The 52,829-nt window shown below is 53.1% G+C and overlaps 2 protein-coding genes across 10 annotated transcripts; one reads left to right on the top strand and one right to left on the bottom strand.

Annotated features, from left to right (window-relative positions):
* The first annotated feature begins 9,827 nt into the window (after nt 1-9,827).
* On the top strand, nt 9,828-14,164 carry G6PC3 (glucose-6-phosphatase catalytic subunit 3). 3 transcript variants are annotated; one of them, XM_066263501.1, is made up of 7 exons: nt 9,834-10,281; nt 11,374-11,480; nt 12,284-12,374; nt 12,545-12,663; nt 12,845-12,986; nt 13,539-13,677; nt 13,909-14,164. In XM_066263501.1, the coding sequence occupies exons 1-7, from the start codon at nt 10,064-10,066 to the stop codon at nt 13,999-14,001; spliced, it is 909 nt and encodes a 302-aa protein (XP_066119598.1). In that variant the 5' UTR covers nt 9,834-10,063; the 3' UTR covers nt 14,002-14,164. The 3 variants fall into 3 exon arrangements, with proteins under 3 accessions (XP_066119599.1, XP_066119598.1, XP_066119597.1); XM_066263500.1 differs by having other exon boundaries at nt 9,835-10,281; nt 13,539-14,164; XM_066263502.1 differs by lacking the exons at nt 12,545-12,663; nt 13,909-14,164 and having other exon boundaries at nt 9,828-10,281; nt 13,539-13,707.
* Nucleotides 14,165-16,327: 2,163 nt separating this feature from the next.
* On the bottom strand, nt 16,328-51,505 carry HDAC5 (histone deacetylase 5). 7 transcript variants are annotated; one of them, XM_066263494.1, is made up of 27 exons: nt 51,354-51,505; nt 45,782-45,992; nt 38,256-38,330; nt 27,932-28,191; nt 27,684-27,825; nt 27,461-27,575; nt 27,057-27,187; nt 26,780-26,926; nt 26,580-26,692; nt 26,147-26,278; nt 25,699-25,921; nt 23,845-24,056; nt 23,295-23,585; nt 22,448-22,613; nt 21,486-21,619; nt 21,021-21,141; nt 20,488-20,537; nt 20,216-20,323; nt 19,747-19,802; nt 19,519-19,606; nt 18,461-18,580; nt 18,109-18,206; nt 17,818-17,936; nt 17,172-17,305; nt 16,816-16,900; nt 16,522-16,687; nt 16,328-16,443 (listed from the first exon to the last, which is right to left on the bottom strand). In XM_066263494.1, exons 2-27 carry the CDS (start codon nt 45,801-45,803, stop codon nt 16,404-16,406), a joined length of 3,348 nt encoding a protein of 1,115 aa, XP_066119591.1. In that variant the 5' UTR covers nt 45,804-45,992; nt 51,354-51,505; the 3' UTR covers nt 16,328-16,403. The 7 variants fall into 7 exon arrangements, with proteins under 7 accessions (XP_066119591.1, XP_066119595.1, XP_066119594.1 ...); XM_066263498.1 differs by having other exon boundaries at nt 26,795-26,926; XM_066263497.1 differs by having other exon boundaries at nt 27,684-27,822.
* Between the last annotated feature and the right edge of the window lie 1,324 nt (nt 51,506-52,829).

Genomic DNA, 52,829 nt, shown 5'->3' with positions numbered 1-52,829 from the left:
GTGTGTATGAGAGAGACAAGAAGAGAGAGATGAGAAGCATCAACATAGTTGCAGCACCTTAGTTGTTCATTGATTGCTTTCTCTTATGTGCCTTGATCTGAGGGCTCCAGCCCAGCCAGAGACCCCTTGCTCGAGCCAGCAATCTTGAGTTTCAAGTCAGTGACCTTTTTAAGCTCAAGCCAGCGACCATGGAGTCATGTCTGATTCCACGCTTAAGCCGGTGACCTCAGGGTTTTGAGCCTGGGTCTGCAGCATCCCAGATTGACACTCTATCCACTGAGCCACTGCCTGGTCAGGCTTTTTTAAGATTTTAAGTATTGAGTTGAGGCCTGACCTGTGGTGACACAGTGGATAAAGCATCGAGCTGGAATGCTGAGGTCGCCATTTCGAAACCCTGGGCTTGCCCGGTCAAGGCATATATGAGAGTTGATGCTTCCTGCTCCTCCCTCTTCTTGCTCTCTTCTCTGAAATGAATCAAGTCTTTAAAAAAAGTATTGATTTGAGAGAGAGAGAGAGAGAGAGAGAAGGAAGGGGAGAGGAGCAAGTAGCATCAACTCATAGTCGTTGGTTCTTAGTTGCTTCTCCTATGTGCTTTCTTTTTTTTTTTTTTGTATTTTTCCGAAGCTGGAAACGGGAAGAGACAGTCAGACAGACTCCCGCATGCGCCCGACCCGGATCCACCTGGCACGCCCACCAGGGGGCGACGCTCTGATGCTCTGCCCCTCCTGGGGGTCGCTCTGTTGCGACCAGAGCCACTCTAGCGCCTGGGGCAGAGGCCAAAGAGCCATTCCCAGCGCCCAGGCCATCTTTGCTCCAATGGAGCCTCGGCTGCGGGAGGGGAAGAGAGAGACAGAGAGGAAGGAGAGGGGGAGGGGTGGAGAAGCAGATGGGCGCTTCTCCTGTGTGCCCTGGCCAGGAATAGAACCCGGGACTTCTGCACGCCAGGCCGACGCTCTACCACTGAGCCAACCGGCCAGGGCCTCCTATGTGCTTTGACCTGGCAAGTCCTGGGTTCCAAACTGGCGACCTCAGCATTCCAGATCGACACTTTATCCACTGTGCCACCACAGGTCAGGCCCTATTTCTTTTTTTTTTTTTTTTTTTTTTTCTGTTTTCTTTTTCTTGGTCCTATTTCTTTATTCCTTCTGTATTAAATGTAAGGACCAAGAGAAGATCAGAGAATAAGCAGGGCACTAATGGAACAGGGAACTTAAGGGTTACAGGCAGGTCCTGCTCCTGTTCTGTTAGGAATAACATGCCCAAGGTCGTTCAAGAAGCAGAGACAGATAGGGACTCTGGGAGGCTGAAAGAAAGAGAGAGAAAAAAAGGAAAAAGAGACAAATGTTTGCATTCTATTGGTTAAGAGACCCTTATCAGAAGTTTATGTTTGAAATTCTCCACTGAGTAATACCCCCCCCCCGTAACTGCGCACGACCTCCCTAGCCAATGACTAACAGCCACATCAGCTTCTGTATGATGCTTGCTCATCCTAGATAGCCACCCTATAAAAAGGAGCCATTTTAGAAGCTCATGGCTGCAGTGCTCCAGTCTCTTCGGAGGTGTGGGTTGCCTGCAGTCCCTGCGCTGGTTTAGGGGGCTGCAGTGTTCCCCTGTGTGGGTTACCTGCAGTCCCTGCACAGGTTTAGAGGGCTGCAGTGTTCCCCTGTGTGGGTTACCTGCAGCCCCTGCACAGGTTTAGGGGGCTGCAGTGTTCCCTTGCATGGGTTGCCTGCAGTCCCTGTGCAGGTCTGCAATAAAACTTATAAAATTTACTTTGCGTCTGCTGTGGCCTATCTCGCTAGGATGTAACAGATGGAGGCCCCAGCGAGATTGGCCATGTAAGACCCCTCCTCACAGAGTGGGCTGCAGCAGACGTTGGTAGCTGGCCAGCCTCCGGCAGTTGCCGTTTGGAAACTGAATTTGGCTGATTCGAAACATTTAGAGTCTTGAGACTGTTTGTCAAGTCCCTCAGTGAGATCTTCTGAGCATGGCTTTTAAGGTCTATAGTGACCAAGGAAGTAACAGAAAAGGCAAATAAAGCCCAAAAGAAGTCAGGAAATACCAACTTTTGGCTCCAGCGCCCTAAGGGGCTTCATAGCTGTCATCAAGGCCCTGCTCCAGAGTGGAAAGAAAGGTCATTGAACTGAAGCCTGCCAGGCTTCCCGGCCCCATCAAGGGACACGTCTGTGCTGTGGAAAGAGGGACATAAGAAGGTAAGCTGCCCCCTTGCTCCATGGAGGGAGGGTTCAGTCTCTTCTAGTCCTGCTCCAGCTACCTGTGACCTGACCTTGCCCAGCATGCTGGGAATTGCCACTGAAGGCCCAAGGACATCGTTCAGGAGCCTAAGGTATTTCTTCCAAGTAGCAGATAAGTTAATCTCATTTCTTGTAAACACAAGGGCCATCTACTATGCCTTGCTTGAATATTTAAGTTTTATTTATCCCTCAAAGATCTCTACTGTGGGTATTGACAGTCTGGTTTTATTGCTTTATGTTTAGTATCTCCTTTGATCCTCCTATCTCAATGCCCCATGCCTATTATAGGCTGGGACCTGCTGCTAATTCCAGCTAGAAGCAGTAGTCACTAGGACTTAAACTCTAACTGCAATGTGTAGAAATGTAACACCCTTTCCCTAAGTACTTACAGGTTTTATAGGTTACTCAGCAAACTGTTCAAAGACTGTCCAAGAGGCACTTCTAGCAGTACATCACCCAAGGACTGACTCCCACGTAGACAGGTCCACACACCATGATCCTGACAACTCCCACTACTGCCAAGGTAGAAGGCATACCTGCCTGGGTCCACCGCAGCCGGCTGAAGCTTGCAGTCCCAGCAGAGATACCTTTGTGGACAGCGAAGACTGACCCCGCCAACCCTTGTAAGCTGACCCTGAGAAGGACAGCATGCCCTGCTTCAGCCACAAACCAGAAGTTAACTGGTCCACGCATGGAGACTTTGGGGAGGGAGGGAAACTAAGGTAAATGAAAATTATGTATGTGCTCATAGCTACCACTATAGAATAATCTGTGAATATTGGTCATGTGTCCAATAGGCTACTTAGGAAAAGGACACCTCCAAAAAGCAATCTTTAAAAGAGGATTACTTAGTACTAACTTAGTCTTTGCTGAAGGTTAAGGTTTTTAGGAATTAAGAATTCTGATAAATTAGAAAGGAATTGTATAGTTTTGATAATAGAAGGTATGAAGTGTAGAGGTACTTTTGAAAAGAAAAGGAAAAGCAAGTTGTTATGAAAGCCAGTTATTTCTGGATAAGAAAGTGCATAAAAGTTGCAGAAGGTTTGTGTAAGTTGCAGAAGGTTTGTGTAAGTTGCAGAAGGTTTGTGCAAGTTGTAAGAAGTTAGTACAGAGAAGAAAAATACAAGGCAGAAAGAAATTAGTCTGTAAAGCTTGTAGTACTAAGGGCACACTATCAGCGTGCCAGCACATACTAGGGAGGACCCCTGACCTAATTAGCTTATAGCTACAGCTAAAGTAGAAAATTCTCATAAGCCCCAGACTTATACCATTCTCCCCACTGATGAAGAATCAAGGATTTGATTTATGCCCTAAAAGGAGTAGGGAATGTAAGGACCAAGAGAAGATCAGAGAATAAGCAGGGCACTAATGGAACAGGGAACTTAAGGGTTACAGGCAGGTCCTGCTCCTGTTCTGTTAGGAATAACATGCCCAAGGTCGTTCAAGAAGCAGAGACAGATAGGGACTCTGGGAGGCTGAAAGAAAGAGAAAGAAAAAAAGGAAAAAGAGACAAATGTTTGCATTCTATTGGTTAAGAGACCCTTATCAGAAGTTTATGTTTGAAATTCTCCACTGAGTAATACCCCCCCCCCCGTAACTGCGCACGACCTCCCTAGCCAATGACTAACAGCCACATCAGCTTCTGTATGATGCTTGCTCATCCTAGACAGCCACCCTATAAAAAGGAGCCATTTTAGAAGCTCGGAGCTGCAGTCCCTGTGCAGGTTTGGGGGCCTGCAGTCCCTGTGCAGGTTTGGGGGGCTGCAGTCCCTGTGCAGGTTTGGGGGGGCTGCAGTCCCTGTGCAGTTTGTTAGCTGTGCAGGTTTGGGGGGCTGCAGTGCTCCAGTCTCTTCGGAGGCGTGGGTTACCTGCAGTCCCTGCGCAGTTTGTTGGCTGCGCAGGTTTAGTTAGCTGCAGTGCTCCAGTCTCTTCGGAGGCGTGGGTTGCCTGCAGTCCCTGCGCAGGTTTAGGGAGCTGCAGTGTTCCCCTGTGTGGGTTACCTGCAGTCCCTGTGCAGGTCTGCAATAAAACTTATAAAATTTACTTTGGGTCTGCTGCAGTCTATCTCGCTAGGATGTAACAGATGGAGGCCCCAGCGAGATTGGCCATGTAAGACCCCTCCTCACAGAGTGGGCTGCAGCAGACGTTAGTAGCTGGCCAGCCTCCGGCAGTTGCCGTTTGGAAACTGAATTTGGCTGATTCGAAACATTTAGAGTCTTGAGACTGTTTGTCAAGTCCCTCAGTGAGATCTTCTGAGCATGGCTTTTAAGGTCTATAGTGACCAAGGAAGTAACAGAAAAGGCAAATAAAGCCCAAAAGAAGTCAGGAAATACCAACTTTTGGCTCCAGCGCCCTAAGGGGCTTCATAGCTGTCATCAAGGCCCTGCTCCAGAGTGGAAAGAAAGGTCATTGAACTGAAGCCTGCCAGGCTTCCCGGCCCCATCAAGGGACACGTCTGTGCTGTGGAAAGAGGGACATAAGAAGGTAAGCTGCCCCCTTGCTCCATGGAGGGAGGGTTCAGTCTCTTCTAGTCCTGCTCCAGCTACCTGTGACCTGACCTTGCCCAGTGTGCTGGGAATTGCCACTGAAGGCCCAAGGACATCGTTCAGGAGCCTAAGGTATTTCTTCCAAGTAGCAGATAAGCTAATAACACAAGGGCCATCTACTATGCCTTGCTTGAATATTTAAGTTTTATTTATCCCTCAAAGATCTCTACTGTGGGTATTGACAGTCTGGTTTTATTGCTTTATGTTTAGTATCTCCTTTGATCCTCCTATCTCAATGCCCCATGCCTATTATAGGCTGGGACCTGCTGCTAATTCCAGCTAGAAGCAGTAGTCACTAGGACTTAAACTCTAACTGCAATGTGTAGAAATGTAACACCCTTTCCCTAAGTACTTACAGGTTTTATAGGTTACTCAGCACACTGTTCAAAGACTGTCCAAGAGGCACTTCTAGCAGTACATCACCCAAGGACTGACTCCCACGTAGACAGGTCCACACACCATGATCCTGACAACTCCCACTACTGCCAAGGTAGAAGGCATACTCGCCTGGGTCCACCGCAGCCGGCTGAAGCTTGCAGTCCCAGCAGAGACACCTTTGTGGACAGCGAAGACTGACCCCATCAACTAAGCTGACCCTGAGAAGGACAGCATGCCCTGCTTCAGCCACAAACCAGAAGTTAACTGGTCCACACATAGAGACTTTGGGAAGGGAGGGAAACTAAAGTAAAGGAAAGCCAAGTAAGTCATCTTAAGAGGTTTGATGCATGCACTGCTATGAGTCATACAGAAAGGGGGTGCAAGTCCCTTGGCTGAGAGAGAAGCTACAAGGTAAATGAAAATTATGTATGTGCTCATAGCTACCACTATAGAATAATCTGTGAATATTGGTCATGTGTCCAATAGGCTACTTAGGAAAAGGACACCTCCAAAAAGCAATCTTTAAAAGAGGATTACTTAGTACTAACTTAGTCTTTGCTGAAGGTTAAGGTTTTTAGGAATTAAGAATTCTGATAAATTAGAAAGGAATTGTATAGTTTTGATAATAGAAGGTATGAAGTGTAGAGGTACTTTTGAAAAGAAAAGGAAAAGCAAGTTGTTATGAAAGCCAGTTATTTCTGGATAAGAAAGTGCATAAAAGTTGCAGAAGGTTTGTGTAAGTTGCAGAAGGTTTGTGTAAGTTGCAGAAGGTTTGTGCAAGTTGTAAGAAGTTAGTACAGAGAAGAAAAATACAAGGCAGAAAGAAATTAGTCTGTAAAGCTTGTAGTACTAAGGGCACACTATCAGCGTGCCAGCACATACTAGGGAGGACCCCTGACCTAATTAGCTTATAGCTACAGCTAAAGTAGAAAATTCTCATAAGCCCCAGACTTATACCATTCTCCCCACTGATGAAGAATCAAGGATTTGATTTATGCCCTAAAAGGAGTAGGGAATGTAAGGACCAAGAGAAGATCAGAGAATAAGCAGGGCACTAATGGAACAGGGAACTTAAGGGTTACAGGCAGGTCCTGCTCCTGTTCTGTTAGGAATAACATGCCCAAGGTCGTTCAAGAAGCAGAGACAGATAGGGACTCTGGGAGGCTGAAAGAAAGAGAGAGAAAAAAAGGAAAAAGAGACAAATGTTTGCATTCTATTGGTTAAGAGACCCTTATCAGAAGTTTATGTTTGAAATTCTCCACTGAGTAATACCCCCCCCCCGTAACTGCGCACGACCTCCCTAGCCAATGACTAACAGCCACATCAGCTTCTGTATGATGCTTGCTCATCCTAGATAGCCACCCTATAAAAAGGAGCCATTTTAGAAGCTCATGGCTGCAGTGCTCCAGTCTCTTCGGAGGTGTGGGTTGCCTGCAGTCCCTGCGCTGGTTTAGGGGGCTGCAGTGTTCCCCTGTGTAGGTTACCTGCAGTCCCTGCACAGGTTTAGAGGGCTGCAGTGTTCCCCTGTGTGGGTTGCCTGCAGTCCCTGTGCAGGTCTGCAATAAAACTTATAAAATTTACTTTGCGTCTGCTGTGGCCTATCTCGCTAGGATGTAACATTAAACTTATTGAGTATCCAACAACTCTTCAAGGTAGGAATCAATATCCTCATTTTCCATATGAAGAAACTAAGTCTTAGAGAAACTAAACTTGTCCAGAGTTGCACAACTAGCAAAGATTTGGTCTACCTGTTTACAAAATGGTGCTTTTTACAGGTATACTATATTAGATAATACTTCATAGAGTAGTTAGGAGATAAAGTGGATAAATGCATGGCCTGCAGTAGGTAGATAAATGGTAGTTCCTCTATGATCACCCATCACCCTTGGAACTCTGGTTGCTTCTGTATCGCCCTCCCTCTTCTCTGGAAAGCAAAGAGAACAAGTGAGGAGCAGTGGTAGTGAGAAAGGATGCCTTGGGGCAAGAGTTTGGGGCCCACCTATAGTATATGTAAACACTATGCAAATAAAATTTTAAACCCTATTATCACCAATTGCCATCCCTAATCTACTTAACCCTCACCACCCCCTCCATATAGAAATTCTGAAGCCTCAAGTCTGAGTAACTACAGGGTGACCTTTCTCTAGGCCAGAGGGAGGAAAAGAACCAGGCTTGGCACTACTTAACCTGAACAAAGTTCAAAAGTGTTTCCTTGCCCTGCAAGAGACATCAACTTCCTAATGTTGGGCGTTTATTAATATAATCATTTAATAGAAATAAACATACTACTCTCTCATACTTGTGTTTTTTTCAGACAACTTTCATATGAGGCCCCCATAATAAGTCATATGTAACTGCCACTTCACTTTTTATATGGCATTGTGATTATGGGTTTCCATACATAACTGCATGTTAGGAGATGCTTCCTGGAGCAAGTGAAAAATCTGAGACCTGAAGGACAAGTATGGAAAGAATGTTCTAGGCATAAGGAACAGTATATGCCAAGACACCTAAGAGAAGAGAGTTTGGTGATTTCAAGAAACATGAAGTAGCTCCACAATATTATATTAATTAATTTATTTATTTTTTCCTTTTACAGAGACAGAGAGAGAGTCAGAGAGAAGGATAGACAGGGACAGACAGGAACGGAGAGATGAGAAGCATCAATCATTAGTTTTTGTTGTGTGTTGCAACATCTTAATTGTTCATTGATTGCTTTCTCATATGTGCCTTGACCGCGGGCCTTCAGCAGACCGAGTAACCCCTTGCTTGAGCCAGCTTCCGCATCCCAGTCTGACATTTTACCCACTGCACCACCTGGTCAGGCACTCCACAATATTATAAAATGGAATACAGGGGTAGGCTGTTGAAGCTTGTCTGGCTAGAACCCACAGCAAACTTTCAAAGGCTTAGAAAATTTAGGCTTTCTCCATGGGGCAATTAAAAACCATTTAGCAAGGGAGTGAAATAAGATTTATATCCAGCTTCTATTTCTCAGAACTTTTTTTTTTAAGATTTCATTTATTGATTTTACAGATGGGGCAGGAGGGACAAAAAGTAGTTGCTTCACTCTAGCCGTTCATTGGTTGCTTGTCATATGTGCGTTGGCCAGGCAAGCCCAGGGTTTCGAACCAGTGACCTCTGCATTCCAGGTCAGTGCTCTATCCACTGCGCAACCACAGGCCAGGCCCAGAAATTCTTAATTCATGAAATAAAATCTCTTTCCAAGAAGAATCCAAATTTACATTCTCATTTTCATTCACCCATCAGAAAATTCTCCAAGAACAAATTTGTTTGAGATAGGAAGGAACTGAGAAGTCACTTCTACAGTCCCCTCCCTCACCCCCCTCTGCCTCTACACAGGGCCTTGCCTGGAATAGCTGAGATTTCTATATTCTCTGTGTGTTCCACCATAAGATCATTCCAAATTTTGACAAGGGTGTGTGCCCCTCCTCTTCCAGCACACTATTTCACGGTTTATCTGCCCAGCGGGGTTTTGGAAGGCAAGAGGATGCAAGGAGGGGAATAAGGCAAGCTTAGAACTAGAAGCATGACTTAGACCAGGGGTCCCCAAACTACGGCCCCCTGAGGCCATTTATCTGGCCCCCGCTGCACATGGAAGGGGCACCTCTTTCATTGGTGGTCATTGAGAGGAGCATAGTTCCCATTGAAATACTGGTCAGTTTGTTGATTTAAATTTACTTGTTCTTTATTTTAAATATTGTATTTGTTCCCGTTTTGGTTTTTTACTTTAAAATAAAATATGTGCAGTGTGCATAGGGATTTGTTCATAGTTTTTTTTATAGTCCAGCCCTCCAACGGTCTGAGGGACAGTGAATTGGTCCCTGTGTAAAAAGTTTGGGGACCTCTGACTTAGACTGTCCTGTGTGTAAGACCCCTCAAAATCAAAAGATTCACCTGTCAGCCTCCAAATCAAAGGTGGATGGCCTGACCAGGCGATGGCACAGTGGTGAGAGTGTTGCTGGGACGCAGAGGACCCAGGTTTGAGAACCAGAGATCCCTGGCTTGTGTGTGGGCTCACCTGGCTTGAGCAAGGCTCATCAGCTTGAGCCCAAGGTCACTGGCTTGAGCAGGGGGTCACTCAGTTTGCTGTAGCCCCCCCCCCCCAGTCAAGGCACATATGAGAAATAGTCAATGAGTAACTAAGTTGCCACAATGAAGAATTGATGCTTCTCATCTCTCTCCCTTCCTGTCTGTCCCTATCTGTCCCTCTCTCTGTCTCTGTCATAAATATAAAAATAAGAAATAAAAATAGTGGATGAATTCGGGCTTGGGGAGGAAGGCACGGACTGATTAGCCATGTGTGCAAATTTAGGGTCCCACTTCAATGTCAACGGGGTATGCCTGGCTCCCCAGAGAAGCGCGTGTCCATAGTCTACTCTCCAAAAGATCTCATAATATCTTTGGAAGGTAAGTGGTACTGGAAGGAATCCTGGTTCTGGATATTACACATGCATCTTCGCAGCAGCAAAGCAGGAACCCTGACTGCCAGCATACCCTCAGATTAGTCCGTCTCTTGACCCAGAACAGCAGCCGTTTACGCCAGAAACCCATGTGCCGGTAACAGCGGCCACGTGGGGCTCTGCGGAAACGCCTTCGCAAAGATTTGTCCCCTGCGCTGCCCCTTAGAGAGGAAGGCCGAAGAAAAGAGCCAGAGGAAACGTATTGGCAAGGGCCGGGCTTGCGGGAGCCTGCCTGGCATTGCCGGGGGTGGGGCTTGCACCGGCTGATAACGGAGAAGGCGGGGCCTGGGTCTCGCCAGGGTGGGTTTTGGAAGGCAGTGGGTTAGTCGCTTCTTAGTCACCGGGACTCCTCGTCTTCTGTGGGAAAGCGAACCCCGGCCCAGCCGGCTCCAGGGTCGTCATGGAGTCCACGCTGGGCGCGGGCATCGCGATGGCGGAGACACTACAGAACCAGCTACCCTGGCTGGAGAAACTGTGGCTCTGGGTCACCTTTCTGGGCGATCCCAAGAGCCTCTTTTTGTTCTACTTCCCCGCGGCCTACTACGCCTCCCGGCGCGTGGGCATCGCAGTGCTCTGGATCAGTCTCATCACCGAGTGGCTCAACCTCGTCTTCAAATGGTGAGATAGCGAAGCCCACCGGCGTTCTGCTCCCCCACCCCAAGGGCCCTGAGTCTTGTGCAAACCCTGATCTTTCACCAGGTGCCTCAAAGGCCTGGATCTCTCCCACTTCCCACTCCCACCCTTTTCTCTTTATTTCCCCTTCATTCACTAGTAGGCTTTTCACATAGACTTAGAAGCCAGGAATCCCAGGCAAGTGGGTGGGGCTCTTGGGGTTTTGTGCCACCTGTTTTCTCTTGGGTGCAGAAGGTAAGTTATACCTCCCGCTGAACTTGTAGCTGCACCTCCCTTCACCTCAGCCCTTGTTGCTAGGTCCCATATGAGACACTTGAATGGGCTGGAATGACTTGCTGAAAAACAGAATTGGAGTTATCTTCCTTTTACTCTTCTCCACAAGGCTTCTGCAAGGCTTTCACCCCTACTGTAAACGGAAAAGCAGTTGTCTAATAATTTTCCTCTTACCTAATTGCCCTTTGCTTTGTGTTTTCTCCTCCCTCAGAGTCTATATAAGCCTCCCTCTTAGTCTTACTCCCCTAAGAGTCAGACCACCCCCTTAGGTAAACACTTGATAAACCCCCCATTCATTTTCAACTATGTATTGAGCACCTGGTTGGTATGAGAACAAGGCTCAGTTTTTGGTGGAGAAAAGCAGTCCCTCCTGTATTTCCCTCCCTAGCACTTGGATTTTCTGCCAGCCTCCCCTCTGCTTTCCCACCTCTTCTCTTTCTGGCCACAGAAGCCTCCACTTTGTGATTTCCCACAGTCCAGCCAAGCACCTCCTACCAAGGGATTTTGAATTTTTTGTCCTCCTTATTGTTTCTCAGCCTCCTTTGTCCATTCCCCACTCCTGTTTTCAGACAGAAGAAGCTTACCTTAGTAATTCAGGTGTAGGTACCCAGGCTGGAAATTGGGAAATGGAGAGGGGGAGAGGGAGGAGGCTCCAAGAGGAGCCCAGTGAGAGGTCCTGGGCTCCCTATGGATTAGAAAAGCAGAGCAGGTCCTGCAGTGGGAAAGGTAAGAGTAGCACTGCTGATCTCCTGACCCCCTAGCTCTGTGTGTGCATAATATTATCTTGCATCTCTTCTCTTCTAGGCTCCTTTTTGGGGACAGGCCCTTTTGGTGGGTCCATGAGTCTGGGTACTACAGCCAGGCCCCAGCTCAGGTTCACCAGTTCCCCTCTTCTTGTGAAACTGGTCCAGGTGAGAAGCCTCAACCCTCCCCTTCCCAGTCTGTTTAGAATTTGGATGAGTGTTTCAGCATACTTTTCAGTGGTGGCCCAACCAGAGGCCCAGCCTCACAGTTACCACCCCAGAGAACAAAGAAGCCCAGGAAGACCTAGTTAAATTTTGGGAGGAGAGCACCCATGCCAATGTGCCAGCTCTCCCTTCCCCCCCTTCCCCCCCCCCTTTTTTTTTTTTTAATTTTTTTAATTGATTGTTAGATGGGGGGGTGGAGAAGCAGAAAGCATGAACTCGTAGTAGTTGCTTCCCGTATGTGCCTTGACCGGGCAAGCATAGGGTTTTGAACCGGCGACCTCAGCATTCCAGGTTGATGCTTTATCCATTACGCCACCACAGGTCAGGCCCTTCCCCCCTTTTTTAAAAATTTTATTACTTTTAGAGAGAGTGGAAAGGGGTAAGAGAGAAAAACATCAAGTTGTTGTTCCACCTATCTGTGCACCCACTGATTGATTCCCTTATGTGCCCTGACCAGGGATCGAACCCACAACCCTAGCACATCAGAACAACACTCCAACAAACCGAGCCACCCAGCCAGGGCTGTCCACCTTGTTTAGAGTAGAGCCAAGAGACACAGGTCAAGGTAGAAGCCTGAGAGCAATGGCCTCAAGGATGAAGAAAGCTTCAGGGCAGAGGAAGCTATAGACCAGTGCTGGGGGAAGGGTCTCTTCTCAGCCAGGATGAGGTAGTTATATTGAGCTATCATTAGGGACACGTGGGTTCCACCCCTGACCTCTCACCACAAGCTTCTGTATCCCCCACAGGCAGCCCTTCTGGACACTGCATGATCACAGGAGCAGCCCTCTGGCCCATAATGACAGCCCTCTCTTCCCAGCTGGCCACTCAGGCCCACAGGTACACCTGGGCATTGCCCACCAGTGGGGGGCAGGGGCAGTGGTACCCTGGATCCAAAAGACCCAACAGCAAGACCATTTGGGAGCTGTAGTTCTGGGGACCCTGGGAATTTGTGATGCAGGAAACTATGTCCAGACATTCCCTGGATCATTTGCTTCTCTTCTTCTTAGCCGCTGGGTGAGAGTGATGCCAAGCTTGGCTTATTGCACCTTCCTACTGGCTGTGGGTCTGTCCAGGATCTTCCTCTTAGCACATTTCCCTCACCAGGTGCTGGCTGGCCTGATCACTGGTGAGCAACGGGGGACAACAGGATGGGCCCAGAGGGTGCTGTTGACAGTGGGAGGACCAGTGGAGGATCTTCCCATTGTTCAGCTGACCCCAAGGCTTCCCTTATTTTGCCAAGCTGCATTGTAGCTCAGGGGGGTCACGTCCCCAAACTCCTTGAAGGTGCTGTCACCCCACTTCCCCAGGTGCTGTCCTGGGCTGGCTGATGGCCCCCCGGGTGCCTGTGGAGCGGGAGCTAAGCTTCTACGGGTTGACCTCACTGGCCCTCTTGCTGGGTGCCAGCCTCATCTATTGGACCCTCTTTACACTGGGCCTGGATCTCTCATGGTAAGTCCTGCTTTGAAACACGGGCAGGCTGGGCCTGTCCTGCCTCACCTGTACCTAGTTTGGTGGGTCTCTGGTTCACTGTGGCTAAAAAGGACACAAACACAGACTGTCCCTGAGGTCTCAGCAGAACATGGGGGTAGGCCACAAAGGGGGTGAGAGCCATTGGCTCTCTAGATTCTAGGGCAGGGGTCCCCAAACTATGGCCCGCAGGCTGCATGCGGCCCCGTGAGGCCATTTATCCGGCCCCCACCGCACTTCTGGAAGGGGCACCTCTTTCATTGGTGGTCAGTGAGAGGAGCATAGTTCCATGGAAATACTGGTCAGTTTGTTGATTTAAATTTACTTGTTCTTTATTTTAAATACTGTATTTGTTCTCGTTTGTTTTACTTTAAAATAAGATATGTGCAGTGTGCATAGAGATTTGTTCATAGTTTTTTTTATAGTCCGGCCCTCCAATGGTCTGAGGGACAGTGAACTGGTCCCCTGTGTAAAAAGTTTCGGGACCCCTGTTCTAGGGGAACATTTCTCCTGACAACTTTTCCTCCCCAACAGGTCCATCAACCTAGCTTCCAAGTGGTGTGAGCGGCCTGAATGGGTGCACTTGGACAGCCGGCCTTTTGCCTCCCTGAGCCGCGATTCAGGGGCTGCCCTGGGTCTGGGCATTGCCCTGCATTCTCCCTGCTACGCCCAGGTACGGCGAGCATACCTGGGAAATGGCCAAAAGATAGCCTGCCTTGTGCTGGCCGTGGGGCTGCTGGGCCCCCTGGATTGGCTGGGCCACCCCCCTCAGATCAGCCTTTTCTACATCTTCAATTTCCTCAAACATACCCTCTGGCCATGCCTGGTCCTGGCCCTCGTGCCCTGGGTGGTGCTCATATTCAGTGCCCAGGAAGCACCACCCATCCGTTCTTCCTGACTTTAGGTGCCTCCTACAAAGCCAACACTCCGAGACTTCCGTACTCCAGGAGGCAGCCCCATCCCCTTCCAGCCCCCCAAAAGCCCCTGCTCATCTTGAGTTTCCTATTTCTCTCACCACCTGGCTTAGCCTCTCCCCGAAAGTCAGGTCCTCCTCCTGCCATCCCTTCCAAGTCCCCAAAAATCAAAGGCAACAGTAAGACCAGTGGGTTCCTACAACACTGTGAGGGGCTCAGTGGCCCCAATAAAGCCCTTGAACACTTCTGGACTGTCTTGTCTATGTGTACATCTCCACTGAACTTTCCTGTGTGCAAGTAGAACCCTGGCTGGGCTTCTACCCCCTCCAATGCTGTCAAACCGAGGCAGAGTCAAAAGGAAAGGGGAAGGCTCTAAACTCAATGGAGACCTGCAGCCCTGGACACCATCTTCCCCTAGGCCATATGAGAGGTCCCATATGGTACTATGGCTACATTCAGTGAAATCTTGTCTTTAACTTACTGGACAGAGATCCATTCCCTTCCACCCTAGCTTCTTGTTTTCCTAAATTGGTAAGTCCAGGGGCTGAAGAGAAGAGCAGTTTTTTGGCCAGGAGGGGAAATAAGAATCTCTACTTCATTTGGGAAAACAGAGACACTGGCCCCAGAAGGTACTGCCAGAAACAAATTTATTTATACAAGGACACACAATGTAATGGATTACAAAATACTTAACTGAAAACCATATATAGCGGACAAAGCAAGGAGTGAGTTTACATGAGAACCAGACCAGCCATGGAAGATGGAGGGTCAAGGGTCCAGAGCTGGGGCTCAGCATGGGGAGGCCTAACACACTGAACCCAGCCCCATCGCCACCCCCCCCAGGAGGACCTAGAACACACCAACAACACACAAAAGACAAGCACACAATGAACTGATGGTGGTGGGACTCCTGCCCCTCCCCTGGCTCCCTCAACCCTGCTCAGGCCCCCATTAGGGTAATAAATATGTAAACAGGTTGGTGGGGCCCTAAGGATGGGAAGAAAGAAAGTGTATATATGTGGTGTTGGGAAGGAGGGAGGAAGACTCAGCCCCCTAGGAGCCACTTCCCATCTTTGGTTTCCTACAGGCTGGAAGCACTCCCTGGAAGCCTTGTGGACCCCCAACCCCAGAAACAGGGCTAGGCTGGGCTCCTGGGAAATCGAAAGGGCAGCATCCCCTGGTCATAGCTCCCTTGGGCTGGTGGCCAGCAAAGGAAGCCCAGGAGGAAGGGAAGCTCCAGCGGAGGGCAGACTCCTGGGTTTCTGGGTTCTGGCCCTGCCCCTTCTAGAGGCCCCATTCTTACTATCCCCAGGCTTCAAAGCAAAAGGTTCCAGGAGGGAGGTGGGCCACTGACCCTCCTACTTGAAGCATGCTGGATGACTAGAGAAAACTGGTCCTGAACAGCTGGGGTGCCCTCCACACCTGGAGCACCCCCTGCATTGACCACCTTCTCCCCTCTCCCCAGTCGGCACCAGCAGAGGGGCAGGGAGACCAACAGTAAGGTAGAAAGCAGGCCTGGATCTGCAGCTCCTCCAGGCACCTGGGAACCCAGGAGTCCAGCCCCATCCCCTCCAGCCCCTGGCAGGAGAAACAGGCCCTGAGGAATATAAAACAAGACAACCCTGCCCACAGACCTGAGGCCCACACCCTGGGCACAAGCCTTCCCTTTGGTGCTGAGGCCAGGAGAAAGGAGAAAGAAGTCTGTGCAGAGTCTATGAAAACCACAGAGGGGTAAAAGGTAGGGCATCACTGGGCAGGAGCCCACCTCCCCTCCGCTCTACATCCTAGACCAGTGATTTTCAACCTTTTTCATCTCTCATGGCACACACTAATTACTAAAATTCTGCGGCACACCAGAAAATATATTTTTTGCCAAACTGACAAAAAAATAGGTATGATTTTGATTCATTCACACAAGACGGCTACTGTGTTGGCTGTTGTCATTTTTGACAATAAGGGAAAAGAGGTCAGTGCCCCTGACTAAATAGTCAGGTATTGCATGTTTTAAAACTTCTTGGAGCACACCTGTGTACCGTGGAACACCAGTTGAAAATCACTACCCTAGACTGTAGAGGGACCCTCTCACAGCTAGAGAGGAAAGGAAGACGAAATTAAGGCATTTCCCCCTAAGTCCGCTGAAGCCAAGGCACCGAACTTCCTGTTCCCTCCTCACTCAGGGAGACTCCAGAACCAGAAGGTACTATCTGGGCCCCCATGCCCACCTTGAGCTGTCCCAGGTTCCAAGGGTGAAAAGGACAGAATTCAGAAAAGTGGGTGTGGGACACAATATGAGGGGGCGGGGCTGCAAAGGGCACCCCCACACCCTGTAGAGGGAGGCCATAGGGGAGGGGGCCTGAGGCAGCTTAGAGGAGGAGGGGCGAGGCTGAGAGACCCACACGGCACACGTAGTTGAATGTGTGACTTTTTAATAGAAAAAATAAACAAAATCACAATGATGAAGCCCAGAGGAATGGGGGCCAGGGCATCACAGGGCAGGCTCCTGCTCCATAGGCTCCTCTGCTGGCCTGCGGGACAAGCACAGGGAGGATCGTTGAGTGGGGTCCCCGGCTTGGGCAAGAACAGAGAGGTGGGAGGAACCTCACCTAGGGCTTTGCTCCCTGGCTGCAGCAGCCTGGGCCTGCTCGGCCCCCACCGACAGCAAGGCCATGGCGCTCACAGTCTCAGCCTCCTCCGTCTCACCCGCCTGGGCTTCCCGCAGGGAACGACCCAGACCAGCGGCAAACCTCTGCACACAACTCCAGTGTTTGCCTGTGAATGAGAGGTGAGCAGGGGGTCAGGGAGAGCAGAAACCCCCATAGGTACATCCCCAGCCCTGGTGTACCCTTAAGCTCTGCCCCCTTGGAAACATCTGAGCCCCTCCACCTGTCCCCACACACTCTGGATCTCGATGACTTTCTCTAGCGTGGCCACAGCGTTGATGTTGGGCTTCTGCTGTAAGACTGTCTCATCCAAGGGCTGTAGCTGGCAGGGGAAGAAAGAGAAGGTTTAGGGGGAGAATGGGTGATGGTACCTGCCACTCTAACCACCCCATTCAGCCTTGGATTAGCTTTCATGACAGGAAGAACCCCGACTCATAAAGCCCTCTCTGGCTACCTACCATCTGTCCTTAGGAACCAGGAGAACCTTCCCAACGGCTCTCGGTGCCGCTGGACCCAGGAAGGGCCCTCCTTCCTGGCCCCTCAGTCCCTGACCTTCTGGCCCACATCCCCCAGCCCCTCCCTGCACGTCTCACCTCCACGCTGAGCAGAGCTGAGACACACGCCTCAGAGGCATCACAGATGGCGGTCAAGTCATGGCCCCCCTCCAGGGCCAGCACCACCCGGCCCCCTGCCAGCGTCATCAGCTGCCTGGTCAAGTGGCCAAAACCTTTAGGAAAGAATGAAGGGAGATGAAATGGTTTTTAAAAACCCAATTCAAGAGAAGGTAAGAAAGGAGAGAAATGGTAACAAGAGGTGAGGCAAACAGCAAAAAAATAAGACAGTAGATAGATTTAAACTTAAATGTGTTTATAGCCATAATAAAACTTAATGTCAATGAACTAAATGGTCCATTAAAGACAAAACATAACAGACTAGCTAAAAAAAAATGCAATTACATGTCTTATAAGGAAGATCACTAAAACAGGAGGTATCAACAAGCTCTATCCTGAGGACTCGGGAGGAGGTACACCCTCTGCTACCAGCCCCACACCCTCCCTGCTTTCCCTCAAGGCCAGGGTTGGTAGAGGGAGCTGGGGGGCCGCTGCCAGGAGTATTCCAGTCTTGGGCCTGTCCCAGCTCTCCTCCCAACTATGCAATATCAGTCTGTACCTGCTCCATGCCCCCCACTCAACCCCCATCCTTACTGTTTCAGCCTCCCTTAACCCCCAGCAAGCTCACATCTGGCGGTGACAGAGTAGCCACCCAGCGGAGACAGATGTCCCTCAACAGCATCAAACCCGGCGGAGACTAGGACCACATCAGGTGAGAATTCGTGGGCAATGGGCATCACCACTGTCCTGCAAAGGGAGGGCCCAAGCTGACCCTGGCAGGAGGCTGAGCCAGGCCTCGCCCCCCACTGTGTCCACCCAAGACAACACCCTCCACCTACAACAAACTGAGTGCTTTAACCCATGCCACAACAGGGACCAGGGGGCTCCCACCCCTCCCTTGGCCCTTCTCAGTCCCCACCTGAAGGCTGTTAGGTATTCCACGTCTCCGATGGGGGGATCCACACCTCCCGTCCATGCCACGTTCACATTGTACCCCACGCCCGGCCCTCCGCCAACCTGGCAGCATGGTGCGGGAGGGGTTATTCTCACTGCCTGGAGATCCCAGATGTTGCCCCCACCCCCAGCCCTGCCTCCAGCCCTCACTCCACTGACCTCTGCTCTGCATGGAGGGGCAGTTGCCTGGCATGGTCCTCCCACTAGGAGCCCCTATTCCCTAGTTACCAATACCACCAAGGACCTCCAGGACTCCCTGCCAGGTCCCATTCTACTACCTCCCCAAAGGGCCCCATATTTGAGCCCAGGAGCTGTACCTCTTCAGGAGCCCCCGAGCCTGGAAAGAAGTTCCCGTTGTCATAGCGATGCAGGGAGATGTAGAGCACAGAGGAGTCATTGTAGAACGCTTGCTGGGTGCCATTGCCATGGTGAATGTCCTAGTGGGGAGGAGTGAAAGCATCAGGAAAATGGCCCAGGCTCTGGCCCAAAGGTCAAAATTCTACCTGCCCCCCCTCCTACAGTGAGCTCTGGGAGTGCAGCCCACCACTAGCTACAGGGCATCTGCGTTCTGCTCACAACAGTGCTGCCCTAGGCTTCTCTGACCAGGGTCTGTGCAGGGGAGATACAAAGCCATGGCCCAAACGTGGCACCTCTCCCCCAAGGCCCGCCCTACACAGTGTGCAGAGCACTGTTAGGGCTAGTAAGAAATTGAAAACAGATACATTCTGAAGAAAAATCCAACAGGAATATGAATTTCTAAGCCAAAGTTGGGCTTCAAAGGGATTTTATCCTGGATGAGGACTGCTCCTGGCTGCTTCCCCAGTTCACAGGCAGTGGTGGGTGCCTCTCCCTCTGCCGAGAGGGCAGGGTTTGAGAAGCACTGCATAGGAGCAAGAGCAGAAGTGCTGAGGCCAGAAGGCCTGATCTGATACCCAGTGCCAACATCCCAAGCTAAGCAACCTTCGTTGAGTAAGTCACCCAACAGCTCAGTGTCTCCATTGATAGAAACAAACATCCTAATTCTTACTATACAAGCTGGCCGTGAGTAGCACCGTGTGTCCTGACACACGGTCAGCCCTCAGTCGAGAGTGGCTCTACCAATGGTGGTTCAGTTTCTACTGTTCAAGGAAGGAAGTCCCCTCAGTTGCTTGAGGCTGCAAGGTGGGGGCCAAGATGGACCAGGGGCTAAAACCACTTTCGAGTCTCTTAGTGAGGAGGTAGCCCCATGGAAATGGAGGGCTGGGCTAGTGCTCCGGCAGGAGGAGTAAGAGAAGCCATCAGGCCCAGCTCCAGCACGGGCACCTGAGGAAGAGGGGGCAGGGTTGGGTGGGGGCTTTCTGAAGGTTGACCCTGGCCCCAGCAGCCCACTGCTTACCCAGTCCACGATGAGAACCTTGCCCACATTGAGCTTCTGCTGCAAGAGTTTGGTTGTGATGGCTACAGAGTTGAAGAAGCAGAATCCCCTGGGAGGAGGGGGAAGAAAAGGGCAGGGAGGTCAGCCTTAGTAGCAGTTTGCTCCCTGAACCAGACACACGCATCTCCTTGCTAAGAGGGAGAAGGGATGAGGGCAGTGGGCCCAGTGCACGGCTGGGGTGGCACTCACATGGCTGTGGATTCCTCGGCATGGTGTCCTGGAGGCCGGATGATGGCAAATCCATTCTGAAGATGTGCAGACAGAAACAGAGACAAGTGGGACAGGCAGGCAAGATGGCCAGATGGGTGGACACGGAAGGAGAAAAACACAAGCCAGGCAGGGAAGAGAACACAGGTCGGAAACGTTTATCACACAAACCTATAGGAATGCCAGCCATGGGCCACATGGGCAGACAGGCAGACCCATCCCTGGCCTTAAGATACCCATGAAAGCACCAGACATTAGTGCCACTTTATCAGTCCTTCTTTACCCCTCAACCCCCCAGCTGGACCTGGAACTGTCATCTCCCATCTCTGGCACCTGGGAGTTGAGGTTACAAAGGACAGTGCCTTACTGGAAGGAAAGCTAAGGCTGCCCATCCTTCTGAGGATGCAGAACCAAGCTAAGCAGTGCTGAGGCTGCCCCCCCCCACACTTACCTTGAGCTCTCCTGTCACCACCTTGAAAGCTAGCTCCACCAAGCAGCCCACCGCCATGCGAACGGCACTGGAGGAGTGCATCTCATTCCACACGGTGTCACTGTCCACCTGCAGGGGCAGGAGAGCAGGCTTCAGCGTGCCCTCTGCAGGGGGAGGGCAAGAATGGGGGTGGGCACCTGGACAGCCAGCCAGCAGCTGTGTTGGGCAGGAAAGGAGGGGCCAGAATTGGGAGAACCACCCATCCACCCCTCCCTGGCAGGTACCCTACTCACCCCGATACCCCCACAAGGCAGCACGGCATACATCTTCTGGCTGATGGGGCCTACAGGGAAGAGAAACAGAGCTACTCTGGAAGTTGCCTCCTCTGCCACGGCTGTGGGTTGGGGTCTGCAGAGGGCAGTCAGCTCAACCACAGAAAAAGAAGGCCAGACCCAAGCACAGGACAGGCTTCCATAGTCCACACCCGTTGAGAGATGTGTATCACCTGTTCTGGAGATATATCCTACTTCTGGGGCTGGATCAGTTGGGAAGAAGAGCAGAACACTCCCCTATCACTAAACCCAATCCATCACCTCCTATCCTGCAACATACCCCACCAGCACACTCTGATCATGTCATATGCTATGTGAATGGCGCCCCCTGGAAGTATGCAATGTGGCACTGTATCACCTCCACCATGGGGATGACTTGTGCTCATGAGGACCCACTTGCCTACGCTGGTCAGGCAGTCTCCTGACAGCCCCCTATCCCACCCAGGCAGTGGACAAGGCCTGGCCCACACCCTGCCCATCAGCCTGCCACTCACCAAGCAACTTCTTGCTGTCCAGCTTCTGTCGGTTGAGGGGGCTAGTCCCATAGAGCAGGGTGTGGTATTCCGAGTGCACTGTCTGAATCTCGTCCAGCGTGGCTTTGCGACCCCGGACCCGCTGGCAGGGGAGATGAGGAGAGTGGCACTGGAAGCCCAGCCTTCCCGGATGCCCAGACCCCTCTGCACCACAGCCTGGGGCACCTGGAGCCACTTCTGGCCTCAGGAGAGCCAAAGGTGTTTGAGAAAGTATACTCTGGCCCCCTGAGGAACCCACTCAGGACCCTCCCCCATTCAGCTGGGGACCATGGGAAAACAGGCTGCAAGAGATGGAACTGGGAGGTGGCTAGGGGAACTGGCCCTGACTCAGGGGTGGACAGACATAAAAAGAGGCTTCACAGACAAGGACACAAAGGCCTTTGCTGGGTCTGAGTTGGGGGCTGGAGGAAGGAGGGGCTCCCTTACCTCACACTTGCTAAGCAGGCCAGTCTCCTGCAGCCGGGACCAGATGCTCTGGATGCGACCGGCATGCTCGGGGTGCACGTGTGTGTTCCCACACATGCACTGGTGCTTCAGCATGAACGTGTCGTAAACCACACCTGAGCCAGAGACACACCTGTCAGCCAGCTCTGCTCCGGGCCACGTCACAGCCTCGCCGCCACAAGTCTCAGCAGAGCTCACTGAGCTCTCAGCAGCCACCCAGGCCCGAGCTCAGGGCCGCTCCAGCCACCTTCCCACACGCCTGCCCCTCTTCTCTCCTGAAATTCTTCTGAAATTCTTCCCTTCATCACTGCCTGTCCAAGCCTCCCTGGTTTTTCAAGCTTCAACCAGGCTGCCCTTGACACCCGCACTGTCCACCGTGCCCTCAAGACTATACTCACGGCCCATCCTCCATTCCCCACGCCTATCATAGCCCCTGTGTGCTGCTCCCCCCACCCTCACTCCCCACTGGTGACACAAGACCATCCTCAGGAATCTGTGGCCCCCTCAGAGCTCAGCATGGGGCAGCTTCACGTAGAGGAACTTTTTGGAATGGACACAGGCCTCACTCTTGACCTCACAGGGAGAAAGGGGAAGGGGGAAGGGCAGGATCCAACTGAAACAGTGGCTTCTCCACCCATTTGGGCAGTGGGCAGTGACAGCACAAAGTCAGGTGGTCCCTCAGCAGTAGTGGGTGGGGGCCCTGAAAAAGATGCTGCCCTAGTGAGTAGGGACAAGTCACTCACCACCCTCCCTCCCGGTGGGGCAGAGGCTGCCACCACTACCACAGGTGGCCGTGGTGCACAGGGAGAAAACAAAGGCCTCTGAGAGGCCCTGGCAGTCCATTTAGGGAAGGGACTCTATCTCTTCAGGAGCCCCGCCAGGCTGAATGCCATGCACAGGCCCCTGGCACAGGTGGAAGACAAGCTGGCAGTGGAGGGGCTCACCCGTGGTGAAGAGGTGCTTGGTGGGCTGGTCTGGGGGGCTCTTCATGCTCCCAGGAGCAGCAGGTGAGGACTGGGTGCGGCCCAGGGCCTGGTGGGGCACAGTGGACAGGCTGAGGGGCGCCTGGTACACCTGCAGAGGCTGCAGCTGCTGGGCATCTGAGAATACCTGGGAAGGAGAGGAGGGAGCCTGGGTGAGGCTTAGCCTGCCACAGAAGTGAGGACAGGTGCCCTGGGGCCTGGGGGGGGGCAATCCAGCCCTTCTAAACCTCCTCTTTCTCCCACTTCCTCCGAGAACAGAAGACACTCCAGCCTTCGTTGTCTCCATCTCCCAGGAGATGGGGAGGGGTGGGGGGACAGGGATGAGTCATGCCAGAGTAGCACTGAGGTAAGAAGGACAGGACGGGGGTGTGGGAGGGGGAGGGATGAGTCAGGCCCGGAGGGCTCAGCTCTGTCCGCAATGAATGGAGGGCGCACTAGGTGCAGGGCAGACTGTAGTAACTGTGGAGGCGTGTGTGTACACACGCACAAACGCACGCACAGAGACCAACGCACAATGGACCCTACGTAGGCAGTAACGCAGATACAGCCACGTACACACACATATACACACACACAAGCAGACAGGCGGGGGAGTCACAGACGCAGGGAGGGGCTGGCAGACTGGTATTGACAGACAGCTCAGAGACCAACACAGCAGCTCCCTCCCTTCCATAGCCCCTTTTGCTCTCTTCAGAAAGCTTCCTGGGCACACAGCCTGGGCACTGCAGACTAGGGAGAGGGGAAGGCGAGGGTGGAAAGTAGCAGAGAGGACAGAGGGGTAGTGATCAAGGGCTGGGGGAGGGGGTACCTTTTTGTAACCAGCACTGGACTCCTCCAAGTCAGGTCCCTCCTCAGCACCACTCTCGCCCTCCTCATCCTTGACCTGGATGCAGTCCTCCTCTTCCTCCTCCTCTTCCTCCTCCTCCCCTTCTTCCTCCTCCAGGTCTTCCTGCGTGCTCTCACTCTCTGTGGATCCTTCTCGGGGTATAGTGAGGGCCCCTTCCCCCAGCAAGGCCTCCTGCTGCTCTGTCAACTCCTCTTCTGTCTCCTCAGGGTGGGTGGTGGGCTGTCGCGACAGCTCCCCGGTCTTTGTGAGGATCTAGAAGCACAGCAGAGGGTGTATCAGCTGGGAGGGGGAGCAGCCAGGCAGCCTGTGGCCTAGGAGGGTCACTCCTTCCCTCCCCTCTCCCCTGCAGCCACCCAGCCCCTACAGAGCTACGTGACTAGGAAAAGGCAGGATGGCTCCTCTAGGCAGACATGGCCCTAGGAAGTGGCCTAGGGTGTCAGCCCCCTCTCCCCTCCTGCCAGCCTGACCCTGCCCCCGGCACAGCCCCGCACACTTGCTCCTTCCAGCTCACCTTGCCTAGCTGCAGCTGCTGCTGCTTCTGCTTCTCCAGGAACTGTTGGTGCTGCTGCTGCATGACCAGCTGCTGCAGGGCCTGCGGGCTCTGGGGTAGTGGTGAGGACTGGGTGCGGCTCAGGGGTCGATGCCTTGGGAGCTTGCCCACTGTCCGCATGCTGGTAGTCACTCGTTCACCTGTCACCAGTGGGGACTGCCCATGGAGCGGCACTGCGGGGTGCAGGGAGGAGAGTGACCATCATTTTCAGGCCCCCCTATTTCACTCTAAGACTCTCTCCCTCCTAAAACACTGTCACTTACACACACAGGAAAAACCCTGGGGAGGTCTGGAGCACCCTGCCCCCAAACTTGAGCTCCATTCCTCTTCCCCATAACTGAAGAGACTCTCAGCTCAGAGCCACCGCTCCCAGCAAGCCTTCCTGGATTCTCCACTCTCTCCCTTTGATTCACTTATGTTTGCACACACAGTACGTAGTCTCAAGCTCTCCATGCGAGTGAACAATGCCTAATTCTCCCCAACTACAAGAAGACTTCCCTGGTCATGGACATAAAGCCCAACAGGTTAGGGAGCCTGGGAGCCAGGATCATGTGTCTTTAAGCAGAATCTCTTCTGATGCCACTGGCTACTTAAGGACTGAATGTCCAAAGCTCTGCTGATCAATCCCATAGCTTCCAGCCACATGTGACTACTGAGCACTTGACATACAGCCTGTCTATATTAAGATGTGCTCTAAGAGTGAAATACACACAGATTTCAAAATAGTATGAACCGCAAGGTAAAATATCTCATCGATGTCTTTATATTGACCATATGTTGAAATGATATTCGAGATGTAGTGATAGATACATGCCATCAAAATTAATTTCACCTGTTCCTTTTTACACTTTTTTTTTAATTTTTTTCTTTTTCTTTTTTTTTTTTTTTCATTTTTCTGAAGCTGGAAACAGGGAGAGACAGTCAAACAGACTCCCGCATGCGCCCAACCGGGATCCACTTGGCACGCCCACCAGGGGCGAAGCTCTGCCCACCAGGGGGCGATGCTCTGCCCATTCTGGGCGTCGCCATGCTGCGACCAGAGCCACTCTAGCGCCTGGGGCAGAGGCCACAGAGCCATCCCCAGCGCCTGGGCCATCTTTGCTCCAATGGAGCCTTGGCTGCGGGAGGGGAAGAGAGAGACAGAGAGGGAAAGCGCGGTGGAGGGGTGGAGAAGCAAATGGGTGCTTCTCCTGTGTGCCCTGGCCGGGAATCGAACCCGGGTCCTCCGCACGCTAGGCCGACGCTCTACCGCTGAGCCAACCGGCCAGGGCTCTTTTTTTTTTTTTATTTTTTTTTATTTTATTCATTTTTAGAGAGGAGAGAGAGACAGAGAGGGAGAGAGATGAGAGAGAGAGAGAGAGAGAGAGAGAGAGAGAGAAGGGGGGAGGAGCTGGAAGCATCAACTCCCATATGTGCCTTGACCAGGCAAGCCCAGGGTTTTCAACCGGTGACCTCAGCATTCCAGGTCAACGCTTTATCCACTGCACCACCACAGGTAAGGCTTTTTTTTTTTTTTACACTTTTTTAATATGGCTACTACAAAACTTGAAATTGCATATGTAGCTTGTGTTATCTTTCTGCTGGACCGTGCTGCTCTGGAGCATGAGCTCCATCACGGCAGCAGATGTGCAGAACAGTGCCCAGCTGGTTGTACGTCCTCAGCAAGTCTGTAGCTTGTGGAAGAAATCAATGATGCCATTCAGGGAAAATAAGAGGCCTGTCAAGTATTCCTGGCTGCATCACTCTGATGGTCCTGCCTTGAGCCCCCGAAGGGGGGCCTGACCCACTCCCTTGCACAGCCACCTGCCCACTCACCAGCGATGAGGGTGCTCTGCTGCCGGGCCTGCTCCAGCAGCAGTACGTGCTGTAGCAGAGAGGCATGCCCATGGGGACTCGTGTCACCCTCCAGCGCCACACCCAGCAGGCAGCCAGGGATAGAGGATGTGCTCATGAACTTGCCAGTCAGTGTACCACCCTGCCGCAGGGACTGGAGGGCCTGCCTCTCGGCCTCCTGCTGCGTGGACAGTTTCGGGGAGGCCTGGGGATGGAGAAGGGAAACAGAGGTGAAGGAGGGGCTTATATTACCCACCAGTCCTGCCACCTTAGGACCCGCATCCCTCAATTACCCTCTGCCCACTTCCCAGCTTTGAGGTAGGACATCTGGGCTCCCCCTCAGGGCCTTGGGAGGACAAAAGCCCCAGCTGGGGGAACCCCGGACCAAAGACGCAACACCAAAAAGGACAGAGGGTGTGCCCACACTTACGGTGAGGTGCGAGTTGGTGACAGTGACTGTGGCCTGCAGCCCTAGGGAGATGTTGGGCAGAGAGGGAGACGTGTAGAGGCTGAACTGGTTGGGAGAGCTCTCCAGAGGGAGGGCCCGGTGCTGGGGGAGCATCTGGGGAGCAGTCAGGAGAGACAGGAATGAGCACAGGGGGGACACCTGGGGCCAAGGCTGAGGGCTCTAACAGATGCCCTGCCCCCCCCCCAATCCCCACCTTAGGGGGACTAAGAGTCATAGCCCTTGAGGGGTCCATGGGGCATATCCCACTCTAGGGCAACAGGTCCCTCCAGCCTGTCTACTTGGAAAGAGAAATCCCTGCTGGGCGAGACAGACTGGAAGGAACCACCATCCTTCCAAGGGAAAAAGAGCACCTCTGGCCCGCCCGCCTGCCCGCCCCGCCCTAGCAGGCCTGTACCTCAGTGGGGATGTTGGGGACTGAGCCAGTAAACCCGTTCTCAGCGATGGTGCTGTGGGAGCTGTTGGGAGAGCTAGGGCCAGAGCCTGGCGCGCTGTTACACACTGATGACACTATGGGAGAAGTGGCTGTCAGCGAGGCCTGCTTGGAGCCACCTCTACTCCCAGACCATCAGAACAGGCAGAGAGAGGAGTCCTTACCCCCAGGCCCGGCACCTGTGATCTCAACAGCTCTCTTCTTAAAGGTGCTAATGACAGTCCCATCCTTGCGACGCAGGAGGGGACTGCTTCTCCGCTCAGCCACCTTCTGCTTTAGCCTTGAACGTACTTTCAAGTTGGGTTCAGAGGCTGGGGAGAAGGTAGCCAGGGTTCAGACACATCTACACAAACGGGCACACTCTGCAGCCCAGCCCTCCCCATTTCCACCTTCACCTCCCAGGAGCCACATTCCTGGAGGCCAGGCTGGGCATTCGCTCACCTGTTTTGCGGAGGGGGAAGTCATCGCGGCTGTCATAGGGCCCAAGCAAAGGCAGTTTGTAGGAGGGAGGCGTCCCAGGGGGGCCACTCTGGGGAGGGGAACTCTGGTCCAAAGAAGCATGGTGGGCTCCCCTGGGGGGTCGGGGTGAGGACAGAGAAGGATCTAAGTGATCACCCAGTCAGCTAGACCTGAAACCTAGCAGTCTACATTTATGAAATACCACTGTACGTAAGGATAGAAAATTGATCCTGAGGAGGGAAGCGATGGGAGAAACCAGGAGTGGGATTTCCTAGGCGAGTGCAGGGCCCATATATGGCTTCAGGCCAGGAGCCCCTTTCCAGCCTGCAGGCAGGCAGCCCCTGAGCAGAGCACCCCTAAAACCCATGTCTGCCAAGGGCCATTACCAGCATTTGGGATGCTGCGGGAGGGAATGGTTGAGGCCGCCTGGCGTGGGCTCCTTTGACTTTGACAGGAGGAATTCCTGGAGCCTCAGCTTCACCTCAGTGCTGGCGATGGCACCTGTGGGACAAGGCACAGCTGACCTAGGCGCTTGGAGCCAGAACCCCACAGCTGGGGGGGGGGGGGTAGGCCAGAGTCCTGGCTAGCCCCAGAAGGCCCAGGCCGTACTCTCTTTGCTCTTCTCCTTGTTCCGCAGGATAAGCAGCTGCTGCTCCAGCCGCTGCTTCTCCAGCTCCTCCTGCCGCTGCTGCTCCCGCTGCCGCTGCTGCTCTAGCTCCTGCTGCCTCTTGGCTGCCAACATCTGCTGCTGCTGCAGAGGCATAGGGGGCAGGGGTGGGGGGGGCGGGGAGGACGAGTGAGCAGGTCTGGGTGGGGGTTAGAGGTCTGGGTGGTCCCCCCACACCCCCCTCGCTCACCTTGAGGTGCTTCTGCAGCTGGACCTCATGCTGCCGTGTCAGGTGGTCATGCTGTTTCTGGAACTCAGCAAACAAAAGCTGCTTCTGCAGCTGTTGCTGCTGCTTAAGCGCCAGAAGCTCCTGCTGCAGTTGCTGCTCACGCAGCGCTGGGTCCACAGGGCCTGCCAGAGCACCCCGCAGCTCCACTGGGCTGGGGCTGCCTCCACCCCCACCCCCCATGGAGCTGGGCATGGCTCCTGGCAACACCGGCTTCACCTCCACTGTGGGAAGAAGAGACAGAAAAGGGTCAGGAGGCCTGATCCCAGACCCCACTAGGTCCTGGCAGCGGTGCCTGGCACCCAGAGAGCTTCCAGCAGGACTACTAGACCAAAAGACAACAGACAGAAGTGGGAAGTCCAACCCCTCTGCTCTGGGACACAGTCTCCTGCCGTAATTAAATAAGGTTGAAGCCATGAAATTCAATAAAAAAAAAGCTGCATCAGTGTGAAGCACCGTACCTAGAAGATTGTAAGTGCTCAACACGTACTGTTGTCACTGACGGTTAACGCCACTAGGTGTTTTATATGAATTACTTTTTTGAGGCGGAAACTGAGGTTCAAGAGATTTACGTAACATGATCAAAGAGAGACAGCCAGGTGATTGATGAACCAGGATATGAACCCAAATCCTATGCTTTTAACCACTATCCTGCCTGTAACCCCTCTCCCACCTCTCAACACCACACACTCCTCGCCAAGAAGCCTACACTAGAAGAGAAATTGAGACACAAAGGTTGGTTCCAGAACTGATGAGCCTAGCAGCCAGCGTCCTCAGTAAACCCAGGGGAGGCCTTTGGAGACCCTCTAGAAATCCCTACCCACCCCTTTTCTCTTACCAATACCAACTAGGGCAGATGGAAGCCAAAAGGAGAGGCTATGGGAATGAGGATTGGGGTGGGAGCAGGAGGCCTCAAGGAAAGAGGGTGCAGGGCTGCACCAAACCAGGGACAGGAGGGGGCTGGGAGTCAGACTCACTTCCTTTGCTGGATTATCTCCTTTCAACAGTTTTATTGTAATTACCCTGAAAATGCCGCTATATATAGAGTGAGCCAAACAGCAGCTGTGCCTAGGGGGAGGAGGGAATGAGAGAATGGGAGAATAGGAGGGCAGGCGCAGAGAGGAGGTGGGAGGAGGAGACAGGAAAGGAAAGGGAATCAGACAGGAAGAAGGGTAATAGCAAGGGGGGCCTGGACCTGAGGCAAAGGGCTCAGAACTCCAGTCCCAGGGACAACCCGCTGGGAAAGGGAAAGGGGACCCAAGACCTTGGGTCCAGACCCTCATGTGGACAATGGGCTGACAGGCCCCAGAGGGTAGCAAAAGATTCCAATGGGAAGAATAGGTCTCGACCTCTTAATTTCCCTCTAGACTGTGATCTGGTCACTGAATGTCACTTCCCATCACTGCCCTGTGGTTGCCAGGGCAAACACCACACCAAGGAGCCCCAAACCCAGCCCACACCCCACAAACCTCCTGATGCCAGCAGGAAGGGGAAGGCAGGCTACCCGCTGCCTGGGAAGGAGGAAGTGAGAGAGGCGAGTCAAACCCCTCTTGTTTCTTTTCCATTTCTTACTCCAAAGAAAGCTCTCACTTTCCTCACTCCAGCCCAGGAAGGCCATAGAGACTGGGGAAGACTGCTGTGGCAAGGCCCACTCCAGCCCAAGCTAAAAGGACCCAACATGCTAACGGCTGCCAGTGTCTCCTGCCCTGAGAACAGGCCTCTGTCCAGGTCCCCTCCACCACCTCATCAGGAGTCCAGAGAGCAGTGAGAGGGTGAAAGGCTGAGCTAGGAGAGGCTCCCACACCCTATGGAGTCTCTGGGCCTAGATCTCTCCAGTGAAACTGCACTGAAAGAGTGTCGTGAAGGCAGGGGCTAGGTCTGCTGAAGGCCAAGACCATGCTAGCCTCATGCCTGCATACGGCCCGAGACCCCTGGGGATGGGAGGTGAAGCCTGAGCAGAACGTCTCTCTCAGTCCGTACCAGCCCCTACTCCCCCGCAGCACTGCTGGGTACATTCTTCTGTGGTTTGCCCGCCAGCCACACTGACGACTCTGCGGCCAGGAGGCCAGAGCCACATCTGCAGGAGTGGCCAGATGTGGCCAAGAGGGTGGGGCTATACACACACTCTTTCTCTCTCTCTCTCTCTCTCTCTCACACACACACTCTTTCTCTCTCTCTCTCTCTCTCTCACACACACACACACACACACACACTCTCTCTCTCTCTCTCATCCCCTTTTCGTCCCAACCCATGTCCTGTCCCAGCACCAGGAAATTGCAAAGGTGGCCAGCACCATCCAGGGTGCAAAGCAGTGTGGCAGCAAAGAGCCAGCCACTAGCCTCGGGTCTCCTGAGCCCTGAAAACACTCATCAAGGCCCCAAGCTGGTTTGGCCCCGGGTACACCAACCAAGAGGTAGACAGGCTTCAACCTGCTGCTCCCGGCAATGCTGGGGCTGCGGGAGTTGATGCCAGCCTGCCCGCCCAGGGAAGGGCAGGGGTCCAAGCACCCCTGGCTCCCAGATAATCCTTCTCAGGATGAAACTGCCACCAGCAGTGCTGGCAGACAGGACATGGGCTCAGGCGAGGGGAATGTCCCACCAGGGCTCCCACACAGCCACCGCCACCAGGAGGCTAGGCCCTGCGCTGCAGTGAGAGCTGCAGCCCCATTGGTATGCAGGTGACGGGCAGCCAGCGGGGTCCAGCACATAGCACTGTTCCCACGCAAGCAGGAAGCACAGGCGACTGGAGAATATTCATCTTCAGGCCCTGTGGAGCCCGTACAGGATGCAGCACCCCAGGGTCCACCAGGTAGTAACCTGGCTCTATCCAAGATGGAAGGGGCTGCAGCTGAGCAGCTGAGTCAGGGAAGGGGTGGGAGAAAGGCGCAGAACCCCTGAACCTAGTCCGCTGGGCACAAAACCTAGAGCCTGGCTGACCCTGCACCCCCTCAAGGATCTGTGCCCTCTGCCAGCTTTAAGTGAGTAGAGCAGGTGGCAGTGGCTGCCACCAGAACCAAGCACCTGGAAGGGGAAATGGGTGTGTCATGAGAGGAGACTCTTGCTCGCCTTCTGGTGGACTGAGAAAGGTGGAAGAACCTCTGAAAAGGGAAGAGGGTGGGCAGAAGGGCAGACTCCTTAAGAGAACAGGCTGGGAATTCACTAGCAAGAAGACCACTGAAAGGCCAGGGGAGGGCTCACATAGAAGGTGAGGCCCTTGGTCCCCCCTTTACCCCCACACCTTCTTCTGACAGAGAGCTGTAGGGAATAGAAAGTAAGCCAGACAGCTGACACAGCAGAAGCATCACCTACCCTGCTCCAGACTCGGCCTATTCCTGGGAACTCTGACCCTTCCTCCTGGGAGTGGGGGCCTTAGGAACAAGCAGCAACATCATCCTGTCCTCTGGCCTTCTGCAGGGACAGCCTGGATTCTTGAGGGGAGGTAATGTAGGTGCTTATGGGCAATCTTCAGAACAACTGCCAACACAGCCTTAGACTACAAAGAGAGTGTCCAGGCAAAGGGACACTACACAAGCCCAAGCACACAAGCGGCTCTGGGACATACGAAGCAGATTTTAGCAGCACCTTTGGGAATAAGGGTTCAAAATAAAAACAGATGTTGCTGCCCAAGAACAAGGCCAAGAATTCCTCCTGCTCTGAACACGAACACTACACAAGCCGTGCTCCAGACCCAAGCCCTCTCTCAGAGAAGTCACCAACTGCAGAATCCCTGCGACCCAAACGCTGGCAGCAGGCAAGTGGCATCTTCGTTTCCCCTTGGAGAAGTCCTGGAGGGAGCAGGGCAGCAGTGTGTGGATCTGCCCAGCGGATCTATAAAAAGCTCAACAGTTGGCTCTAAAAAGACCCTGCTCCCAGGAGCCACCAGCCAAAAATGTCTAGGGAGGAAGAAGGGACCAAGGGTGCGTAGAACATGAGGGAGGCATACATTAAGTTGTTTGGAATGTCTACACAGGACAAAAATGAGACTTTTGTGGATAAGCCGCCCTGGATCTGAGGAGCTACCCTAACAAAAGAAGAGAGAGTGAAAGGGGCTTTTGAGATCATCTGTTTCAACCCTCCTGTTACACAGATGAGGAAGCCAAGACTTTTAGGCTCCTGTACAGTAGATTTTACCAGCTAAGTAGCAGGGACTTGAAGCCAGATGTCCTGACTCCCAGCTCAAGCAGGCAGCCTCAAACACTAGCCAGCCCTGGCCAGATAGCTAGCTCGGCTGGTTAGAGCATCCTCCCAATACGCCACAGTTGTGGGTTTGATCCTTGATCAGGGCACATACAGGCACAGATCGATGTTTCTACTTCTGTCTCTCTCTCTCAAATCAATCAAATAAACAAACACTAGCCTGTGCAGCCTGGCTCCAATGGGGCACCCCAGGTGCTCAGTATGCACCAGACCTGGATAGCTGGCCCCTCTGGAGAGCAACAAGCCAGCAGCCCACCCAGGAGGGCAGCGCCTCCCACCAGCACCAGTGCCCTCAGGAGCATGCTAGGGAGTCAGCAGCTTCCTTAAATGTCTAATGACCTCATTCTGTCCCTCTGGAGAATGGGGAAAGGCTCTCGTCCCTTTCCTGGTCTTGAGGGATTTGCGAAGGAGGCAAGAAACAGCATTTCATACTCCTCCCCATGACACCGATGACCCCTCCCCACTAAAGACGGTTTCCCATGATCTATTTCTGCACTCTTACGTGATTAGTGAGGCCAATTTAGGCTCAACAGGTTCTACCACAATTCAGACAGCATTTCCACATGTGCAAGCTGGGAATGACTCTCACCTAGCAATTTTCACGCCTCATGTAACACACATCACATAATGCATAAGAGCAAGGACTTTGGAGTAAAAGACCAGGGTTCAGGTCAGGCTACACCACTTCCTAGTATAAGGGACCAAGCATCTGTGAAATGGGAGTAAGAATAGCACCTACCTTCCAGAGCTGTCAGGCTCAGGAGAGGTGGTAACACATGCAGAGAAGCTTGGCAAAGGGCCTGGGAAAATCTCAGGAGGTGCTAGTCACGGCTATTATTAACGGCTCTTGACATCTCCTGGTTCCCTTTGGCAGTCTAGTGAAGCCTATGGACCACTTCTCAGAATGTTTCCAAAGTCAATGAAATAAAATACTCAGAATTATGTGGGGCCAAGTTCACAGATTGTCTGAACTCTAAGGAAGTCAGGCTCAGACATCTCTCAGAGTTAGGTCTTAGCTCTCTCATTTCAGACTGTCCCAAGGTTGCTCTGCGGTCCTGTCCCAATCAAAGCCCTTCCTGTGGGCCCCACACAGCACAAGCCAGAGTAACCAGCAGCTGGAGCCCAATGTTGAAGAAGGAATCTCTGGGAACAGACTCCTCCCAAAGGTGGCTTTTCCAGGCTTTCTCTCCTGCTTTACTACCTCCAAGAAAGGCCACTCTGTCCTCTGCAGCTCAGCCCATAACGGTGGAATCCCTCCCACCCCTCAAGAGCATTACTTAGCACAGATGGGCATGAATTTTGAGCCTTGGTCTCAGGGCCCCAGTCCCAAGCAGCCAGAAAGTCTTCCCTGGTACCTGAACTGACTGTGCCTGCTGCAGGCGACACCTCCCTCCCAGGACTATTCCACATCTCCCTGGGCCCCTCTTCTTGCAAGGCAGAAGCAACATGAAAATGACTTCAGAAACTCTTAAAATGTTAATGCAGGGAGAGCCTGCAAATCAGCAACTTAACTTCCCCAGTTGACAGAGAAGCACAGTAAGGCCACAGACGAAGAGATTTGTCCAACATCACCTGGAAAGGAGGTGCAGGAACCAGCCAGGGCTTAACACCAGCTCTTCTGGCTCTTTCTATTTCCCACTAGAAAACAGGAGAAACTTTGAGGGCTGCTCTTGAATTTAATGAGAGATGGAATGAGGAGCCAAACTCAGTATTAAGGATCCAGGGATCTCGGGGCCCCAAAACACTAGGACCCAGGAGCACAGGAGGGAAAGGAGCCAAGTGGAAAACCCCCAGAAAACTTGAGGCAGACTGTGCCTCAGAAGGACCTTAAGCCTTGGGGGTGCGGAGCCCAAGTGGAAAGCACAAAGTTTCTCTCACTGGTAAGGATGGAATTTATCATTGGTCTTGAGCTGCTATATGGGGGAGAAATACTCACTTCTCCTCCCAGCCCAGTCATTTCCAGGAAGCATTTGGGCACCAAGCTAGAGGCAATTAAAAGGCATGCTAACCATTCCAAGTCTGCAGCTGTTGCTGGGACTATTCACTACACACCTGGGGTGGACAGCGGGGGCCTCAGTGCATAGCCCAGCCCGGAACATCCAGCAGGGCAGCCTGCCCACCTGGCCACTTGCCATAATCCCCCACCCGGCTGGGGTTTAACCACCTGCTCCCCAGCATCTCAAGACATCCTCCCTTTCCAGACTGCCAGGCTGCTAGAAGCAGGATCTGACTCTGACTAGGGCAACAACGTAGGTCCTTCTGTGGAGTTCTAAAGCCCACTGAGGCCTCAGGAATACTAGTGACACCCACTGGTAGGTTACTAGGCTCCGTGACCACTGTCTACATGACCGCTGTCCACACAGCCCTTACTCCAAGCATGGTCTGAGTCAACTCCCATCAGAATCACCTGAGCTGTGCTAAAATGCTAGTTTCTGTGCTGCCCCACAGAATCCAAGCCTGAGGGTGGGTGGCAAGGCATGGAAACCTGCATTTTAGTACATTCCTTTAGTAATTCTGGTGCAACTGAAAGTTTGAGAACTACTTTCTCCCGGTGTTCTGAGGCTCATTTTTGCTGTCAACCTGACAGCTGTTACAGCTGTGTACGTGGACATAGTTAATCTGATTTCCTGTCTGGCAGCTGCGCAGCAGAGAAGGGACAGCTGAGGGTCTCAAAAACAAGAAGAGGGGATGAAGTAGGAGGGGGTGGGGCAGGGGAGGCTGTCTGAATGGGACAGGGTGTGCAACTCTGTACCTGAGCCCCCTTCCTCTGTTAGGCCAAAATCCCTGCAGGAAGGGAAACCGCTGGCCAAGTGGTCCCCAGTATTTATAGAGAACAGTCTCCTCTCAGAAACCTCAGGAACCTCCCCAAGGCCAGACTGGTCTCTATCCTCTAGGAACGCAAACTTTGGAAGGTACAGAGGACTGGCCTACCACATACAGTTGTGCAGAATGTGTATTGCACAAGGGCACCTGACTGAAGGAGCAAGTTGAGGACTGAAATCTAGATCACAATCCAGTTGCTAAACCATGCATTCTGGCATGAGGATGTAGCCACCTGAAAGAAGGGCCACTTTTTAAATTTGCACAAAGGAGCTCTTGTGTGGGTTGGCAGTGGCCCTACACAGAGACGTGAATCCGAATCGCAGCTGTCACTCTGTGACCATGGACAAGTTCTTCAACCTCTCTGATCTTTTTCAATTACAAATCATGGCTATTAATACCTTCCTAGAAAAGATAAAGTAAGAAAAGCACCTGATATCCTGCCACTTAGTACACTATAATATTAGTTCCCTTCCCACTGAAGTCTCACCCTTCCTACACTCCTTACACCCTACACCTACACACCCATACACTCAGTGAAGCTTGGAATGGTCTGAAGAACGTGAATAAGAATAGCCAGGGGAAACCCCAATACCAAACCCACACCCCATGGCACTTCTCAACCTCCCAAAATCCACAGCATCTTTTCTTGGCACAAGCAGGATGCACACCCTTCCTCACTGGGGAAAGGAGACTCCTCTTCCATGCCTGCATGTAATATCCTGCAAGTTGCCCAAACATCGCTCTGCCCAGTCCAGGCTGGAGGGAAATTATCCAGGGCCCACAGAAGGGAGGAAGGGGATCCCCTAGCACCCTGGAGTTCAAGCTTCCAGACTCCCCAAGCTAGGACCAGACCTATATGAGGGGGTGCCCACTGTGTGCCAGACTGATGTGGAGGAGCCCTCAGGAAGACCTAGGATAGCACTAGACTTAGGAAGACCTACACTGTGATCTGTCCCCATACTCAAACAGGAACAGCAGAGCCCTGCATCCTGCATGGGCTCCACCTTAAGGCTCTGGCTCACCTGCTGGGGCAACTCACCATACCTGTCCATTTACCCAGAGGGCCAAGCCCCAGAATAGTCTAGGAATCCTGCCATCAGCCCTGGACGCCAGCCCCTCAAGCATCAGTCATTCATTCATTCATGTGCCAGGCACTGTGCTAATGCTGGGAAACGGCCATGAACAAGACAGCCCAGAGAGCAAAGGATGCCCATAAAATGGGGTTCCACACTTGCTGCTGGCATAGACAGAATCCACCCTGGTAAGCCCCAATTCCTCAGCCCCTCATGCTGCAAAGGACTGATGATACATACTGTCCAAAAAGCGTCCCTGGACACCTGCTTTTTTAGCCACAGGCTCCTGCATCCTGTCTGGAGGCTGATCAAGACATTGGGGGGCGGGGCGGGGTAGGGGGAGGCGGCCTGGGCCCTCATGGCCATGTTTATCTGGGGTGGATTTTTTTTAACCCAAAGGTTAAAGTGTTTCTATTTGAAACATCTATTTACATTCCAGCGCCAAAAAAAAAACAAAACAAGGCAGCCGAGCTCCCGGCCTATATCTGTCCCTAGCCGCGTCACGGACACAGCATCGGAGTTGCGCAGGGGGGAACATTCTTAGCCCTCTCCCCGAGCCGCTGAGGTGACTCACGCCTCCCTCCTGCCAGCATGGACCACGCCACCGCTCAGAAAGCTATGCAGTGTCTGTGTTGTGGGGGGAGTCAGGGATCTGGAGAGATTGGCTGGGAGGCTCTATGTGTGCACAGGCAGCCGTAGGAACGAGAGGATAGCGGGATCCCAGCCTGGGGTTTAACTTGAAAGAAGGTGCGAGGTAAGAGAACACCTGAGGGGAAAACCTCAGGCCAGCCACCAGCTGCTGCTGGGAGACAAGGGACAGTGGTAGCAGGGCAGGATGGGTAGACTGATATGGCATCTGCAAATGGGGCAGAGCTGCCCCCAAGCAGATGTTCTGCAGATTCAGTCCTTTGCTTTCCAAGAGACCACGCTGACTCCTGGGTCAGCAGGCAGGGTCTTTAGCTAGAACTACAGACTTAACTAGACCAGAGTTACACCAGCCCTTGATGTTTACACTCCTCCAGGGGACTATGCAGGGACTTTGTTGGGCTGATCCCCAGAGTTATGCTCCTACCCTAGGAGACTATATGGACATCCCTGCCCAGGCAGATGGCAGGCCTTGTTCCAAGGGTACTCTAAAATTTCCCGAAACATTCACCTTCTAACACGTCCCAGTTCAGCAACAATATTATCCCTAGAGGGTTTAAGGCCAAATCACAGCTCCCACCTTCCAATTCAAAGCTTAGGACCCACGCCCACGTATCCAGAGGCAAAGACTCCCCATACATACACACACAGAGACACACACCCAAGTGCCAAGCCACTGCCAGGAGGGGCCAAGCGGGCATGGATCCAGCAGGCCCGTCCCTCAAGGAAGCATCTTGTGGTGCCGGCCTGGTAGGAAGGCTGTGCCAGAAAGGCCTGATGCTGCCAACAGGTTCCTGGGAGGGAGGGAAGGAGGGAGTGGCCCAGCTCTGGGGGACCCCACCCCCAGCCAAGAGTTAAAAAAGTCCCTGCTGAGAAGCAGCCAGGTTACAGGGTCTTTAAGCCTATATGAAAACATCTGTTTGCCCTCATGAGATGGGAACAAACAAAGGCCTGGGGAAAGGAAAGATTCAGGGGAGCTAATGCCTAGAGCAGCCAAGGCCCTGACACCCAGCTGCCAGCCTCTGCCTAACTCTACCACAGCTGCACAAGCCTCTTCCCTAGGTGTTTTGATTCCCAGGGGCCTCCTGCCTAGGGACTTGCAGAAGTCACTGCACTGGGCCCTCTGACCCTCAGAAACCAGCCAGAGGAGCTAAGGTAGCCTTTATTTGTGTGAAGACTCAGCTATGGCTTCTTCCTCTGCCCAGACTTGGGGGTCGGGCAGCCTGGAGGCAGGTCACTGACCCACTTCCTCCCCTCTGACCATAGTGCCAACTAGGCCAGGATCCTCTAGCAGTCCACAGCCCCCAGCAGCCAATGCCGACCTTGCAGGAGGCCAGAGGGACTGGAAGAGATGCAGCACAGTGCAGCTGAAGGGAGAACAAGAAACCCATCTCAGTGAGCGTGGCTCCCGACTAGCCATATTCTCAACACAAAGCTCCCCAAAAAGATCTAAACAAGACCATATCTGGGTGAGGCTCAGAACAAGATGCTCAGCCCCAGGGACAAGGATGCCCAATGGCAGAGGGCAGGTGGGGACACCGAGGGACTTACCTGTCACAGGGATGCCGTGTAAAGGAGTCCGAGGCAGGATTTCCAAGGATGGTTCCCGGCCTGACATCCCATCTGCTGAGAAACAGGATTCTGTCTCATAGATGGTTTGCAGCATCTCCACCAGCCCCTGAGCCTTGGGCACCAGCAGCATGCCAGGGAGGGGGCCGCCTGAGGCGGGAGTCAGCCAAAGGGAAGGTAGTGGGCAGGCCTTCACTGCTCAGGGGCTCCCTCAGGCCACTGCTGCTGGGACCCACACTTGGGGAGGTGCCTCATCCGGCCTGGGCACTCCTGGCAGCAGGAGGAGCCAGGAGGCCCCAGAGCTACAGGCCCAGCTCTCCCCTAGAGGGGCATGGGACCACCAGCCTGTTCCCAGCTCTCAGGAGCTGGAGTATGGCTGAGCACTTAAGGGACAGGAAGGGGAGCTCAGCAGGCAGGCGGGCTCTCTGTGTTCCCTCCCAGCCCTGGGTGACAGCTCTGGGACTGGCTCCCTGCTCCTCCTTCCCGAATGAGCCGCCGCCGGCAGCTGGCAGGAGACTGAAATAGCAGTTGGGGGAGGGCCCTGTCTATAAATAGGTGGAGCATGCTCAGGGAGCTGCAGGCTGGCTGCCAGGAGCTGGGCCTGGCGGAGGCCCCAGGGGGGGAGGCGCGTTCCACCCCAGGAGGAAGCGCCAGGCAGGGGGATGGGAGCAGGGGAGGGCCCGCTCTCAGGGCCAAGGCCACAGAGCCGAGTGGCCAGAGGCTAGGCTGAGGAAGGGCACCACCAGAGTACCCATTGCATCTGGGAGCAGCTCTGGCAGGCGAGAAACTGAAGACCAAAAAATAATTCCTTTTCTATCTCCCCTCTCACATGCACAGCAGGCACAGGAACAGGAAGGGGCTCAGAGAGAGCAGCAGACAGGGCCACCAGGCCTAACTCCACATCTCCCTTGAAGTCCTTCTAAGAGCCTGACAGGAGTTTATTTAACTTCTGCCCTCCCTCAGAGCTGGGAGGTGCCTCTTCACGCCCTCCACGAGCAGGGAGACCCCTGGGCAGTGGCTAACTGGCAGCTCCCACCAACCTATTGGGGTATTACCTCCAGAAGCCCCTCACAGAGGGCAGGAGACTCTTCCTGGCTGGGACTCACCCTCACCCAGGGAAGGGGACCTGGGAACACCTGCCCATTCTCAGAGTGCAGGTAGTTCTTACCCTACAACAGGGGTCGGGAATCTTTTTGGCTGAGAGAGCCACGAACGCCACATATTTTAAAATATAATTCCATGAGAGCCATACAACAACCCCCGTACGTTATGCATTATCCAATAAAAATTTGGTGTTGTCCTGAAGGACAGCTGTGATTAGCTCCAGCCACCCGCAACCATGAACATGAGCGGTAGGAAATGATGGATTGTAATACATGAGAATGTTTTATATTTTTAAGGTTATTTTTTATTATTATTAAAGATTTGTCTGCGAGCCAGACGCAGCCATCAAAAAAGCCACATCTGGCTCGCGAGCCATAGGTTCCCAACCCCTGCCCTACAATGTGCCAGGTGTAATTCTAACAGCAGCACATATATCACCTCATTTATTCTGCAAGATGACCTAAGGAGATAGGTGCAGGTGGGGAAACTGAGGCACCAAGAGATGAAGTCACTCACCCTTGGTCATATAACTGCTTAAATGGTAGGGCTGGAACATCTTAACGCTAACTACCACAGCCCACTGTACTCCATCAGTGTATGAAGCAAGAGGCTGCCAGCATCCAGCCGTTCTCCACCAGCACCAGACCTGACAGAGCAGGTCCTGTTCTGGGGTGCTACTGTGACCTATAGCTGGTGCCCCACGAGAACCAGTGATACCCACCTACACTGCCCACTGCTGGCCTGTCCATTCTCCTCAGGTTGTGCCTCCCACTGGTACAGAGATCCCACTTGGCCCCCTGACCTCACTGGAGCCTTTTAATAGCCTGGTTATTCCTGGGTCTGTGCCCCCCTCCCCCTTCCTGATGTCACAGTTGCTATTTTGGAGCCCCCTCCTGAACCCTTCTTGCCCCCAACTCCAGGCATGGAGCCAGGGACACCTGTCCTCTCCCTGGACTGGATGACCTCACCCTCTTGTCGGGATCCGGGGAGGAACCAGCCAACCAAGGACACAGTGGCTGTGGCTTCTGAAGCCCATCTTCCCAAGCAGCTTCTACCAGCCAGAGGTAGCAAAGGTGCTTCCTGTCCCCAGGTGGGGAGTGCGTGGACAGGGGAGGTGGCAGAGCTGGGCATTGCCATGTCACAGACTGGCTGGCAAGATGTATATTTGCAGGGGAGAGGGGAGCAGGGGCTAAACAAATACCTGCTGTCTCAGCTTCTTAGCCAAGGTGAATTCTATAAAAATGGTGAAGGAGTAGTGCCTCCACATGGGTCTGAAGTTGGGAGGTACCTTGTTCACCACCCCCAACCCCAAACCCATCCTGGCCAACCGGGCTTTCTTAAAAGAAAGGGAATGGAAGGCCAAGGTCCCCTCAGTGGGGTGACAGGCAGCAGACTCAAAGGAGCCCAGAAAGCCAGGGGCAGTAGCCCCTCCCAGCCCAGGACTCCACCCACCCACGCTGGGAGCAACCGGAAGGGCTGGCTAGCCCTGTCCTGGCTCTCTCTGCCTGCCCCAGGCACAGGAGAGTATGGCAGGGGAGCCTTGTTCTGAAAGAGAGGAAGTCACCAGTTACGATGATTCAAAGCAGGGCCCCAGAACCCAGAGCGGCAAGAAGTATAAGGAAAAAACACTCTGCTTAGGGAAGACAGGAGCACCCAGAAGACTAGGCACCCAGAAGTGGCCAGAGCCAGGAGCTGGGGCAAGTGCCAGCACTGTTATGATTTCCACTATCACCATGAAGTGGAAGCAAAGTGTCAGACACAGCCAGAAAATCCTCTAGCAGCTCCCAGAATCTTCTAGGGGAGTAAGAGAGGAGGCTTGGGATAGGTTCAAGTGTCTTTTTTCACTTCTGAGATTCAAGTGATGCAACAAGATCTTGCTAATGTCTAACCTCAATCCTCCCTGCTCTATGGTCCCTCTCCTCGCGGTTCACATCTCTTCAGCATCCCCACCCATCCAGCACTCCCATGTGTCATCCTACAAACCTTACGAAACACCCACCAAACATGGGGTATATGAGCCTCATCTGGAGCCAACACCATCTCCTCAGAGCCACAATGACTTTGTTCTGTCCCGTGGAGGCTGGGGTCAGGCCTCCTAACCCCCTACATCTGGAGGGGAACCCAAACCTGGCTCTTTGGGCTCCTCCGGGCTCTCATTTCTTGGGCCCAAAAGGAAGACAACAAGATCTGCTTTGTGTACATTATGAAAGTCAAGGGATTTTCTAGGACCACTCCAAATGGAGTGTGGGGTGCCAGCGTCCCTGGGGTCCTGGAGACATCTGGCCTGCCTGCCTTTTGAGCCCTGTCATACTAAAGCCCATTGGCATCACCTGGGAGCTGCCATATGCCAGGTCCCATGCTAGGTGCTGGCTAAACCCTCTCATTTAAAACCAAGTCCAGGAAAAACATGAACAACTATTTTGGCATCTTCCACATCCCCTCAGGGTTGACCCAGCCTCCTCCTACCAGTCCATTCTAAGCCTTCAATCCTTTTGGACAGATGAAGCCAGGAAAAGGAAGTGGAGCAGACCCCAATGTATAGCGAGTGCACAGGTGAGGCGGGCACCTAAGTGGAGACAGGAGTCCATTGCCCAGACCCCCAATCCACGCTGGCACTGACCCACTTTCTCCTCAGGGCTGGCTGCCCGTCTTCCCCAGGGGCTCAGAGGCAGAGCCTGAGCCCGAGACTGGGAGGCAGGACGCCGAGGTTCTTGGCTCCACCCTACGCCCATGCCCCAGTTTCTCTGGTCACCCAGAGAGGAGGCGGCCACTGCCCTCCCTCCTCCCTCCTGGGAAAGGGAAGAAGAGAAAGTGTAGAGTGTGCTGGGAGGTGCTGGGCAGGCAGGTGTTGTCATGAAGTTTGTCTCCTTCCCACGCTACGGATAAAGAATCTGGCTACCTTCTCCTGGGGCCCTGTCACCACCTAGACTGGCTCGCACAGCGGGCCTCACTCTTGCCCTTCTGGGCCACAGCACAGAAGACAGGGCAGTGACTAGAGCAGGCCTAGATTCCAGGACTCAGGGCAGCTCCTCCAACCTAGTCGGGCCAAGCCCAGGAAGGGAACACACTCTGCTAGTCCTTCAATCCTACTGAGTGAAGAAGTAGTGATCAGTTCCAGAAAAATGAAGAAAGCCTAACTCCTCAAGCCCCCTTTTGCCTGAAGAGAAGCCCGGTACCAGAGAGAGTGGCCTCCCTAGGGAAGCAGGCAGCCCCTTCAATGGGCCCTGCCTGTACTCAGGACTAGAGAAAGAGGCAAATCAGGTCAAATGCTGGTGTTTGGCCCAGTCTAGAGGTAAGCCAATCAGCTCCGCTCTCCAGGGAGGAGAGGTAAGGCCCAGGAGTAAATCACTTTGAGTCTCTGCCTGCTGCGCCTTACCCAGAACTCTCTCTTACTAACTTTTTTGCTATGAGGGCAGGGAAGAAACACTTTCTATTCTTCTTCTGTTTTCCCATAGGCTGAGCTCAGAGTCTCACATGTGAGGGATAGTCCGCAAGGAGTTACCAAACAGGAAAGCTCCTACACTGAGAGAAATGTAGGGGAACCCAAGAACAGTGCTATTGTGTCTTAAGGAAAGAGGAACAAATCTTTGGGGATTCAGAAGGGGGGGAGTGCTCAGGAGCAGGCCATCCAGGCCCTTGGGACTAACCATTGTCATCATGCCCACCTCCCTCCCCAGCCCCGTGGTCCCTTGCTCTTCCTGGGCCTCTCTGCAGGGTGTCCACAGGGGAAGTAGACGACACCACATGCTCCAGCTACAATTCGTGGTTTCATTTTACTTCCGTGGAGCCCAAAGGCACATGGTATCCAAGCTTCTGCCTGGCGCCAGGTACCCACAGTCCCAGCCCAGATGCCACCCTGAGCTCCGGGAATAGCAGATGCGGGGACCTTAAAGAGGACGAGCTGTGGGGAGGTGACTGTCCCTGGAGCAGTTCTAACTCCACAAGTGGGACAGCCAGTCTCAGAGCCCCAGGAAAACATAGTGGAAGGGCCTCAGGGAGCGCTCCCAAGCAATGATCCCACTTCTGAGGCCTCTCCACAGTCCTAAAATGAGGCCCCCTATCTCTGACCCCCTCTTTCGCAAACACAAGAAGACAGCATCTCCCCCTACTGGGGGGAGCTGAAAAGCTGGACAGGAGATGCAGCCAATTCTATAGGCCCCAGTAGGGAGGCTCCTCCTGGCAGGGCTCAGGAGCTGCTCCCGGGCTGCCCGACTCCTGCACTGGTGGAAGCCTCCAGCTACCACCACACTCCCGCCATCAGAAGTAACTGCAAGCGAAACTGCGACCACCAACATCTGGAAAGGCAACCTAGTGACCTCATCTATCGAGGCTGACTATTTTAGCCTTTACTTAAGGGACTAAAATCCCAAAGCTGGGAAATGTCTTTCCCAGCCACCAACAGATGCTTTGGGAAGCTTCTGTTCCCTTGGCCCTGTCTTAGACCCCAGGCCTGGTACGACTGGAGGTGGCTCCTGACAGATCAGCACAGCAGCTCAGAGGAAAGGTGTAGCTGACACTACCACTGAGCACAACTGACCCTACTAGTGGGCAGTGGCCAGATGAGACAGGCAAGGGACTGATGAGAACCCACTAGGCCTCTCCTCTTCCTTTACCAGCCCAGCCTCAGAGGAGGAAGCAAGAAGTCGATGCTCAACAGCCCACACTCCAGCATTGGAGTCACACAGACCTCTGCATGAATAACACCTGGCACAACCCCTACAGGTTGAAAGCAGGCAAGGGCAGAGGTGGGAGGACCCGAGAGGGAAGCACAACTGCACAACCTCTGCAGGAGGGTTCTTCAGGCAGAGCTGACTCAGTACATCTCCAGCTGGCACTCTACTCTGCCCGCAGCCGATGCCCCGGGCATATCATGTTGGGAAGGGAAAGGGGAGGCAGCACAGCCCTGACCAAAACAAATGGCACAAAACCAAACAATCCCATCAGCTTCCAGTTTCCCTGAGTCTGCCGAACCCCTCAGGAACCTGGTCAGGGCCTCTCCCACGTATCACCAGCACCAGGGCCCCACAGAAGGCATCAGGTCCAGCGAACTGACAAAGGGGAAGGAAATGAGAAAGGGCACAGACTCCTCTGTGGTACTGCTTCTGTCTCTCCTGCAAATGGGTTTTCTTCTCTAGGCCCTAGGATCCTCATCTCTAAAAGAAGAAAAAATATCACGTGCCCAGGCAGTGGCGCAGTGGATAGAGCACTGGCCTGAGACACTGAGGACCCAAGTTTGAAACTCTGAGGTCGCCGGCTTGAGCATGCGATCAGTGACATGATCCCACGGTATCTGGCTTGAGCAAAGGATCACTGGCTCAGCTGGAGCCCTCTGGTCAAGGCACGTTTGAGAAAGCAATCAATGACCAACTAAGGTGTTGCAACTATGAATTGATGTTTCTCATCTCTCTCTTCCTATCTATCTCAAAAAAAAAAAAAAAAGAAAAGAAAAGAAAGAAGAAGAACAAAAAATAAAGAAGGAAAAATATCCCTCTATCCCTATAGAAAAAGATGTGGGGGACAGGACAGGTTATTGAACAAGAAGAGCTCTCACCCTTTAAGACTGCACAGAAAGAGGCATCCAAGGAAAGAAGGCAGTTATTACTTTGACCACACTGACCCATGACCCTCCTGTGAAACTCCTGAGGGTCCAGCTCAGGCCACTTGAATACATCCTCATGGGCAAACACCCAGACCCACACACAAAGCTGCCTGGAGTCCCACCCAGAGACTATTTCTGGCAGCATGAGGCAGGCTCCTAAGAGCAGGGAAGAATAGGAAATCTCAGAGTCAAAGACCCCAGTAGGAATCCACCATGTCTAGGGCCCAAGAGGAGAAAGGGTAGTGTACCTGACTGAGAGAGCCAAGACTCCTCTACCTACATGTCACCGCACCCCACCCCAATACTACACACGCAATGCAGATCAAGGCCAAAGACCCTACAAGCCTCCACTAAAAAGAAAATATGGAACACAGAGAAACATACGACCAGGAAGAGAGCCACCACCACAAAAAGGAAGTTTCACATTCAGCCACGGTAGGGAACGTCCAACATCATCCTCAGACCTTCCAGAGACACTCAGGGATCCATACCCCCTCGCAGGCCTGCCTGTCTTGGTGATCAGGGCAGGACAGAGATAAAGCTAAAAGCCCCCAGCTGAGAGGGCAGGCATGGAAACAGAGTTGGACCCATGCCCTCTAAGGGCCAGTCCAGATTGCTGACCCATCAATTCTCAGTTGTACCCCATGATCAATAACATTAATCACCTGTCCTTTTCTTGCAATGCTTCTCCACTCCTGACTCTCTTGGTCCCTTACAGCTCAGACTGGCCTGGGCTCTAAGCCTGCACAGTCCATATCAGACAAAGCCACCCCAGGATGCCCTTCTCCAGCCTCCCAGCTCTTACCCGACTCGGTGGGAGAGTTCATGCCGGCTCTGGGCCTGCAGGAAGCTGGCGTTGGGGACTGGGACAGGAGGGGATGGAGCTGCGGTGATGTCAAGAGAGACAGACGATAACAGACAGACGGACGGGACAGGAGCCCGGGGCCGCTGTGCCTCTAATGCCCATCCGAGGCCATCCTTCGGGGCGAGTAGGTCAGGCACTCAAAACGGCATCCCTGGGGAGAGATGGAGCAGGGTTAGAGGCCCCCAACTCAGCAATCTGGGAGTTGAAGGAGACCTCAAAGCTTGTCAATTTACATCTGGGGAAAAGAAGGGACTACTGACCAGGGGCGCAAGGGGAATCAGCAGAACTGGACCAAATCCTGATTTCTTCTCTGACTGCCAGCACTCAAGGGAAGAGAAATGGCCGCAGTAGTCACACCCAAACTCTTTTTTTCAGGTGACAATACCCACTGCCAGGTACAGACTCCCAAGGGTGCCCCATGTGGGACTGGATGTGCCCAAAGCAGAAAGCACAGGGAGGCTCTGAACTCTGTCCATGGCAGTGCAGAGACAGGGCTGACCCGGAGTCCGGGCCGAAGTTCAGGGAGAAACTGGTATCCCAGCCCCAACAACCTGAGTTGGAACTCTCGGGTAAGTGTCATCTCCTCCCTACTCTCTGGCCGACTCTCGAAATGTGATGCTTCTATCTTGGTCTCCCCCTCTTTAGCAGTTGGTCAGGGAAAGAGGGAAAATGTTTTCTACCCATAACTCATGCTGTTTCCAGAAATTTGGAAAGGCAGATATTCACCCCACATCCAGTGCCTCCAGACCTGGGTCCAGGGCCCAAGCCCAGGGCTTTGAATGTGTTGTACAGGTTGCACCCTGTGCAAGGTCTGAAATTCAGCCTGTGCTCTGCCTATGAGGCTATGGGTCACTCAGGCTGAGCCCAACCAGAATAATGGACACCTTTCTCCAGTTTGTACAAATGCACCAAAAGGCCCAGCAGTATGTCTGCTGAGGCTAATAATGTAATAGAGAATGTCTCAGTATTAACAGACCATGAGTTTGCCAACCTGTCACCACTCCTTTCAAGCTAGTCCTCAAGCCTCAGATACTATGCTTGCACCCACTTGGGCTTTAAACAGCCCACCATCCCCACCCCCAGATATGATTTCATTCATTTTCTTCCAAATTAAGGTAAGCCCTCCAATACCCAGTGAAATTGAAGTAGCAGGAAGTGATCAGATGAGGCTGACAGGAGCTGGATGTTTAAGCCCTAACTATGCTCCAGCAGCCAGGAACAGGCAATCAGCTCTGCCCCTAGATAGCCCCACCTCCTAGCAAGATAAATTCTCAGTAAGCCTTGAATTCATATGGAGCAAGTATGGAGTCAGCCATGGTGGGGATACAAGAACAAACACACACACACACACACACACACACACACAAGCATGCCCTCACACACATGCACATACACTAAGAAGACTCAAATCTTCAGAGGCCTACTTGTTCCTTGCTCTTATCCACAGGGTTTAGACTCTAGCTACAGAAAGGTGCACTCAGATTGGGGAGGTGGGAGGAGACAGTGAAGGGACTGAATGGCTCCTGACAGGCACAGGTGTGGGGCAAGGACAAAAGAGGCTGTGCAGGGCTGGGGCCAAGCTCAGGAATGCAGCAGGTGGGGCTGCTGGTGCCCTGGCAGGGCCAGCGTAGGCAGATTGCTCAGCCCGTGCCCAGCCGGTGCCCACCCGAGGCTGGCGCCCAGTCCTGCTCACACCCTTTCCGTGGGCTGAGGAACAGAGCTTCAGATATTCCCACGATTCCCAGCAGCCTGTGTGGCTCAGCCCATCTGCCTAGTAAAAGACACCTCCACAGCAGGAGAGAGCCTCAAAGGTACAAAAACTAAGTTATTAGTCCTGAGCCCCCATTATCCTCACCCCTTTGGGAGAAGAAGGAGGGGTTCCTAGAACTCCCAAGGGCTTAGGACTCCTCCCACCCTGCAGGATGCAGCAGACCCCTGGGCCCTGTCCACCTGCAGAGTGTCGCCAATACCCCCAGCAAGCCTCCCCAGTGAACAGGGGCCTCATGGGAAACAAAGCAGCATTCACTGCCTGATCAGGACAGCTATAGATTCTTGTCTAAGTTGCGGCATAAAGTGGAAAAAGGGCAGTGTGATGGTTAAAACTTGGCCTATTTGGTCCCTCCTCTGCCAGAGAAAAACCACTGCTAACTAGTGTTAGATGAGGGTCTCCATGGTCAGTTGGGGACCAAGAGCTGTGTGGCTTCTATATGGCAAACTAGTGAGAAGCCCAACTTCCTTGACATTATAAGTAGGTACACCTCATGGCCTTGTTCCTACCCCATCAACTCTGTCAGTCATACCTCTGTCCCACCCCAGGATCCAAACCCACCTCAAACCTCCAGCCAGGATGGCAAGGCAAAGAATGAGAAAAGCATCTCACCTTTGACTAAGTCAAATGAGTTAGAGCAAAACCCCCAGGGGACACCCCCCATACATGAGCAATAAAAACTCTAGCAGAGGGTGGGAGGAGAAGGGCAGACAAGTGAGGGAGCTATGAAGCAATATAATGCCCCAAAGGCCACCAGTTTACAGAGCTGCCCTGCAGGGACCTTGTCCCTCAAATAGCTCCCCTGGAATTCCTGGGGAGTCAGGTGTCCCTTTGAGGGTCTTTCTGGACTCCAGCACTACCTGGCAGGCTTCTTCTAATACACCAGCTCTGGACCCTCCTAGAGGCAGGCCCAAGTCTGAGCATCGTGGACAGGATCCCCTTCCCAGGTCACAGGTGGCCAGATGAGTTGTCTGAACTGTCTGAACCAAATCCTGTGAACCTGAGATTACTCACAATCTGAGATCTGCCCAAAGACTTCATCAGAAAGCTACAAGCCCAGACATCCCATCCCAAGGCACAAATGATCTCTCATCTTGACCCCTCCTGACTGTGGCCATAAGATACCATTTTCCCCAGCCTCCAAAAGCTTCCATTGCCATGTATCTTCCCCAAACTGGACCACTAAAAGCCTGGGGTTATCAGAACCATGAGGGGTAGTTGACTTGGATGTCCAGGCCCCAAACTAAGAGAAGGGGGAGGAGGGCAACAGAGGAGGAAAAAAGGCACCAGGCTGGCAAATTCATTTTTGCAATCAGCCCATTTCTGTTTGTCTGCTCAGACACAGCTCCAGGCATCTGCACAAACCAGATGGAGGAGGCTGCTATTTCTAGAAAAAAAAGGGGGGGATAAGAGGAGAGGGAGGAAGGAGGCAGAAGCAGAGGGCAGAAGACCCGGTCTGTTTGCCCTAAAACCTCAGGCAGAACGATACCCCCTCTCCAGCACTCCCAGACAGGGTCCCCATTCAAAAGAGGGCTGGGGCCAGGGCTGGGGTGAGGTGGAGTGGGGGAAAAGAAAGGCAGAGAAAGTTTAATTAGCCAAAGTCGGCTACAGGCTACAATAGGCCCCCTCACAGGCTGCATCAGGTTTTCATTCATGAGCAAGCAACAGTGCTCCAAAAATGCCAAGAACCGCCCCCCTTGCATTCTCTCCCCCACCCTACCCCCACCAACAGAAGTGCGTCCTCTAGCAGGCTGGCTGAGCTTGATGCCGTGTTCCAGACATCCCTCCTCAAAAGGATGTGAGTAGGAAGAATTAATTATTAAAGAGCAGCTGGTACTTTGGCACAGACTGTATTCCCCCCAGCTCCTATAGCTGGTCCCCCTCCCCCCTTATGCAGAAACACAAACTACCCCCCCATCCCCAGGCCCCATTTCTAAACACACAAAGATGCCACCCCTAGGGAAATCAAACCTTTGTCTCTGCAGCTCCTTAGAGAGAGTGGGGCATGTGATACTGCTGCCCCCCACTCCCTCCAAATTATGGGATCCAGCCACAGGGGAAATGGGGAGGAGGGGAAGGTTGGCACAGAGCTAACATGTTCTCCGTCATTGCCCCCAAGTAACTTGCACCTGGTATCTCGTCCCTGGCAAGCATACATTGCCAAGACAGAATGGAGATATTGGGTACCCCCCCCCAACTCAGAGAGACCCTCTCCTGTCTCATCAAGACATAGCCAAATCCAAATCCAAGGCAGAACGGAGCAAAGAGAAGATTCAAGAGAAGGGGCAGGAAGCAAACCAAGATCTCCCCAAGCTCTGTGTTTAGGAGGAAGAGGAGGAGGGAAGACTGGAATGAAGAAGTAGGCAGCCCCCAACATGGCTCATCCACCATCCCCAGCCCAGCATCTGGACAACCAGCATAGGCTCAGGGGCCCTGATGCCTAGAACACAGACTGAAGACCCTCCCTGCCTATATCCTGTGAACATGAAGAGGCTCAGGGCAAGATCCAGCCCCTAGTTTAAGTCCTGCAAGGCAGTCTGGTCAGGAGTCTCTCTGGCCAAGACTACTGGATCTCCCATGCCCTCCTTCCTTTTGTTCCTACAATTCGGCTCCATCCTCCCTTCCCAGTTGGACCCTGAATCCAAACACCAGCATCACCACCCCCAATCACCAAAGCTAAGTCCAAGCCCCAGGAGAACAGTAGTCTTGAGCATCCCCCCAAAAGCAACTGCAGCTGCTACTCATCACCGTATCTCAGAAGGCCAATAGTGGGGGTATCAGGTGGTCACCTTCTCCCCCAAATGGGGCACTCCCACCTTCCCTTCTTCTCCCCCCCCCCCCACCAATCAGACTCACAGATTAGTTCTCATCTTCCCCAGGGCCCCAGAGAAGGGTGGGGTAGGAAAGTGGCCTCCCCTAAATTAAAAGACAGAGGCAGTATCACCATTTCCATGAGATACAGACCCAGGATGAAAAATGGGGAGCACCCACCCCAGACAAGAAACAAGGAGCTGGTATCTCCTAGCGCGCGCTCGCTCGCTCTCTCTCTCTCTTTCTCTCTCTCTCTCCCTTCCTTCTCTCTCTCTCTCTCTCTCTCTCTCTCTCTCTCCCCCCGTCTCTGGCTCCGGGGTGTCAGACGGGAAAAGAAGGTGGGAACAAACGCAGTAACGCCTCACGGGGGAGGGGATGAGAATAACGAGAGAGAGGAGAAGTAAGGTGGGCCCGTAGGCCCCCTCCTCATGCACGGAACTCAAGGACACAAAAATGAAGAACGCGTTCTTAGGTCTGGGTAGAAGCGCTGTAGGGTGGGCAGCGCTCCTCACCTCAGAGTACCTCACCTCTTCGTTGGGTGTCCAACGAAGAAGAGTCTGCATAGAATCCGGGTGCAGGGCTCAAATCGCTCTACAACGCAACATGCGCCACTTGGGAGGGGGCAAATCAGACAGCCTCGGCCGCGTACGCGCCACTTGCGAGTGCGGGTCACTGGAAGGCGGGCCCCTCCCTTACCTGCAGTAAGGCGCCGCTGCATGGGAGGGGCGGGGAGGGGCGCGCAGTAATCCGAAGGTCCGGCTCTCCGGCTGGCGATGCTCCTGGGGGGCACCGCCAGGCACCGAGAGCCGGGAGGAAGGAAGGGGGGCGCGGAACGCGAGGCGCCCGCGGTCAGCGACTGTAGGAGAAAGGTGCGCCGCCTCACGTCCCAGGGGCCCAGGGGAGGTGGGATCTGGGGTGGTGCGGTGCGCTCACCCCCTGTGGCTTGAGCTCCGGCTTCGCGGGCAGCAGGGACAGCGGCGGCGGCGGCAACAGCGGCAGCGCCTACCCGACGACTCCTCCATCTTTGCGGCGCTCCTCCGGCTCCGCTCGCCGCCGCCACCAACAACAACATTCGGAGACGTCACTCGCACCACGTGACCCGACCCCGAGCTAAAAATAGATTCAGACCGCCCCCCTCCCGGCTTCAGCATCCACCAACCCCTCCCCTCCCTTTAGGCCCTCCCTCCGGGGCGGGGCCAGAAGCGCCACCGTGACAGCTTCTTAAAGGTCCGGTATCCAGCGAAGAGCTGGGCTGAGAAGGGGGTGAAAAGCAAAGGATACGAGCCTAGCAAGTTCTGGAAGGAGCGCTGCAGGCGGCCGGGTCTGACTGCTGGGGCTCAGACTTTGGGACGCTCGATTTTCCTCCCCGGTTTCCTCGACTTCCTTTTCAAACCGTGGATGGTGCAATCGTTGCCTGCTTAAGCTTATTCCTAACACGCCCTACCGTGGCAAGGGAGGGAACTGAGGGCCAGATTCCTAGGGGCTGAAAGGGCCACAGAGGCCCCAGGGAAGATGTCAGTACCCAGCGAAGATGCCAGGCTGGAGGGGTTGGATGTCTGGGACAGGTCTTGAGTTCAGATAGCACACACTACATCCATGCCAGGGAAAGAAAAGATTAGGAAGAGCCAGCCTATGATTGTAATAGTCCAAGGTCTTCAAAAGGAAGACTTCCGGTCCTTGTCTTGAGTGCCATCTTCATCTTACAACTCCCCTTAGGTAACAATATGAGTACCTGTGATTGAACCTAGACAGTTTGTCAATAACCCAGTAATTCCACTAACGAAAATTTATTCTAAGGAAATAAATATGTATGTGTTCAAAAACAAGTATGGTCCTGATCGGTGGTGGTGCAATGGATAGAGCATCTACCTGAGATGCTGAGTTCCCATGCTCAAAACCTTAAGATCGCTGGCTTGAGCTCATGCTCATCCGGTTTGAGCATGGGGTGGCAGGCTGGAGCATGGGATCATCAACTTGATCCCAGGGTCACTGGCTTGAGCCCTAGGTCTCTGACTTGAGCAGGGAGTCACTGGCTCAGCTTGAGCCCCCCATCAAAGAATGTATGAGAAGCAATCAATGAACAACTAAGGTGATACAACTACAAGTTGATGCTTCTCATCAACTTTCTCTCTCTCCCTGTCTCTTTAAAAAAAAATGAGTATGGAAGGAAAGAGATTGTTTATAATGATGTGGAAAGTTGGAAACAGCCTAAATATCTGTCAGTGGGGGATTGGCAAATAAACTTAGGGTATGTTTACTCAGTGTAATGCCATTCAGACATTAAAAATGATATGTCTATATTGACCTGCAAAGATGCTTATGATATATTGTTTTCTTTTTTTTTTTTTTTAACAGAGACAGAGTCAGAGAGAGGGATAGACAGGGACAGACAGACAGGAACGGAGAGAT

The sequence above is a fragment of the Saccopteryx bilineata genome, chromosome 2 (assembly GCF_036850765.1).
Source record: "Saccopteryx bilineata isolate mSacBil1 chromosome 2, mSacBil1_pri_phased_curated, whole genome shotgun sequence".
NCBI lineage: Eukaryota > Metazoa > Chordata > Mammalia > Chiroptera > Emballonuridae > Saccopteryx > Saccopteryx bilineata.
This window is presented reverse-complemented; position numbering and strand designations above follow the sequence as displayed.

Coding starts and splice junctions, on each gene's coding strand:
- HDAC5 (XM_066263492.1), bottom strand. CDS start 38,406: ATGCTGCTGGTGCCCAAGGCTCAGGGGCTGGTGGAGATGCTGCAAACC. Junction 19,607..19,746: donor GCCGAGGAATCCACAGCCAT/GTGAGTGCCACC, acceptor CCCTCCTCCCAG/GGGATTCTGCTTCTTCAACT. Junction 16,901..17,171: donor CAGCTCTGCTCAGCGTGGAG/GTGAGACGTGCA, acceptor TTCCCCTGCCAG/CTACAGCCCTTGGATGAGAC.
- G6PC3 (XM_066263500.1), top strand. CDS start 10,064: ATGGAGTCCACGCTGGGCGCGGGCATCGCGATGGCGGAGACACTACAG. Junction 10,282..11,373: donor CTCAACCTCGTCTTCAAATG/GTGAGATAGCGA, acceptor CTTCTCTTCTAG/GCTCCTTTTTGGGGACAGGC. Junction 11,481..12,283: donor TTCTTGTGAAACTGGTCCAG/GTGAGAAGCCTC, acceptor TATCCCCCACAG/GCAGCCCTTCTGGACACTGC.